This window comes from Triturus cristatus, chromosome 1_2, assembly GCF_964204655.1.
Source record: "Triturus cristatus chromosome 1_2, aTriCri1.1, whole genome shotgun sequence".
Taxonomy (NCBI): Eukaryota; Metazoa; Chordata; class Amphibia; order Caudata; family Salamandridae; genus Triturus; species Triturus cristatus.
The window spans coordinates 245,505,666-245,575,812 of record NC_140580.1 but is presented as its reverse complement, the minus strand read 5'-3'; positions in this window follow the sequence as shown (position 1 = coordinate 245,575,812).

Here is a 70,147-nt window from a genome sequence, read left to right as displayed (position 1 = left end):
TACGAGTCTAAGACCTTAGCTATTAGGCCAGAGTAAGAGTTAAGACATTAACCAGTAGGCCAGAGTAAGAGTTAAGACCTTAACCAGTAGGCCAAAGTACGAGTCTAAGAACTTAGCTGTTAGGCCAGAGTAAGAGTTAAGACCTTAACCAGTAGGCCAGAGTAAGAGTTAAGACATTAACCAGTAGGCCAGAGTAAGAGTTAAGACCTTAACCAGTAGGCCAAAGTACGAGTCTAAGAACTTAGCTGTTAGGCCAGAGTAAGAGTTAAGACCTTAACCAGTAGGCCAGAGTAAGAGTTAAGACGTTAACCATTAGGCCAGAGTAAGAGTCTAAGACCTTAGCTATTAGGCCAGAGTAAGAGTTAAGACCTTAGCTATTAGGCCAGAGTTACAGTTAAGACCATAACCAGTAGGCCAGAGTACGAGTCTAAGACCTTAGCTATTAGGCCAGAGTAAGAGTTAAGACCTTAACCTGTAGGCCATAGTACGAGTCTAAGACCTTAGCTATTAGGCCAGAGTAAGAGTTAAGACCTTAGCCATTAGGCCAGAGTAAGAGTTACGACCTGAACCTGTAGGCCAGGGTACGAGTCTAAGACCTTCGCTATTATGCCAGAGTAAAAGTTAAGAGCTTAACCATTAGGTCAGAGTACGAGTCTAAGACCTTAGCTATTAGGCCAGAGTAAGAGTTAAGACCTTAACCAGTAGGCCAGAGTAAGAGTTAAGACCTTAACCAGTAGGCCAGAGTACGAGTCTAAGACCTTAGCTATTAGGCCAGAGTACGAGTCTAAGACCTTAGCTATTAGGCCAGAGTAAGAGTTAAGACCTTAAGCAGTAGGCCAGAGTAAGAGTTAAGACCTTAACCATTAGGCCACAGTACAAGTCTAAGACCTTAGCTATTAGGCCAGAGTAAGAGTTAAGACCTTAGCTATTAGGCCAGAGTAAGAGTTAAGACCATAACCAGTAGGCCAGAGTACGAGTCTAAGACCTTAGCTATTAGGCCAGAGTAAGAGTTAAGACCTCAGCTATTAGGCCAGAGTAAGAGTTAAGACCTTAGCTATTAGGCCAGAGTAAGAGTTAAGACCTTAACCAGTAGGCCAGAGTAAGAGTTAAGACCTTAACCAGTAGGCCAGAGTAAGAGTTAAGACCTTAACCATTAGGCCAGAGTACAAGTCTAAGACCTTAGCTATTAGGCCAGAGTAAGAGTTAAGACCTTAGCTATTAGGCCAGAGTAAGAGTTAAGACCTTCGCTATTAGGCCAGAGAAAGAGTTAAGACCTTAACCATTAGGCCAGAGTACGAGTCTAAGGCCTTAACCATTAGGCCACAGTACGAGTCTAAGACCTTAGCTATTAGGCCAGAGTAAGAGTTAAGACCTTAGCTATTAGGCCAGAGTAAGACTTAAGACCTTAACCGTAAGGCCAGAGTACGAGTCTAAGACCTTAGCTATTAGGCCAGAGTAAGAGTTAAGACCTTAGCTATTAGGCCAGAGTAAGAGTTAAGACCTTAGCTATTAGGCCAGAGTAAGAGTTAAGACCTTAACCAGTAGGCCAGAGTAAGAGTTAAGACCCTAACCAGTAGGCCATAGTACGAGTCTAAGACCTTAGCTATTAGGCCAGAGTAAGAGTTCAGACCTTAACCAGTATCTCAGAGCAAGAGGTAAGACCTTAGCTATTAGGCCAGAGTAAGAGTTAAGACCTTAACCAGTAGGCCAGAGTAAGAGTTAAGACCTTAACCAGTAGGCCAGAGTACAAGTCTAAGACCTTAGCTATTAGGCCAGAGTAAGAGTTAAGACCTTAGCTATTTGGCCAGAGTAAGAGTTAAGACCTTCGCTATTAGGCCAGAGAAAGAGTTAAGACCTTAACCAGTAGGCCAGATTAAGAGTTAAGACCTTAACCATTAGGCCAGAGTAAGAGTTAAGACCTTAGCTATTAGGCCAGAGTAAGAGTTAAGACCTTAAGCAGTAGGCCAGAGTAAGAGTTAAGACCTTAACCATTAGGCCACAGTACAAGTCTAAGACCTTAGCTATTAGGCCAGAGTAAGAGTTAAGACCTTAGCTATTAGGCCAGAGTAAGACTTAAGACCTTAACCGTAAGGCCAGAGTACGAGTCTAAGACCTTAGCTATTAGGCCAGAGTAAGAGTTAAGACCTTAGCTATTAGGCCAGAGTAAGAGTTAAGACCTTAGCTATTAGGCCAGAGTAAGAGTTAAGACCTTAACCATTAGGCCAGAGTACGAGTCTAAGACCTTAGCTATTAGGCTAGAGTAAGAGTTAAGACCTTAGCTATTAGGCCAGAGTAAGAGTTAAGACCTTAACCAGTAGGCCAGAGTAAGAGTTAAGACTTTAACCATTAGGCCAGAGTACAAGTCTAAGACCTTAGCTATTAGGCCAGAGTAAGAGTTAAGACCTTAACCAGTAGGCCAGAGTAAGAGTTAAGACCTTAACCATTAGGCCAGAGTACAAGACTAAGACCTTAGCTATTAGGCCAGAGTAAGAGATAAGACCTTAGCTATTAGGGCAGAGTAAGAGTTAAGACCTTAGCTATTAGGCCAGAGAAAGAGTTAAGACCTTAACCAGTAGGCCAGAGTAAGAGTTAAGACCTTAACCATTAGGCCAGAGTACGAGTCTAAGACCTTAGCTATTAGGCCAGAGTAAGAGTTAAGATCTTAACCAGTAGGCCAGAGTAAGAGTTAAGACCTTAACCATTAGGCCAGCGTACGAGTCTAAGACCTTAGTTATTAGGCAAGAGTAAGAGTTAAGACCTTAGCTATTAGGCCAGAGTAAGAGTTAAGACCTTAACCAGTAGGCCAGAGTACGAGTCTAAGACCTTAGCTATTAGGCCAGAGTACAAGTCTAAGACCTTACCTACTAGGCCAGAGTACGAGTCTAAGACCTTAGCTTTTAGGCCAGAGTAAGAGTTAAGACCTTAACCAGTAGACCAGAGAAAGTGTTAAGACCTTAACCATTAGGCCAGAGTACGAGTTAAGACCTTAGCTATTAGGCCAGAGTAAGAGTTAAGACCTTAACCAGTAGGCCAGAGTAAGAGTTAAGACCTTAACCATTAGGCCAGAGTACGAGTCTAAGACCTTAGCTATTAGGCCAGAATAAGAGTTAAGACCTTAACCATTAGGCCAGAGTATGAGTTTAAGACCTTAGCTATTAGGCCAGAGTAAGAGTTAAGACCTTAGCTATTAGGCCAGAGTAAGAGTTAAGACCTTAACCATTAGGCCAGAGTACGAGTCTAAGACCTTAGCTATTAGGCTAGAGTAAGAGGTAAGACCTTAGCTATTAGGCCAGAGTAAGAGTTAAGACCTTAACCAGTAGGCCAGAGTAAGAGTTAAGACCTTAGCTATTAGGCCAGAGTAAGAGTTAAGACCTTAACCATTAGGCCAGAGTACGAGTCTAAGACCTTAGGTATTAGGCTAGAGTAAGAGTTAAGACCTTAGCTATTAGGCCAGAGTAAGAGTTAAGACCTTAACCAGTAGGCCAGAGTAAGTGTTAAGACCTTAACCATTAGGCCAGAGTACAAGTCTAAGACCTTAGCTATTAAGCCAGAGTAAGAGTTAAGACCTTAACCAGTAGGCCAGGGTAAGAGTTAAAACCTTAACCAGTAGGCCAGAGTAAGAGTTAAGACCTTAACCAATAGGCCAGAGTACAATTCTAAGACCTTAGCTATTAGGCCAGAGTAAGAGTTAAGACCTTAGCTATTAGGCCAGAGTAAGAGTTAAGACCTTAGCTATTAGGCCAGAGAAAGAGTTAAGACCTTAACCAGTAGGCCAGAGTAAGAGTTAAGACCTTAACCATTAGGCCATAGAACGAGTCTAAGACCTTAGCTATTAGGCCAGAGTAAGAGTTAAGACCTTAACCAGTAGGCCAGAGTAAGAGTTAAGACCTTAACCATTAGGCCAGAGTATGAGTCTAAGACCTTAGCTATTTGGCCAGAGTAAGAGTTAAGACCTTAGCTATTAGGCCAGAGTAAGAGTTAAGACCTTAAGCAGTAGGCCAGAGTAAGAGTTAAGACCTTAACCATTAGGCCAGAGTACGAGTCTAAGACCTTAGCTATTAGGCCAGAGTAAGAGTTTAGACCTTAACCGTAAGGCCAGAGTACGAGTCTAAGACCTTAGCTATTAGGCCAGAGTAAGAGTTAAGACCTTAAGCAGTAGGCCAGAGTAAGAGTTAAGACCTTAACCATTAGGCCAGTGTATGTGTCTAAGACCTTAGCTATTAGGCCAGAGTAAGAGTTAAGACCTTAGCTATCAGGCCAGAGTAAGAGTTAAGACCTTAACCGTAAGGCCAGAGTATGAGTCTAAGACCTTAGCTATTAGGCCAGAGTAAGAGTTAAGACCTTAGCTATTAGGCCAGAGTAAGAGTTAAGACCTTAACCAGTAGGCCAGAGTAAGAGTTAAGACCTTAACCAGTAGGCCATAGTACGAGTCTAAGACCTTAGCTATTAGGCCAGAGTAAGAGTTAAGACCTTAACCAGTAGGCCAGAGCAAGAGTTAAGACCTTAACCAGTAGGCCAGAGAACGAGTCTAAGACCTTAGCTATTAGACCATAGTAGAGTTAAGACCTTAACCTGTAGGCCATAGTAAGAATTAAGACCTTAACAAGTAGGCCAGAGTAAGAGTTAAGATCTTAACCTGTAGGCCATAGTACGAGTCTAAGACCTTATCTATTAGGCCAGAGTAAGAGTTAAGACCTCAACCATTAGGCCAGAGTACGAGTCGAAGACCTTAGCTATTAGGCCAGAGTAAGAGTTAAGACATTAACCAGTAGGCCAGAGTTCGAGTCTAAGACCTTAGGTATTAGGCCAGAGTACGAGTCTAAGACCTTAGCTATTAGGCCAGAGTAAGAGTTAAGACCTTAACCAGTAGGCCAGAGTAAGAGTTAAGACCTTAACCAGTAGGCCAGAGTACGAGTCTAAGACCTTAGCTATTAGGCCAGAGTACGAGTCTAAGACCTTAGCTATTAGGCCAGAGTAAGAGTTAAGACCTTAACCAGTAGGCCAGAGTATGAGTCTAAGACCTTAGCGATTAGGCCAGAGTACGAGTCTAAGACCTTACCTACTAGGCCAGAGTACGAGTCTAAGACCTTAGCTATTATGCCAGAGTAAGAGTTAAGACCTTAACCAGTAGGCCAGAGTAAGAGTTAAGACCTTAACCATTAGGCCAGTGTACGAGTTAAGACCTTAGCTATTAGGCCAGAGTAAGAGTTAAGACCTTAACCAGTAGGCCAGAGTAAGAGTTAAGACCTTAACCATTAGGCCAGAGTACGAGTCTAAGACCTTAGCTATTAGGCCAGAGTAAGAGTTAAGACCTTAACCATTAGGCCAGAGTATGAGTCTAAGACCTTAGCTATTTGGCCAGAGTAAGAGTTAAGATCTTAGCTATTAGGCCAGAGTAAGAGTTAAGACCTTAACCAGTAGGCCAGAGTAAGAGTTAAGACCTTAACCATTAGGCCAGAGTACAAGTCTAAGACCTTAGCTATTAGGCCAGAGTAAGAGTTAGACCTTAACCAGTAGGCCAGAGTACGAGTCTAAGACCTTAGCTATTAGGCTAGAGTAAGAGTTAAGACCTTAGCTATTAGGCCAGAGTAAGAGTTAAGACCTTAACCAGTAGGCCAGAGTAAGAGTTAAGACCTTAACCATTAGGCCAGAGTACAAGTCTAAGACCTTAGCTATTAGGCCAGAGTAAGAGTTAAGACCTTAACCAGTAGGCCAGAGTAAGATTTAAGACCTTAACCATTAGGCCAGAGTACAAGTCTAAGACCTTAGCTATTAGGCCAGAGTAAGAGTTAAGACCTTAGCTATTAGGGCAGAGTAAGAGTTAAGACCTTAGCTATTAGGCCAGAGAAAGAGTTAAGACCTTTACCAGTAGGCCAGAGTAAGAGTTAAGACCTTAACCATTAGGCCAGAGTACGAGTCTAAGACCTTAGCTATTAGGCCAAAGTAAGAGTTAAGATCTTAACCAGTAGGCCAGAGTAAGAGTTAAGACCTTAACCATTAGGCCAGAGTACGAGTCTAAGACCTTAGTTATTAGGCAAGAGTAAGAGTTAAGACCTTAGCTATTAGGCCAGAGTAAGAGTTAAGACCTTAACCAGTAGGCCAGAGTAAGAGTTAAGACCTTAACCATTAGGCCAGAGTAAGAGTTAAGACCTTAACCATTAGGCCAGAGTACGAGTTAAGACCTTAGCTATTAGGCCAGAGTAAGAGTTATGACCTTAACCAGTAGGCCAGAGTAAGAGTTAAGACCTTAACCATTAGGCCAGAGTACGAGTCTAAGACCTTAGCTATTAGGCCAGAGTAAGAGTTAAGACCTTAACCATTAGGCCAGAGTATGAGTCTAAGACCTTAGCTATTAGGCCAGAGTAAGAGTTAAGACCTTAGCTATTAGGCCAGAGTAAGAGTTAAGACCTTAACCATTAGGCCAGAGTACGAGTCTAAGACCTTAGCTATTAGGCTAGAGTAAGAGTTAAGACCTTAGCTATTAGGCCAGAGTAAGAGTTTAGACCTTAACCAGTAGGCCAGAGTAAGAGTTAAGACTTTAACCATTAGGCCAGAGTACAAGTCTAAGACCTTAGCTATTAGGCCAGAGTAAGAGTTAAGACCTTAACCAGTAGGCCAGAGTAAGAGTTAAGACCTTAACCATTAGGCCAGAGTACAAGACTAAGACCTTAGCTATTAGGCCAGAGTAAGAGTTAAGACCTTAGCTATTAGGGCAGAGTAAGAGTTAAGACCTTAGCTATTAGGCCAGAGAAAGAGTTAAGACCTTAACCAGTAGGCCAGAGTAAGAGTTAAGACCTTAACCATTAGGCCAGAGTACGAGTCTAAGACCTTAGCTATTAGGCCAGAGTAAGAGTTAAGATCTTAACCAGTAGGCCAGAGTAAGAGTTAAGACCTTAACCATTAGGCCAGCGTACGAGTCTAAGACCTTAGTTATTAGGCAAGAGTAAGAGTTAAGACCTTAGCTATTAGGCCAGAGTAAGAGTTAAGACCTTAACCAGTAGGCCAGAGTTAGAGTTAAGACCTTAACCATTAGGCCAGAGTACGAGTCTAAGACCTTAGCTATTAGGCCAGAGTAAGAGTTAAGACCTTAGCTATTAGGCCAGAGTAAGAGTTAAGACCATAACCAGTAGGCCAGAGTACGAGTCCAAGACCTTAGCTATTAGGCCAGAGTAAGAGTTAAGACCTCAGCTATTAGGCCAGAGTAAGAGTTAAGACCTTAGCTATTAGGCCAGAGTAAGAGTTAAGACCTTAACCAGTAGGCCAGAGTAAGAGTTAAGACCTTAACCAGTAGGCCAGAGGAAGAGTTAAGACCTTAACCATTAGGCCAGAGTACAAGTCTAAGACCTTAGCTATTAGGCCAGAGTAAGAGTTAAGACCTTAGCTATTAGGCCAGAGTAAGAGTTAAGACCTTCGCTATTAGGCCAGAGAAAGAGTTAAGACCTTAACCAGTAGGCCAGAGTAAGAGTTAAGACCTTAACCATTAGGCCAGAGTACGAGTCTAAGACCATAGCTATTAGGCCAGAGTAAGAGTTAAGACCTTATCTATGAGGCCAGAGTAAGAGTTAAGACCTTAACCAGTAGGCCAGAGTAAGAGTTAAGACCTTAACCATTAGGCCAGAGTACGAGTCTAAGGCCTTAACCATTAGGCCACAGTACGAGTCTAAGACCTTAGCTATTAGGCCAGAGTAAGAGTTAAGACCTTAGCTATTAGGCCAGAGTAAGACTTAAGACCTTAACCGTAAGGCCAGAGTACGAGTCTAAGACCTTAGCTATTAGGCCAGAGTAAGAGTTAAGACCTTAGCTATTAGGCCAGAGTAAGAGTTAAGACCTTAGCTATTAGGCCAGAGTAAGAGTTAAGACCTTAACCAGTAGGCCAGAGTAAGAGTTAAGACCCTAACCAGTAGGCCATAAAACGAGTCTAAGACCTTAGCTATTAGGCCAGAGTAAGAGTTAAGACCTTAACCAGTAGGCCAGAGCAAGAGTTAAGACCTTAGCTATTAGGCCAGAGTAAGAGTTAAGACCTTAGCTATTAGGCCAGAGTAAGAGTTAAGACCTTAACCAGTAGGCCAGAGTACAAGTCTAAGACCTTAGCTATTAGGCCAGAGTAAGAGTTAAGACCTTAGCTATTTGGCCAGAGTAAGAGTTAAGACCTTCGCTATTAGGCCAGAGAAAGAGTTAAGACCTTAACCAGTAGGCCAGATTAAGAGTTAAGACCTTAACCATTAGGCCAGAGTACGAGTCTAAGACCTTAGCTATTAGGCCAGAGTAAGAGTTAAGACCTTAAGCAGTAGGCCAGAGTAAGAGTTAAGACCTTAACCATTAGGCCACAGTACAAGTCTAAGACCTTAGCTATTAGGCCAGAGTAAGAGTTAAGACCTTAGCTATTAGGCCAGAGTAAGACTTAAGACCTTAACCGTAAGGCCAGAGTACGAGTCTAAGACCTTAGCTATTAGGCCAGAGTAAGAGTTAAGACCTTAGCTATTAGGCCAGAGTAAGAGTTAAGACCTTAGCTATTAGGCCAGAGTAAGAGTTAAGACCTTAACCAGTAGGCCAGAGTAAGAGTTAAGACCTTAACCAGTAGGCCATAGTACGAGTCTAAGACCTTAGCTATTAGGCCAGAGTAAGAGTTAAGACCTTAGCTATTAGGGCAGAGTAAGAGTTAAGACCTTAGCTATTAGGCCAGAGAAAGAGTTAAGACCTTAACCAGTAGGCCAGAGTAAGAGTTAAGACCTTAACCATTAGGCCAGAGTACGAGTCTAAGACCTTAGCTATTAGGCCAGAGTAAGAGTTAAGATCTTAACCAGTAGGCCAGAGTAAGAGTTAAGACCTTAACCATTAGGCCAGCGTACGAGTCTAAGACCTTAGTTATTAGGCAAGAGTAAGAGTTAAGACCTTAGCTATTAGGCCAGAGTAAGAGTTAAGACCTTAACCAGTAGGCCAGAGTTAGAGTTAAGACCTTAACCATTAGGCCAGAGTACGAGTCTAAGACCTTAGCTATTAGGCCAGAGTAAGAGTTAAGACCTTAGCTATTAGGCCAGAGTAAGAGTTAAGACCATAACCAGTAGGCCAGAGTACGAGTCTAAGACCTTAGCTATTAGGCCAGAGTAAGAGTTAAGACCTCAGCTATTAGGCCAGAGTAAGAGTTAAGACCTTAGCTATTAGGCCAGAGTAAGAGTTAAGACCTTAACCAGTAGGCCAGAGTAAGAGTTAAGACCTTAACCAGTAGGCCAGAGTAAGAGTTAAGACCTTAACCATTAGGCCAGAGTACAAGTCTAAGACCTTAGCTATTAGGCCAGAGTAAGAGTTAAGACCTTAGCTATTAGGCCAGAGTAAGAGTTAAGACCTTCGCTATTAGGCCAGAGAAAGAGTTAAGACCTTAACCATTAGGCCAGAGTACGAGTCTAAGGCCTTAACCATTAGGCCACAGTACGAGTCTAAGACCTTAGCTATTAGGCCAGAGTAAGAGTTAAGACCTTAGCTATTAGGCCAGAGTAAGACTTAAGACCTTAACCGTAAGGCCAGAGTACGAGTCTAAGACCTTAGCTATTAGGCCAGAGTAAGAGTTAAGACCTTAGCTATTAGGCCAGAGTAAGAGTTAAGACCTTAGCTATTAGGCCAGAGTAAGAGTTAAGACCTTAACCAGTAGGCCAGAGTAAGAGTTAAGACCCTAACCAGTAGGCCATAGTACGAGTCTAAGACCTTAGCTATTAGGCCAGAGTAAGAGTTCAGACCTTAACCAGTATCTCAGAGCAAGAGTTAAGACCTTAGCTATTAGGCCAGAGTAAGAGTTAAGACCTTAACCAGTAGGCCAGAGTAAGAGTTAAGACCTTAACCAGTAGGCCAGAGTACAAGTCTAAGACCTTAGCTATTAGGCCAGAGTAAGAGTTAAGACCTTAGCTATTTGGCCAGAGTAAGAGTTAAGACCTTCGCTATTAGGCCAGAGAAAGAGTTAAGACCTTAACCAGTAGGCCAGATTAAGAGTTAAGACCTTAACCATTAGGCCAGAGTAAGAGTTAAGACCTTAGCTATTAGGCCAGAGTAAGAGTTAAGACCTTAAGCAGTAGGCCAGAGTAAGAGTTAAGACCTTAACCATTAGGCCACAGTACAAGTCTAAGACCTTAGCTATTAGGCCAGAGTAAGAGTTAAGACCTTAGCTATTAGGCCAGAGTAAGACTTAAGACCTTAACCGTAAGGCCAGAGTACGAGTCTAAGACCTTAGCTATTAGGCCAGAGTAAGAGTTAAGACCTTAGCTATTAGGCCAGAGTAAGAGTTAAGACCTTAGCTATTAGGCCAGAGTAAGAGTTAAGACCTTAACCATTAGGCCAGAGTACGAGTCTAAGACCTTAGCTATTAGGCTAGAGTAAGAGTTAAGACCTTAGCTATTAGGCCAGAGTAAGAGTTAAGACCTTAACCAGTAGGCCAGAGTAAGAGTTAAGACTTTAACCATTAGGCCAGAGTACAAGTCTAAGACCTTAGCTATTAGGCCAGAGTAAGAGTTAAGACCTTAACCAGTAGGCCAGAGTAAGAGTTAAGACCTTAACCATTAGGCCAGAGTACAAGACTAAGACCTTAGCTATTAGGCCAGAGTAAGAGTTAAGACCTTAGCTATTAGGGCAGAGTAAGAGTTAAGACCTTAGCTATTAGGCCAGAGAAAGAGTTAAGACCTTAACCAGTAGGCCAGAGTAAGAGTTAAGACCTTAACCATTAGGCCAGAGTACGAGTCTAAGACCTTAGCTATTAGGCCAGAGTAAGAGTTAAGATCTTAACCAGTAGGCCAGAGTAAGAGTTAAGACCTTAACCATTAGGCCAGCGTACGAGTCTAAGACCTTAGTTATTAGGCAAGAGTAAGAGTTAAGACCTTAGCTATTAGGCCAGAGTAAGAGTTAAGACCTTAACCAGTAGGCCAGAGTTAGAGTTAAGACCTTAACCATTAGGCCAGAGTACGAGTCTAAGACCTTAGCTATTAGGCAAGAGTAAGAGTTAAGACCTTAACCAGTAGGCCAGAGCAAGAGTTAAGACCTTAACCAGTAGGCCAGAGAACGAGTTTAAGACCTTAGCTATTAGGCCAGAGTAAGAGTTAAGACCTTAGCTATTAGGCCAGAGTAAGAGTTAAGACCATAACCAGTAGGCCAGAGTACGAGTCCAAGACCTTAGCTATTAGGCCAGAGTAAGAGTTAAGACCTCAGCTATTAGGCCAGAGTAAGAGTTAAGACCTTAGCTATTAGGCCAGAGTAAGAGTTAAGACCTTAACCAGTAGGCCAGAGTAAGAGTTAAGACCTTAACCAGTAGGCCAGAGTAAGAGTTAAGACCTTAACCATTAGGCCAGAGTACAAGTCTAAGACCTTAGCTATTAGGCCAGAGTAAGAGTTAAGACCTTAGCTATTAGGCCAGAGTAAGAGTTAAGACCTTCGCTATTAGGCCAGAGAAAGAGTTAAGACCTTAACCAGTAGGCCAGAGTAAGAGTTAAGACCTTAACCATTAGGCCAGAGTACGAGTCTAAGACCATAGCTATTAGGCCAGAGTAAGAGTTAAGACCTTATCTATGAGGCCAGAGTAAGAGTTAAGACCTTAACCAGTAGGCCAGAGTAAGAGTTAAGACCTTAACCATTAGGCCAGAGTACGAGTCTAAGGCCTTAACCATTAGGCCACAGTACGAGTCTAAGACCTTAGCTATTAGGCCAGAGTAAGAGTTAAGACCTTAGCTATTAGGCCAGAGTAAGACTTAAGACCTTAACCGTAAGGCCAGAGTACGAGTCTAAGACCTTAGCTATTAGGCCAGAGTAAGAGTTAAGACCTTAGCTATTAGGCCAGAGTAAGAGTTAAGACCTTAGCTATTAGGCCAGAGTAAGAGTTAAGACCTTAACCAGTAGGCCAGAGTAAGAGTTAAGACCCTAACCAGTAGGCCATAAAACGAGTCTAAGACCTTAGCTATTAGGCCAGAGTAAGAGTTAAGACCTTAACCAGTAGGCCAGAGCAAGAGTTAAGACCTTAGCTATTAGGCCAGAGTAAGAGTTAAGACCTTAACCAGTAGGCCAGAGTAAGAGTTAAGACCTTAACCAGTAGGCCAGAGTACAAGTCTAAGACCTTAGCTATTAGGCCAGAGTAAGAGTTAAGACCTTAGCTATTTGGCCAGAGTAAGAGTTAAGACCTTCGCTATTAGGCCAGAGAAAGAGTTAAGACCTTAACCAGTAGGCCAGATTAAGAGTTAAGACCTTAACCATTAGGCCAGAGTACGAGTCTAAGACCTTAGCTATTAGGCCAGAGTAAGAGTTAAGACCTTAGCTATTAGGCCAGAGTAAGAGTTAAGACCTTAAGCAGTAGGCCAGAGTAAGAGTTAAGACCTTAACCATTAGGCCACAGTACAAGTCTAAGACCTTAGCTATTAGGCCAGAGTAAGAGTTAAGACCTTAGCTATTAGGCCAGAGTAAGACTTAAGACCTTAACCGTAAGGCCAGAGTACGAGTCTAAGACCTTAGCTATTAGGCCAGAGTAAGAGTTAAGACCTTAGCTATTAGGCCAGAGTAAGAGTTAAGACCTTAGCTATTAGGCCAGAGTAAGCGTTAAGACCTTAACCAGTAGGCCAGAGTAAGAGTTAAGACCTTAACCAGTAGGCCATAGTACGAGTCTAAGACCTTAGCTATTAGGCCAGAGTAAGAGTTAAGACCTTAGCTATTAGGGCAGAGTAAGAGTTAAGACCTTAGCTATTAGGCCAGAGAAAGAGTTAAGACCTTAACCAGTAGGCCAGAGTAAGAGTTAAGACCTTAACCATTAGGCCAGAGTACGAGTCTAAGACCTTTGCTATTAGACCAGAGTAAGAGTTAAGATCTTAACCAGTAGGCCAGAGTAAGAGTTAAGACCTTAACCATTAGGCCAGCGTACGAGTCTAAGACCTTAGTTATTAGGCAAGAGTAAGAGTTAAGACCTTAGCTATTAGGCCAGAGTAAGAGTTAAGACCTTAACCAGTAGGCCAGAGTACGAGTCTAAGACCTTAGCTATTAGGCCAGAGTAAGAGTTAAGACCTCAGCTATTAGGCCAGAGTAAGAGTTAAGACCTTAGCTATTAGACCAGAGTAAGAGTTAAGACCTTAGCTATTAGGCCAGAGTAAGAGTTAAGACCTTCGCTATTAGGCCAGAGAAAGAGTTAAGACCTTAACCATTAGGCCAGAGTACGAGTCTAAGGCCTTAACCATTAGGCCACAGTACGAGTCTAAGACCTTAGCTATTAGGCCAGAGTAAGAGTTAAGACCTTAGCTATTAGGCCAGAGTAAGACTTAAGACCTTAACCGTAAGGCCAGAGTACGAGTCTAAGACCTTAGCTATTAGGCCAGAGTAAGAGTTAAGACCTTAGCTATTAGGCCAGAGTAAGAGTTAAGACCTTAGCTATAAGGCCAGAGTAAGAGTTAAGACCTTAACCAGTAGGCCTGAGTAAGAGTTAAGACCATAACCAGTAGGCCATAGTACGAGTCTAAGACCTTAGCTATTAGGCCAGAGTAAGAGTTCAGACCTTAACCAGTAGGCCAGAGCAAGAGTTAAGACCTTAGCTATTAGGCCAGAGTAAGAGTTAAGACCTTAACCAGTAGGCCAGAGTAAGAGTTAAGACCTTAACCAGTAGGCCAGAGTACAAGTCTAAGACCTTAGCTATTAGGCCAGAGTAAGAGTTAAGACCTTAGCTATTTGGCCAGAGTAAGAGTTAAGACCTTCGCTATTAGGCCAGAGAAAGAGTTAAGACCTTAACCAGTAGGCCAGATTAAGAGTTAAGACCTTAACCATTAGGCCAGAGTACGAGTCTAAGACCTTAGCTATTAGGCCAGAGTAAGAGTTAAGACCTTAGCTATTAGGCCAGAGTAAGAGTTAAGACCTTAAGCAGTAGGCCAGAGTAAGAGTTAAGACCTTAACCATTAGGCCACAGTACAAGTCTAAGACCTTAGCTATTAGGCCAGAGTAAGAGTTAAGACCTTAGCTATTAGGCCAGAGTAAGACTTAAGACCTTAACCGTAACGCCAGAGTACGAGTCTAAGACCTTAGCTATTAGGCCAGAGTAAGAGTTAAGACCTTAGCTATTAGGCCAGAGTAAGAGTTAAGACCTTAACCAGTAGGCCAGAGTAAGAGTTAAGACCTTAACCAGTAGGCCATAGTACGAGTCTAAGACCTTAGCTATTAGGCAAGAGTAAGAGTTAAGACCTTAACCAGGAGGCCAGAGCAAGAGTTAAGACCTTAACCAGTAGGCCAGAGAATGAGTCTAAGACCTTAGCTATTAGGCCAGAGTAAGAATTAAGACCTTAACCATTAGGCCAGAGTACGAGTCTAAGACCTTAGCTATTAGGCCATAGTAGAGTTAAGACCTGAACCTGTAGGCCATAGTAAGAATTAAGACCTTAACCAGTAGGCCAGAGTAAGAGTTAAGACCTTAACCTGTAGGCCATAGTACTAGTCTAAGACCTTAGCTATTAGGCCAGAGTAAGAGTTAAGACCTCAACCATTAGGCCACAGTACGAGTCTAAGACTTTAGCTATTAGGCCAGAGTAAGAGTTAAGACCTTAACAATTAGGCCAGAGTACAAGTCTAAGACCTTAGCTATTAGGCCAGAGTAAGAGTTAAGACATTAACCAGTAGGCTAGAGTAAGAGTTAAGACCTTAACCAGTAGGCCAAAGTATGAGTCTAAGACCTTAGCTGTTAGGCCAGAGTAAGAGTTAAGACCTTAACCAGTGGCCAGAGTAAGAGTTAAGACCTTAACCATTAGGCCAGAGTAAGAGTCTAAGACCTTAGCTATTAGGCCAGAGTAAGAGTTAAGACCTTAGCTATTAGGCCAGAGTAAGAGTTAAGACCCTAACCAGTAGGCCAGAGTACGAGTCTAAGACCTTAGCTATTAGGCCAGAGTAAGAGTTAAGACCTTAACCTGTAGGCCAGAGTAAGAGTTTAGACCTTAACCAGTAGGCCATAGTACGAGTCTAAGACCTTAGCTATTAGGCCAGAGTAAGAGTTAAGACCTTAACCAGTAGGCCAGAGCAAGAGTTAAGACCTTAACCAGTAGGCCAGAGAATGAGTCTAAGACCTTAGGTATTAGGCCAGAGTAAGAGTTAAGACCTTAGCTATTAGGCCAGAGTAAGAGTTAAGACCTTAACCATTAGGCCAGAGTACGAGTCTAAGACCTTAGCTAGTAGGCCATAGTAGAGTTAAGACCTTAACCTGTAGGCCATAGTAAGAATTAAGACCTTAACCAGTAGGCCAGAGTAAGAGTTAAGACCTTAACCTGTAGGCCATAGTACGAGTCTAAGACCTTAGCTATTAGGCCAGAGTAAGAGTTAAGATCTCAACCATAAGGCCACAGTACGAGTCTAAGACCTTAGCTATTAGGCCAGAGTAAGAGTTAAGACCTTAACAATTAGGCGAGAGTACGAGTCTAAGACCTTAGCTATTAGGCCAGAGTAAGAGTTAAGACATTAACCAGTAGGCCAGAGTAAGAGTTAAGACCTTAACCAGTAGGCCAAAGTACGAGTCTAAGAACTTAGCTGTTAGGCCAGAGTAAGAGTTAAGACCTTAACCAGTAGGCCAGAGTAAGAGTTAAGACATTAACCAGTAGGCCAGAGTAAGAGTTAAGACCTTAACCAGTAGGCCAAAGTACGAGTCTAAGAACTTAGCTGTTAGGCCAGATTAAGAGTTAAGACCTTAACCAGTAGGCCAGAGTAAGAGTTAAGACGTTAACCTTTAGGCCAGAGTAAGAGTCTAAGACCTTAGCTATTAGGCCAGAGTAAGAGTTAAGACCTTAGCTATTAGGCCAGAGTTACAGTTAAGACCTTAACCTGTAGGCCATAGTACGAGTCTAAGACCTTAGCTATTAGGCCAGAGTAAGAGTTAAGACCTTAGCTATTAGGCCAGAGTAAGAGTTACGACCTGAACCTGTAGGCCAGGGTACGAGTCTAAGACCTTCGCTATTATGCCAGAGTAAAAGTTAAGAGCTTAACCATTAGGTCAGAGTACGAGTCTAAGACCTTAGCTATTAGGCCAGAGTAAGAGTTAAGACCTTAACCAGTAGGCCAGAGTAAGAGTTAAGACCTTAACCAGTAGACCAGAGTACGAGTCTAAGACCTTAGCTATTAGGCCAGAGTACGAGTCTAAGACCTTAGCTATTAGGCCAGAGTAAGAGTTAAGACCTTAAGCAGTAGGCCAGAGTAAGAGTTAAGACCTTAACCATTAGGCCACAGTACAAGTCTAAGACCTTAGCTATTAGGCCAGAGTAAGAGTTAAGACCTTAGCTATTAGGCCAGAGTAAGAGTTAAGACCATAACCAGTAGGCCAGAGTACGAGTCTAAGACCTTAGCTATTAGGCCAGAGTAAGAGTTAAGACCTCAGCTATTAGGCCAGAGTAAGAGTTAAGACCTTAGCTATTAGGCCAGAGTAAGAGTTAAGACCTTAACCAGTAGGCCAGAGTAAGAGTTAAGACCTTAACCAGTAGGCCAGAGTAAGAGTTAAGACCTTAACCATTAGGCCAGAGTACAAGTCTAAGACCTTAGCTATTAGGCCAGAGTAAGAGTTAAGACCTTAGCTATTAGGCCAGAGTAAGAGTTAAGACCTTCGCTATTAGGCCAGAGAAAGAGTTAAGACCTTAACCATTAGGCCAGAGTACGAGTCTAAGGCCTTAACCATTAGGCCACAGTACGAGTCTAAGACCTTAGCTATTAGGCCAGAGTAAGAGTTAAGACCTTAGCTATTAGGCCAGAGTAAGACTTAAGACCTTAACCGTAAGGCCAGAGTACGAGTCTAAGACCTTAGCTATTAGGCCAGAGTAAGAGTTAAGACCTTAGCTATTAGGCCAGAGTAAGAGTTAAGACCTTAGCTATTAGGCCAGAGTAAGAGTTAAGACCTTAACCAGTAGGCCAGAGTAAGAGTTAAGACCCTAACCAGTAGGCCATAGTACGAGTCTAAGACCTTAGCTATTAGGCCAGAGTAAGAGTTCAGACCTTAACCAGTATCTCAGAGCAAGAGTTAAGACCTTAGCTATTAGGCCAGAGTAAGAGTTAAGACCTTAACCAGTAGGCCAGAGTAAGAGTTAAGACCTTAACCAGTAGGCCAGAGTACAAGTCTAAGACCTTAGCTATTAGGCCAGAGTAAGAGTTAAGACCTTAGCTATTTGGCCAGAGTAAGAGTTAAGACCTTCGCTATTAGGCCAGAGAAAGAGTTAAGACCTTAACCAGTAGGCCAGATTAAGAGTTAAGACCTTAACCATTAGGCCAGAGTAAGAGTTAAGACCTTAGCTATTAGGCCAGAGTAAGAGTTAAGACCTTAAGCAGTAGGCCAGAGTAAGAGTTAAGACCTTAACCATTAGGCCACAGTACAAGTCTAAGACCTTAGCTATTAGGCCAGAGTAAGAGTTAAGACCTTAGCTATTAGGCCAGAGTAAGACTTAAGACCTTAACCGTAAGGCCAGAGTACGAGTCTAAGACCTTAGCTATTAGGCCAGAGTAAGAGTTAAGACCTTAGCTATTAGGCCAGAGTAAGAGTTAAGACCTTAACCATTAGGCCAGAGTACGAGTCTAAGACCTTAGCTATTAGGCTAGAGTAAGAGTTAAGACCTTAGCTATTAGGCCAGAGTAAGAGTTAAGACCTTAACCAGTAGGCCAGAGTAAGAGTTAAGACTTTAACCATTAGGCCAGAGTACAAGTCTAAGACCTTAGCTATTAGGCCAGAGTAAGAGTTAAGACCTTAACCAGTAGGCCAGAGTAAGAGTTAAGACCTTAACCATTAGGCCAGAGTACAAGACTAAGACCTTAGCTATTAGGCTAGAGTAAGAGTTAAGACCTTAGCTATTAGGGCAGAGTAAGAGTTAAGACCTTAGCTATTAGGCCAGAGAAAGAGTTAAGACCTTAACCAGTAGGCCAGAGTAAGAGTTAAGACCTTAACCATTAGGCCAGAGTACGAGTCTAAGACCTTAGCTATTAGGCCAGAGTAAGAGTTAAGATCTTAACCAGTAGGCCAGAGTAAGAGTTAAGACCTTAACCATTAGGCCAGCGTACGAGTCTAAGACCTTAGTTATTAGGCAAGAGTAAGAGTTAAGACCTTAGCTATTAGGCCAGAGTAAGAGTTAAGACCTTAACCAGTAGGCCAGAGTTAGAGTTAAGACCTTAACCATTAGGCCAGAGTACGAGTCTAAGACCTTAGCTATTAGGCAAGAGTAAGAGTTAAGACCTTAACCAGTAGGCCAGAGCAAGAGTTAAGACCTTAACCAGTAGGCCAGAGAACGAGTTTAAGACCTTAGCTATTAGGCCAGAGTAAGAGTTAAGACCTTAGCTATTAGGCCAGAGTAAGAGTTAAGACCATAACCAGTAGGCCAGAGTACGAGTCCAAGACCTTAGCTATTAGGCCAGAGTAAGAGTTAAGACCTCAGCTATTAGGCCAGAGTAAGAGTTAAGACCTTAGCTATTAGGCCAGAGTAAGAGTTAAGACCTTAACCAGTAGGCCAGAGTAAGAGTTAAGACCTTAACCAGTAGGCCAGAGTAAGAGTTAAGACCTTAACCATTAGGCCAGAGTACAAGTCTAAGACCTTAGCTATTAGGCCAGAGTAAGAGTTAAGACCTTAGCTATTAGGCCAGAGTAAGAGTTAAGACCTTCGCTATTAGGCCAGAGAAAGAGTTAAGACCTTAACCAGTAGGCCAGAGTAAGAGTTAAGACCTTAACCATTAGGCCAGAGTACGAGTCTAAGACCATAGCTATTAGGCCAGAGTAAGAGTTAAGACCTTATCTATGAGGCCAGAGTAAGAGTTAAGACCTTAACCAGTAGGCCAGAGTAAGAGTTAAGACCTTAACCATTAGGCCAGAGTACGAGTCTAAGGCCTTAACCATTAGGCCACAGTACGAGTCTAAGACCTTAGCTATTAGGCCAGAGTAAGAGTTAAGACCTTAGCTATTAGGCCAGAGTAAGACTTAAGACCTTAACCGTAAGGCCAGAGTACGAGTCTAAGACCTTAGCTATTAGGCCAGAGTAAGAGTTAAGACCTTAGCTATTAGGCCAGAGTAAGAGTTAAGACCTTAGCTATTAGGCCAGAGTAAGAGTTAAGACCTTAACCAGTAGGCCAGAGTAAGAGTTAAGACCCTAACCAGTAGGCCATAAAACGAGTCTAAGACCTTAGCTATTAGGCCAGAGTAAGAGTTAAGACCTTAACCAGTAGGCCAGAGCAAGAGTTAAGACCTTAGCTATTAGGCCAGAGTAAGAGTTAAGACCTTAACCAGTAGGCCAGAGTAAGAGTTAAGACCTTAACCAGTAGGCCAGAGTACAAGTCTAAGACCTTAGCTATTAGGCCAGAGTAAGAGTTAAGACCTTAGCTATTTGGCCAGAGTAAGAGTTAAGACCTTCGCTATTAGGCCAGAGAAAGAGTTAAGACCTTAACCAGTAGGCCAGATTAAGAGTTAAGACCTTAACCATTAGGCCAGAGTACGAGTCTAAGACCTTAGCTATTAGGCCAGAGTAAGAGTTAAGACCTTAGCTATTAGGCCAGAGTAAGAGTTAAGACCTTAAGCAGTAGGCCAGAGTAAGAGTTAAGACCTTAACCATTAGGCCACAGTACAAGTCTAAGACCTTAGCTATTAGGCCAGAGTAAGAGTTAAGACCTTAGCTATTAGGCCAGAGTAAGACTTAAGACCTTAACCGTAAGGCCAGAGTACGAGTCTAAGACCTTAGCTATTAGGCCAGAGTAAGAGTTAAGACCTTAGCTATTAGGCCAGAGTAAGAGTTAAGACCTTAGCTATTAGGCCAGAGTAAGCGTTAAGACCTTAACCAGTAGGCCAGAGTAAGAGTTAAGACCTTAACCAGTAGGCCATAGTACGAGTCTAAGACCTTAGCTATTAGGCCAGAGTAAGAGTTAAGACCTTAGCTATTAGGGCAGAGTAAGAGTTAAGACCTTAGCTATTAGGCCAGAGAAAGAGTTAAGACCTTAACCAGTAGGCCAGAGTAAGAGTTAAGACCTTAACCATTAGGCCAGAGTACGAGTCTAAGACCTTTGCTATTAGACCAGAGTAAGAGTTAAGATCTTAACCAGTAGGCCAGAGTAAGAGTTAAGACCTTAACCATTAGGCCAGCGTACGAGTCTAAGACCTTAGTTATTAGGCAAGAGTAAGAGTTAAGACCTTAGCTATTAGGCCAGAGTAAGAGTTAAGACCTTAACCAGTAGGCCAGAGTACGAGTCTAAGACCTTAGCTATTAGGCCAGAGTAAGAGTTAAGACCTCAGCTATTAGGCCAGAGTAAGAGTTAAGACCTTAGCTATTAGACCAGAGTAAGAGTTAAGACCTTAGCTATTAGGCCAGAGTAAGAGTTAAGACCTTCGCTATTAGGCCAGAGAAAGAGTTAAGACCTTAACCATTAGGCCAGAGTACGAGTCTAAGGCCTTAACCATTAGGCCACAGTACGAGTCTAAGACCTTAGCTATTAGGCCAGAGTAAGAGTTAAGACCTTAGCTATTAGGCCAGAGTAAGACTTAAGACCTTAACCGTAAGGCCAGAGTACGAGTCTAAGACCTTAGCTATTAGGCCAGAGTAAGAGTTAAGACCTTAGCTATTAGGCCAGAGTAAGAGTTAAGACCTTAGCTATAAGGCCAGAGTAAGAGTTAAGACCTTAACCAGTAGGCCTGAGTAAGAGTTAAGACCATAACCAGTAGGCCATAGTACGAGTCTAAGACCTTAGCTATTAGGCCAGAGTAAGAGTTCAGACCTTAACCAGTAGGCCAGAGCAAGAGTTAAGACCTTAGCTATTAGGCCAGAGTAAGAGTTAAGACCTTAACCAGTAGGCCAGAGTAAGAGTTAAGACCTTAACCAGTAGGCCAGAGTACAAGTCTAAGACCTTAGCTATTAGGCCAGAGTAAGAGTTAAGACCTTAGCTATTTGGCCAGAGTAAGAGTTAAGACCTTCGCTATTAGGCCAGAGAAAGAGTTAAGACCTTAACCAGTAGGCCAGATTAAGAGTTAAGACCTTAACCATTAGGCCAGAGTACGAGTCTAAGACCTTAGCTATTAGGCCAGAGTAAGAGTTAAGACCTTAGCTATTAGGCCAGAGTAAGAGTTAAGACCTTAAGCAGTAGGCCAGAGTAAGAGTTAAGACCTTAACCATTAGGCCACAGTACAAGTCTAAGACCTTAGCTATTAGGCCAGAGTAAGAGTTAAGACCTTAGCTATTAGGCCAGAGTAAGACTTAAGACCTTAACCGTAACGCCAGAGTACGAGTCTAAGACCTTAGCTATTAGGCCAGAGTAAGAGTTAAGACCTTAGCTATTAGGCCAGAGTAAGAGTTAAGACCTTAACCAGTAGGCCAGAGTAAGAGTTAAGACCTTAACCAGTAGGCCATAGTACGAGTCTAAGACCTTAGCTATTAGGCAAGAGTAAGAGTTAAGACCTTAACCAGGAGGCCAGAGCAAGAGTTAAGACCTTAACCAGTAGGCCAGAGAATGAGTCTAAGACCTTAGCTATTAGGCCAGAGTAAGAATTAAGACCTTAACCATTAGGCCAGAGTACGAGTCTAAGACCTTAGCTATTAGGCCATAGTAGAGTTAAGACCTGAACCTGTAGGCCATAGTAAGAATTAAGACCTTAACCAGTAGGCCAGAGTAAGAGTTAAGACCTTAACCTGTAGGCCATAGTACTAGTCTAAGACCTTAGCTATTAGGCCAGAGTAAGAGTTAAGACCTCAACCATTAGGCCACAGTACGAGTCTAAGACTTTAGCTATTAGGCCAGAGTAAGAGTTAAGACCTTAACAATTAGGCCAGAGTACAAGTCTAAGACCTTAGCTATTAGGCCAGAGTAAGAGTTAAGACATTAACCAGTAGGCTAGAGTAAGAGTTAAGACCTTAACCAGTAGGCCAAAGTATGAGTCTAAGACCTTAGCTGTTAGGCCAGAGTAAGAGTTAAGACCTTAACCAGTGGCCAGAGTAAGAGTTAAGACCTTAACCATTAGGCCAGAGTAAGAGTCTAAGACCTTAGCTATTAGGCCAGAGTAAGAGTTAAGACCTTAGCTATTAGGCCAGAGTAAGAGTTAAGACCCTAACCAGTAGGCCAGAGTACGAGTCTAAGACCTTAGCTATTAGGCCAGAGTAAGAGTTAAGACCTTAACCTGTAGGCCAGAGTAAGAGTTTAGACCTTAACCAGTAGGCCATAGTACGAGTCTAAGACCTTAGCTATTAGGCCAGAGTAAGAGTTAAGACCTTAACCAGTAGGCCAGAGCAAGAGTTAAGACCTTAACCAGTAGGCCAGAGAATGAGTCTAAGACCTTAGGTATTAGGCCAGAGTAAGAGTTAAGACCTTAGCTATTAGGCCAGAGTAAGAGTTAAGACCTTAACCATTAGGCCAGAGTACGAGTCTAAGACCTTAGCTAGTAGGCCATAGTAGAGTTAAGACCTTAACCTGTAGGCCATAGTAAGAATTAAGACCTTAACCAGTAGGCCAGAGTAAGAGTTAAGACCTTAACCTGTAGGCCATAGTACGAGTCTAAGACCTTAGCTATTAGGCCAGAGTAAGAGTTAAGATCTCAACCATAAGGCCACAGTACGAGTCTAAGACCTTAGCTATTAGGCCAGAGTAAGAGTTAAGACCTTAACAATTAGGCGAGAGTACGAGTCTAAGACCTTAGCTATTAGGCCAGAGTAAGAGTTAAGACATTAACCAGTAGGCCAGAGTAAGAGTTAAGACCTTAACCAGTAGGCCAAAGTACGAGTCTAAGAACTTAGCTGTTAGGCCAGAGTAAGAGTTAAGACCTTAACCAGTAGGCCAGAGTAAGAGTTAAGACATTAACCAGTAGGCCAGAGTAAGAGTTAAGACCTTAACCAGTAGGCCAAAGTACGAGTCTAAGAACTTAGCTGTTAGGCCAGATTAAGAGTTAAGACCTTAACCAGTAGGCCAGAGTAAGAGTTAAGACGTTAACCTTTAGGCCAGAGTAAGAGTCTAAGACCTTAGCTATTAGGCCAGAGTAAGAGTTAAGACCTTAGCTATTAGGCCAGAGTTACAGTTAAGACCTTAACCTGTAGGCCATAGTACGAGTCTAAGACCTTAGCTATTAGGCCAGAGTAAGAGTTAAGACCTTAGCTATTAGGCCAGAGTAAGAGTTACGACCTGAACCTGTAGGCCAGGGTACGAGTCTAAGACCTTCGCTATTATGCCAGAGTAAAAGTTAAGAGCTTAACCATTAGGTCAGAGTACGAGTCTAAGACCTTAGCTATTAGGCCAGAGTAAGAGTTAAGACCTTAACCAGTAGGCCAGAGTAAGAGTTAAGACCTTAACCAGTAGACCAGAGTACGAGTCTAAGACCTTAGCTATTAGGCCAGAGTACGAGTCTAAGACCTTAGCTATTAGGCCAGAGTAAGAGTTAAGACCTTAAGCAGTAGGCCAGAGTAAGAGTTAAGACCTTAACCATTAGGCCACAGTACAAGTCTAAGACCTTAGCTATTAGGCCAGAGTAAGAGTTAAGACCTTAGCTATTAGGCCAGAGTAAGAGTTAAGACCATAACCAGTAGGCCAGAGTACGAGTCTAAGACCTTAGCTATTAGGCCAGAGTAAGAGTTAAGACCTCAGCTATTAGGCCAGAGTAAGAGTTAAGACCTTAGCTATTAGGCCAGAGTAAGAGTTAAGACCTTAACCAGTAGGCCAGAGTAAGAGTTAAGACCTTAACCAGTAGGCCAGAGTAAGAGTTAAGACCTTAACCATTAGGCCAGAGTACAAGTCTAAGACCTTAGCTATTAGGCCAGAGTAAGAGTTAAGACCTTAGCTATTAGGCCAGAGTAAGAGTTAAGACCTTCGCTATTAGGCCAGAGAAAGAGTTAAGACCTTAACCATTAGGCCAGAGTACGAGTCTAAGGCCTTAACCATTAGGCCACAGTACGAGTCTAAGACCTTAGCTATTAGGCCAGAGTAAGAGTTAAGACCTTAGCTATTAGGCCAGAGTAAGACTTAAGACCTTAACCGTAAGGCCAGAGTACGAGTCTAAGACCTTAGCTATTAGGCCAGAGTAAGAGTTAAGACCTTAGCTATTAGGCCAGAGTAAGAGTTAAGACCTTAGCTATTAGGCCAGAGTAAGAGTTAAGACCTTAACCAGTAGGCCAGAGTAAGAGTTAAGACCCTAACCAGTAGGCCATAGTACGAGTCTAAGACCTTAGCTATTAGGCCAGAGTAAGAGTTCAGACCTTAACCAGTATCTCAGAGCAAGAGTTAAGACCTTAGCTATTAGGCCAGAGTAAGAGTTAAGACCTTAACCAGTAGGCCAGAGTAAGAGTTAAGACCTTAACCAGTAGGCCAGAGTACAAGTCTAAGACCTTAGCTATTAGGCCAGAGTAAGAGTTAAGACCTTAGCTATTTGGCCAGAGTAAGAGTTAAGACCTTCGCTATTAGGCCAGAGAAAGAGTTAAGACCTTAACCAGTAGGCCAGATTAAGAGTTAAGACCTTAACCATTAGGCCAGAGTAAGAGTTAAGACCTTAGCTATTAGGCCAGAGTAAGAGTTAAGACCTTAAGCAGTAGGCCAGAGTAAGAGTTAAGACCTTAACCATTAGGCCACAGTACAAGTCTAAGACCTTAGCTATTAGGCCAGAGTAAGAGTTAAGACCTTAGCTATTAGGCCAGAGTAAGACTTAAGACCTTAACCGTAAGGCCAGAGTACGAGTCTAAGACCTTAGCTATTAGGCCAGAGTAAGAGTTAAGACCTTAGCTATTAGGCCAGAGTAAGAGTTAAGACCTTAACCATTAGGCCAGAGTACGAGTCTAAGACCTTAGCTATTAGGCTAGAGTAAGAGTTAAGACCTTAGCTATTAGGCCAGAGTAAGAGTTAAGACCTTAACCAGTAGGCCAGAGTAAGAGTTAAGACTTTAACCATTAGGCCAGAGTACAAGTCTAAGACCTTAGCTATTAGGCCAGAGTAAGAGTTAAGACCTTAACCAGTAGGCCAGAGTAAGAGTTAAGACCTTAACCATTAGGCCAGAGTACAAGACTAAGACCTTAGCTATTAGGCTAGAGTAAGAGTTAAGACCTTAGCTATTAGGGCAGAGTAAGAGTTAAGACCTTAGCTATTAGGCCAGAGAAAGAGTTAAGACCTTAACCAGTAGGCCAGAGTAAGAGTTAAGACCTTAACCATTAGGCCAGAGTACGAGTCTAAGACCTTAGCTATTAGGCCAGAGTAAGAGTTAAGATCTTAACCAGTAGGCCAGAGTAAGAGTTAAGACCTTAACCATTAGGCCAGCGTACGAGTCTAAGACCTTAGTTATTAGGCAAGAGTAAGAGTTAAGACCTTAGCTATTAGGCCAGAGTAAGAGTTAAGACCTTAACCAGTAGGCCAGAGTTAGAGTTAAGACCTTAACCATTAGGCCAGAGTACGAGTCTAAGACCTTAGCTATTAGGCAAGAGTAAGAGTTAAGACCTTAACCAGTAGGCCAGAGCAAGAGTTAAGACCTTAACCAGTAGGCCAGAGAACGAGTTTAAGACCTTAGCTATTAGGCCAGAGTAAGAGTTAAGACCTTAGCTATTAGGCCAGAGTAAGAGTTAAGACCATAACCAGTAGGCCAGAGTACGAGTCCAAGACCTTAGCTATTAGGCCAGAGTAAGAGTTAAGACCTCAGCTATTAGGCCAGAGTAAGAGTTAAGACCTTAGCTATTAGGCCAGAGTAAGAGTTAAGACCTTAACCAGTAGGCCAGAGTAAGAGTTAAGACCTTAACCAGTAGGCCAGAGTAAGAGTTAAGACCTTAACCATTAGGCCAGAGTACAAGTCTAAGACCTTAGCTATTAGGCCAGAGTAAGAGTTAAGACCTTAGCTATTAGGCCAGAGTAAGAGTTAAGACCTTCGCTATTAGGCCAGAGAAACAGTTAAGACCTTAACCAGTAGGCCAGAGTAAGAGTTAAGACCTTAACCATTAGGCCAGAGTACGAGTCTAAGACCATAGCTATTAGGCCAGAGTAAGAGTTAAGACCTTATCTATGAGGCCAGAGTAAGAGTTAAGACCTTAACCAGTAGGCCAGAGTAAGAGTTAAGACCTTAACCATTAGGCCAGAGTACGAGTCTAAGGCCTTAACCATTAGGCCACAGTACGAGTCTAAGACCTTAGCTATTAGGCCAGAGTAAGAGTTAAGACCTTAGCTATTAGGCCAGAGTAAGACTTAAGACCTTAACCGTAAGGCCAGAGTACGAGTCTAAGACCTTAGCTATTAGGCCAGAGTAAGAGTTAAGACCTTAGCTATTAGGCCAGAGTAAGAGTTAAGACCTTAGCTATTAGGCCAGAGTAAGAGTTAAGACCTTAACCAGTAGGCCAGAGTAAGAGTTAAGACCCTAACCAGTAGGCCATAAAACGAGTCTAAGACCTTAGCTATTAGGCCAGAGTAAGAGTTAAGACCTTAACCAGTAGGCCAGAGCAAGAGTTAAGACCTTAGCTATTAGGCCAGAGTAAGAGTTAAGACCTTAACCAGTAGGCCAGAGTAAGAGTTAAGACCTTAACCAGTAGGCCAGAGTACAAGTCTAAGACCTTAGCTATTAGGCCAGAGTAAGAGTTAAGACCTTAGCTATTTGGCCAGAGTAAGAGTTAAGACCTTCGCTATTAGGCCAGAGAAAGAGTTAAGACCTTAACCAGTAGGCCAGATTAAGAGTTAAGACCTTAACCATTAGGCCAGAGTACGAGTCTAAGACCTTAGCTATTAGGCCAGAGTAAGAGTTAAGACCTTAGCTATTAGGCCAGAGTAAGAGTTAAGACCTTAAGCAGTAGGCCAGAGTAAGAGTTAAGACCTTAACCATTAGGCCACAGTACAAGTCTAAGACCTTAGCTATTAGGCCAGAGTAAGAGTTAAGACCTTAGCTATTAGGCCAGAGTAAGACTTAAGACCTTAACCGTAAGGCCAGAGTACGAGTCTAAGACCTTAGCTATTAGGCCAGAGTAAGAGTTAAGACCTTAGCTATTAGGCCAGAGTAAGAGTTAAGACCTTAGCTATTAGGCCAGAGTAAGCGTTAAGACCTTAACCAGTAGGCCAGAGTAAGAGTTAAGACCTTAACCAGTAGGCCATAGTACGAGTCTAAGACCTTAGCTATTAGGCCAGAGTAAGAGTTAAGACCTTAGCTATTAGGGCAGAGTAAGAGTTAAGACCTTAGCTATTAGGCCAGAGAAAGAGTTAAGACCTTAACCAGTAGGCCAGAGTAAGAGTTAAGACCTTAACCATTAGGCCAGAGTACGAGTCTAAGACCTTTGCTATTAGTCCAGAGTAAGAGTTAAGATCTTAACCAGTAGGCCAGAGTAAGAGTTAAGACCTTAACCATTAGGCCAGCGTACGAGTCTAAGACCTTAGTTATTAGGCAAGAGTAAGAGTTAAGACCTTAGCTATTAGGCCAGAGTAAGAGTTAAGACCTTAACCAGTAGGCCAGAGTACGAGTCTAAGACCTTAGCTATTAGGCCAGAGTAGGAGTTAAGACCTCAGCTATTAGGCCAGAGTAAGAGTTAAGACCTTAGCTATTAGGCCAGAGTAAGAGTTAAGACCTTAGCTATTAGGCCAGAGTAAGAGTTAAGACCTTCGCTATTAGGCCAGAGAAAGAGTTAAGACCTTAACCATTAGGCCAGAGTACGAGTCTAAGGCCTTAACCATTAGGCCACAGTACGAGTCTAAGACCTTAGCTATTAGGCCAGAGTAAGAGTTAAGACCTTAGCTATTAGGCCAGAGTAAGACTTAAGACCTTAACCGTAAGGCCAGAGTACGAGTCTAAGACCTTAGCTATTAGGCCAGAGTAAGAGTTAAGACCTTAGCTATTAGGCCAGAGTAAGAGTTAAGACCTTAGCTATTAGGCCAGAGTAAGAGTTAAGACCTTAACCAGTAGGCCTGAGTAAGAGTTAAGACCCTAACCAGTAGGCCATAGTACGAGTCTAAGACCTTAGCTATTAGGCCAGAGTAAGAGTTCAGACCTTAACCAGTAGGCCAGAGCAAGAGTTAAGACCTTAGCTATTAGGCCAGAGTAAGAGTTAAGACCTTAACCAGTAGGCCAGAGTAAGAGTTAAGACCTTAACCAGTAGGCCAGAGTACAAGTCTAAGACCTTAGCTATTAGGCCAGAGTAAGAGTTAAGACCTTAGCTATTTGGCCAGAGTAAGAGTTAAGACCTTCGCTATTAGGCCAGAGAAAGAGTTAAGACCTTAACCAGTAGGCCAGATTAGGAGTTAAGACCTTAACCATTAGGCCAGAGTACGAGTCTAAGACCTTAGCTATTAGGCCAGAGTAAGAGTTAAGACCTTAGCTATTAGGCCAGAGTAAGAGTTAAGACCTTAAGCAGTAGGCCAGAGTAAGAGTTAAGACCTTAACCATTAGGCCACAGTACAAGTCTAAGACCTTAGCTATTAGGCCAGAGTAAGAGTTAAGACCTTAGCTATTAGGCCAGAGTAAGACTTAAGACCTTAACCGTAACGCCAGAGTACGAGTCTAAGACCTTAGCTATTAGGCCAGAGTAAGAGTTAATACCTTAGCTATTAGGCCAGAGTAAGAGTTAAGACCTTAACCAGTAGGCCAGAGTAAGAGTTAAGACCTTAACCAGTAGGCCATAGTACGAGTCTAAGACCTTAGCTATTAGGCAAGAGTAAGAGTTAAGACCTTAACCAGGAGGCCAGAGCAAGAGTTAAGACCTTAACCAGTAGGCCAGAGAATGAGTCTAAGACCTTAGCTATTAGGCCAGAGTAAGAATTAAGACCTTAACCATTAGGCCAGAGTACGAGTCTAAGACCTTAGCTATTAGGCCATAGTAGAGTTAAGACCTGAACCTGTAGGCCATAGTAAGAATTAAGACCTTAACCAGTAGGCCAGAGTAAGAGTTAAGACCTTAACCTGTAGGCCATAGTACTAGTCTAAGACCTTAGCTATTAGGCCAGAGTAAGAGTTAAGACCTCAACCATTAGGCCACAGTACGAGTCTAAGACTTTAGCTATTAGGCCAGAGTAAGAGTTAAGACCTTAACAATTAGGCCAGAGTACAAGTCTAAGACCTTAGCTATTAGGCCAGAGTAAGAGTTAAGACATTAACCAGTAGGCTAGAGTAAGAGTTAAGACCTTAACCAGTAGGCCAAAGTATGAGTCTAAGACCTTAGCTGTTAGGCCAGAGTAAGAGTTAAGACCTTAACCAGTGGCCAGAGTAAGAGTTAAGACCTTAACCATTAGGCCAGAGTAAGAGTCTAAGACCTTAGCTATTAGGCCAGAGTAAGAGTTAAGACCTTAGCTATTAGGCCAGAGTAAGAGTTAAGACCCTAACCAGTAGGCCAGAGTACGAGTCTAAGACCTTAGCTATTAGGCCAGAGTAAGAGTTAAGACCTTAACCTGTAGGCCAGAGTAAGAGTTTAGACCTTAACCAGTAGGCCATAGTACGAGTCTAAGACCTTAGCTATTAGGCCAGAGTAAGAGTTAAGACCTTAACCAGTAGGCCAGAGCAAGAGTTAAGACCTTAACCAGTAGGCCAGAGAATGAGTCTAAGACCTTAGGTATTAGGCCAGAGTAAGAGTTAAGACCTTAGCTATTAGGCCAGAGTAAGAGTTAAGACCTTAACCATTAGGCCAGAGTACGAGTCTAAGACCTTAGCTAGTAGGCCATAGTAGAGTTAAGACCTTAACCTGTAGGCCATAGTAAGAATTAAGACCTTAACCAGTAGGCCAGAGTAAGAGTTAAGACCTTAACCTGTAGGCCATAGTACGAGTCTAAGACCTTAGCTATTAGGCCAGAGTAAGAGTTAAGATCTCAACCATAAGGCCACAGTACGAGTCTAAGACCTTAGCTATTAGGCCAGAGTAAGAGTTAAGACCTTAACAATTAGGCGAGAGTACGAGTCTAAGACCTTAGCTATTAGGCCAGAGTAAGAGTTAAGACATTAACCAGTAGGCCAGAGTAAGAGTTAAGACCTTAACCAGTAGGCCAAAGTACGAGTCTAAGAACTTAGCTGTTAGGCCAGAGTAAGAGTTAAGACCTTAACCAGTAGGCCAGAGTAAGAGTTAAGACATTAACCAGTAGGCCAGAGTAAGAGTTAAGACCTTAACCAGTAGGCCAAAGTACGAGTCTAAGAACTTAGCTGTTAGGCCAGAGTAAGAGTTAAGACCTTAACCAGTAGGCCAGAGTAAGAGTTAAGACGTTAACCATTAGGCCAGAGTAAGAGTCTAAGACCTTAGCTATTAGGCCAGAGTAAGAGTTAAGACCTTAGCTATTAGGCCAGAGTTACAGTTAAGACCATAACCAGTAGGCCAGAGTACGAGTCTAAGACCTTAGCTATTAGGCCAGAGTAAGAGTTAAGACCTTAACCTGTAGGCCATAGTACGAGTCTAAGACCTTAGCTATTAGGCCAGAGTAAGAGTTAAGACCTTAGCTATTAGGCCAGAGTAAGAGTTACGACCTGAACCTGTAGGCCAGGGTACGAGTCTAAGACCTTCGCTATTATGCCAGAGTAAAAGTTAAGAGCTTAACCATTAGGTCAGAGTACGAGTCTAAGACCTTAGCTATTAGGCCAGAGTAAGAGTTAAGACCTTAACCAGTAGGCCAGAGTAAGAGTTAAGACCTTAACCAGTAGGCCAGAGTACGAGTCTAAGACCTTAGCTATTAGGCCAGAGTACGAGTCTAAGACCTTAGCTATTAGGCCAGAGTAAGAGTTAAGACCTTAAGCAGTAGGCCAGAGTAAGAGTTAAGACCTTAACCATTAGGCCACAGTACAAGTCTAAGACCTTAGCTATTAGGCCAGAGTAAGAGTTAAGACCTTAGCTATTAGGCCAGAGTAAGACTTAAGACCTTAACCATAAGGCCAGAGTACGAGTCTAAGACCTTAGCTATTAGGCCAGAGTAAGAGTTAAGACCTTAGCTATTAGGCCAGAGTAAGAGTTAAGACCTTAGCTATTAGGCCAGAGTAAGAGTTAAGACCTTAACCAGTAGGCCAGAGTAAGAGTTAAGACCTTAACCAGTAGGCCATAGTACGAGTCTAAGACCTTAGCTATTAGGCAAGAGTAAGAGTTAAGACCTTAACCAGTAGGCCAGAGCAAGAGTTAAGACCTTAACCAGTAGGCCAGAGAATGAGTCTAAGACCTTAGCTATTAGGCCAGAGTAAGATTTAAGACCTTAACCATTAGGCCAGAGTACGAGTCTAAGACCTTAGCTATTAGGCCATAGTAGAGTTAAGACCTGAACCTGTAGGCCATAGTAAGAATTAAGACCTTAACCAGTATGCCAGAGTAAGAGTTAAGACCTTAACCTGTAGGCCATAGTACTAGTCTAAGACCTTAGCTATTAGGCCAGAGTAAGAGTTAAGACCTCAACCATTAGGCCACAGTACGAGTCTAAGACTTTAGCTATTAGGCCAGAGTAAGAGTTAAGACCTTAACAATTAGGCCAGAGTACAAGTCTAAGACCTTAGCTATTAGGCCAGAGTAAGAGTTAAGACATTAACCAGTAGGCTAGAGTAAGAGTTAAGACCTTAACCAGTAGGCCAAAGTATGAGTCTGAGACCTTAGCTGTTAGGCCAGAGTAAGAGTTAAGACCTTAACCAGTGGCCAGAGTAAGAGTTAAGACCTTAACCATTAGGCCAGAGTAAGAGTCTAAGACCTTAGCTATTAGGCCAGAGTAAGAGTTAAGACCTTAGCTATTAGGCCAGAGTAAGAGTTAAGACCCTAACCAGTAGGCCAGAGTACGAGTCTAAGACCTTAGCTATTAGGCCAGAGTAAGAGTTAAGACCTTAACCTGTAGGCCAGAGTAAGAGTTTAGACCTTAACCAGTAGGCCATAGTACGAGTCTAAGACCTTAGCTATTAGGCCAGAGTAAGAGTTAAGACCTTAACCAGTAGGCCAGAGCAAGAGTTAAGACCTTAACCAGTAGGCCAGAGAATGAGTCTAAGACCTTAGGTATTAGGCCAGAGTAAGAGTTAAGACCTTACCTATTAGGCCAGAGTAAGAGTTAAGTCCTTAACCATTAGGCCAGAGTACGAGTCTAAGACCTTAGCTAGTAGGCCATAGTAGAGTTAAGACCTTAACCTGTAGGCCATAGTAAGAATTAAGACCTTAACCAGTAGGCCAGAGTAAGAGTTAAGACCTTAACCTGTAGGCCATAGTACGAGTCTAAGACCTTAGCTATTAGGCCAGAGTAAGAGTTAAGATCTCAACCATAAGGCCACAGTACGAGTCTAAGACCTTAGCTATTAGGCCAGAGTAAGAGTTAAGACCTTAACAATTAGGCGAGAGTACGAGTCTAAGACCTTAGCTATTAGGCCAGAGTAAGAGTTAAGACATTAACCAGTAGGCCAGAGTAAGAGTTAAGACCTTAACCAGTAGGCCAGAGTAAGAGTTAAGACATTAACCAGTAGGCCAGAGTAAGAGTTAAGACCTTAACCAGTAGGCCAAAGTACGAGTCTAAGAACTTAGCTGTTAGGCCAGAGTAAGAGTTAAGACCTTAACCAGTAGGCCAGAGTAAGAGTTAAGACCTTAACCATTAGGCCAGAGTAAGAGTCTAAGACCTTAGCTATTAGGCCAGAGTAAGAGTTAAGACCTTAGCTATTAGGCCAGAGTTACAGTTAAGACCATAACCAGTAGGCCAGAGTACGAGTCTAAGACCTTAGCTATTAGGCCAGAGTAAGAGTTAAGACCTTAACCTGTAGGCCATAGTACGAGTCTAAGACCTTAGCTATTAGGCCAGAGTAAGAGTTAAGACCTTAGCTATTAGGCCAGAGTAAGAGTTACGACCTGAACCTGTAGGCCAGGGTACGAGTCTAAGACCTTCGCTATTATGCCAGAGTAAAAGTTAAGAGCTTAACCATTAGGTCAGAGTACGAGTCTAAGACCTTAGCTATTAGGCCAGAGTAAGAGTTAAGACCTTAACCAGTAGGCCAGAGTAAGAGTTAAGACCTTAACCAGTAGGCCAGAGTACGAGTCTAAGACCTTAGCTATTAGGCCAGAGTACGAGTCTAAGACCTTAGCTATTAGGCCAGAGTAAGAGTTAAGACCTTAACCAGTAGGCCAGAGTACGAGTCTAAGACCTTAGCTATTAGGCCAGAGTACAAGTCTAAGACCTTACCTACTAGGCCAGAGTACGAGTTAAGACCTTAGCTATTAGGCCAGAGTAAGAGTTAAGACCTTAACCAGTAGACCAGAGAAAGAGTTAAGACCTTAACCATTAGGCCAGAGTACGAGTTAAGACCTTAGCTATTAGGCCAGAGTAAGAGTTAAGACCTTAACCAGTAGGCCAGAGTAAGAGTTAAGACCTTAACCATTAGGCCAGAGTACGAGTCTAAGACCTTAGCTATTAGGCCAGAATAAGAGTTAAGACCTTAACCATTAGGCCAGAGTATGAGTTTAAGACCTTAGCTATTAGGCCAGAGTAAGAGTTAAGACCTTAGCTATTAGGCCAGAGTAAGAGTTAAGACCTTAACCATTAGGCCAGAGTACGAGTCTAAGACCTTAGCTATTAGGCTAGAGTAAGAGTTAAGACCTTAGCTATTAGGCCAGAGTAAGAGTTAAGACCTTAACCAGTAGGCCAGAGTAAGAGTTAAGACCTTAACCATTAGGCCAGAGTACAAGACTAAGACCTTAGCTATTAGGCCAGAGTAAGTGTTAAGACCTTAACCAGTAGGCCAGAGTAAGAGTTAAGACCTTAACCATTAGGCCAGAGTACGAGTCTAAGACCTTAGCTATTAGGCCAGAGTAAGAGTTAGGACCTTAACCAGTTGGCCAGAGTAAGAGTTAAGACCTTAACCAGTAGGCCAGAGTAAGAGTTAAGACCTTAACCAGTAGGCCAAAGTACGAGTTTAAGAACTTAGCTGTTAGGCCAGAGTAAGAGTTAAGACCTTAACCAGTAGGCCAGAGTAAGAGTTAAGACCTTAACCATTAGGCCAGAGTAAGAGTCTAAGACCTTAGCTATTAGGCCAGAGTAAGAGTTAAGACCTTAGCTATTAGGCCAGAGTTACAGTTAAGACCATAACCAGTAGGCCAGAGTACGAGTCTAAGACCTTAGCTATTAGGCCAGAGTAAGAGTTAAGACCTTAACCTGTAGGCCATAGTACGAGTCTAAGACCTTAGCTATTAGGCCAGAGTAAGAGTTAAGACCTTAGCTATTAGGCCAGAGTAAGAGTTACGACCTGAGCCTGTAGGCCAGGGTACGAGTCTAAGACCTTCGCTATTATGCCAGAGTAAAAGTTAAGAGCTTAACCATTAGGTCAGAGTACGAGTCTAAGACCTTAGCTATTAGGCCAGAGTAAGAGTTAAGACCTTAACCAGTAGGCCAGAGTAAGAGTTAAGACCTTAACCAGTAGGCCAGAGTACGAGTCTAAGACCTTAGCTATTAGGCCAGAGTACGAGTCTAAGACCTTAGCTATTAGGCCAGAGTAAGAGTTAAGACCTTAACCAGTAGGCCAGAGTACGAGTCTAAGACCTTAGCTATTAGGCCAGAGTACAAGTCTAAGACCTTACCTACTAGGCCAGAGTACGAGTCTAAGACCTTAGCTTTTAGGCCAGAGTAAGAGTTAAGACCTTAACCAGTAGACCAGAGAAAGTGTTAAGACCTTAACCATTAGGCCAGAGTACGAGTTAAGACCTTAGCTATTAGGCCAGAGTAAGAGTTAAGACCTTAACCAGTAGGCCAGAGTAAGAGTTAAGACCTTAACCATTAGGCCAGAGTACGAGTCTAAGACCTTAGCTATTAGGCCAGAATAAGAGTTAAGACCTTAACCATTAGGCCAGAGTATGAGTTTAAGACCTTAGCTATTAGGCCAGAGTAAGAGTTAAGACCTTAGCTATTAGGCCAGAGTAAGAGTTAAGACCTTAACCATTAGGCCAGAGTACGAGTCTAAGACCTTAGCTATTAGGCTAGAGTAAGAGGTAAGACCTTAGCTATTAGGCCAGAGTAAGAGTTAAGACCTTAACCAGTAGGCCAGAGTAAGAGTTAAGACCTTAACCAGTAGGCCAGAGTAAGAGTTAAGACCTTAACCATTAGGCCAGAGTACGAGTCTAAGACCTTAGCTATTAGGCCAGAGTAAGAGTTAGGACCTTAACCAGTTGGCCAGAGTAAGAGTTAAGACCTTAACCAGTAGGCCAGAGTACGAGTCTAAGACCTTAGCTATTAGGCCAGAGTACGAGTCTATGACCTTAGCTATTAGGCCAGAGTAAGAGTTAAGACCTTAACCAGTAGGCCAGAGTACGAGTCTAAGACCTTAGCTATTAGGCCAGAGTAAGAGTTAAGACCTTAACCTGTAGGCCATAGTACGAGTCTAAGACCTTAGCTATTAGGCCAGAGTAAGAGTTAAGACCTTAGCTATTAGGCCAGAGTAAGAGTTAAGACCTTAACCATTAGGCCAGAGTACGAGTCTAAGACCTTAGCTATTAGGCCAGAGTAAGAGTTAAGACCTTAGCTATTAGGCCAGAGTAAGAGTTAAGACCTTAGCAATTAGGCCAGAGTACCAGTAGGCCAGAGTAAGAGTTTAGACCTTAACCAGTAGGCCAGAGTAAGAGTTAGGACCTTAGCTATTAGGCCAGAGTAAGAGTTAAGACCTTAACCATTAGGCCAGAGTACGAGTCTAAGACCTTAGCTATTAGGCCAGAGTAAGAGTTAAGACCTTAACCAGTACGGCAGAGTAAGAGTTAAGACCTTAACCAGTAGGCCAGAGTAAGAGTTAAGACCTTAACCATAAGGCCAGAGTACAAGTCTAAGACCTTAGCTATTAGGCCAGAATAAGAGTTAAGACCTTAGCTATTAGGCCAGAGTAAGAGTTAAGACCTTAGCTATTAGGCCAGAGAAAGAGTTAAGAATTTAACCAGTAGGCCAGAGTAAGAGTTAAGACCTTAACCATTAGGCCAGAGTACGAGTCTAAGACCTTAGCTATTAGGCCAGAGTAAGAGTTAAGACCTTAACCAGTAGGCCAGAGTATGAGCCTAAGACCTTAGCTATTAGGCCAGAGTAAGAGTTAAGACCTTAGCTATTAGGCCAGAGTAAGAGTTAAGACCTTAACCAGTAGGCAAGAGTAAGAGTTAAGACCTTAACCATTAGGCCAGAGTACGCGTCTAAGACCTTAGCTATTAGGCCAGAGTAAGGGTTAAGACCTTAGCTATTAGGTCAGAGTAAGAGTTAAGAACTTAACCATAAGGCCAGAGTACGAGTCTAAGACCTTAGCTAATAGGCCAGAGTAAGAGTTAAGACCTTAGCTATTAGGCCAGAGTAAGAGTTAAGACCTTAGCTATTAGGCCAGAGTAAGAGTTAAGACCTTAACCAGTAGGCCAGAGCAAGATTTAGGACCTTAACCAGTAGGCCAGAGAACGAGTCTAAGACCTTAGCTATTAGGCCAGAGTAAGAGTTAAGACCTTAACAATTAGGCCAGAGTACGAGTCTAAGACCTTAGCTATTAGGCCAGAGTAAGAGTTAAGACATTAACCAGTAGGCCAGATCAAGAGTTAAGACCTTAACCAGTAGGCCAAAGTCCGAGTCTAAGACCTTAGCTGTTAGGCCAGAGTAAGAGTTAAGACCTTAGCTATTAGGCCAGAGTAAGAGTTAAGACCTTAGCAATTAGGCCAGAGTACCAGTAGGCCAGAGTAAGAGTTTAGACCTTAACCAGTAGGCCAGAGTAAGAGTTAGGACCTTAGCTATTAGGCCAGAGTAAGAGTTAAGACCTTAACCATTAGGCCAGAGTACGAGTCTAAGACCTTAGCTATTAGGCCAGAGTAAGAGTTAAGACCTTAACCAGTACGGCAGAGTAAGAGTTAAGACCTTAACCAGTAGGCCAGAGTAAGAGTTAAGACCTTAACCATAAGGCCAGAGTACAAGTCTAAGACCTTAGCTATTAGGCCAGAATAAGAGTTAAGACCTTAGCTATTAGGCCAGAGTAAGAGTTAAGACCTTAGCTATTAGGCCAGAGAAAGAGTTAAGAATTTAACCAGTAGGCCAGAGTAAGAGTTAAGACCTTAACCATTAGGCCAGAGTACGAGTCTAAGACCTTAGCTATTAGGCCAGAGTAAGAGTTAAGACCTTAACCAGTAGGCCAGAGCAAGAGTTAAGACCTTATCCATTAGGCCAGAGTATGAGCCTAAGACCTTAGCTATTAGGCCAGAGTAAGAGTTAAGACCTTAGCTATTAGGCCAGAGTAAGAGTTAAGACCTTAACCAGTAGGCAAGAGTAAGAGTTAAGACCTTAACCATTAGGCCAGAGTACGCGTCTAAGACCTTAGCTATTAGGCCAGAGTAAGGGTTAAGACCTTAGCTATTAGGTCAGAGTAAGAGTTAAGAACTTAACCATAAGGCCAGAGTACGAGTCTAAGACCTTAGCTAATAGGCCAGAGTAAGAGTTAAGACCTTAGCTATTAGGCCAGAGTAAGAGTTAAGACCTTAGCTATTAGGCCAGAGTAAGAGTTAAGACCTTAACCAGTAGGCCAGAGCAAGATTTAAGACCTTAACCAGTAGGCCAGAGAACGAGTCTAAGACCTTAGCTATTAGGCCAGAGTAAGAGTTAAGACCTTAACAATTAGGCCAGAGTACGAGTCTAAGACCTTAGCTATTAGGCCAGAGTAAGAGTTAAGACATTAACCAGTAGGCCAGATCAAGAGTTAAGACCTTAACCAGTAGGCCAAAGTCCGAGTCTAAGACCTTAGCTGTTAGGCCAGAGTAAGAGTTAAGACCTTAACTAGTAGGCCAGAGTAAGAGTTAAGAACTTAACCATTAGGCCAGAGTAAGAGTCTAAGACCTTAGCTATTAGGCCAGACTAAGAGTTAAGACCTTAATTATTAGGCCAGAGTAAGAGTTAAGACCTTAGCTATTAGGCCAGAGTAAGAGTTAAGACTTTAACCAGTAGGCCAATGTACGAGTCTAAGACCTTAGCTATTAGGCCAGAGTAAGAGTTAAGATCTCAACCATAAGGCCACAGTACGAGTCTAAGACCTTAGCTATTAGGCCAGAGTAAGAGTTAAGACCTTAACAATTAGGCGAGAGTACGAGTCTAAGACCTTCGCTATTAGGCCAGAGTAAGAGTTAAGACATTAACCAGTAGGCCAGAGTAAGAGTTAAGACCTTAACCAGTAGGCCAAAGTACGAGTCTAAGAACTTAGCTGTTAGGCCAGAGTAAGAGTTAAGACCTTAGCTATTAGGCCAGAGTTACAGTTAAGACCTTAACCAGTAGGCCAGAGTACGAGTCTAAGACCTTAGCTATTAGGCCAGAGTAAGAGTTAAGACCTTAACCTGTAGGCCATAGTACGAGTCTGAGACCTTAGCTATTAGGCCAGAGTACGAGTCTAAGACCTTAGCTATTAGGCCAGAGTAAGAGTTAAGACCTTAACCTGTAGGCCATAGTACGAGTCTAAGACCTTAGCTATTAGGCCAGAGTAAGAGTTAAGACCTTAGCTATTAGGCCAGAGTAAGAGTTACGACCTGAACCTGTAGGCCAGGGTACGAGTCTAAGACCTTAGCTATTAGGCCAGAGTAAGAGTTAAGACCTTAACCAGTAGGCCAGAGTACGAGTCTAAGACTTTAGCTATTAGGCCAGAGTAAGAGTTAAGACCTTAACCAGTAGGCCAGAGCAAGAGTTAAGACCTTAACCTGTAGGCCATAGTACGAGTCTAAGACCTTAGCTATTAGGCCAGAGTAAGAGTTAAGACCTTAGCTATTAGGCCAGAGTAAGAGTTAAGACCTTAACCATTAGGCCAGAGTACGAGTCTAAGACCTTAGCTATTAGGCCAGAGTAAGAGTTAAGACCTTAGCTATTAGGCCAGAGTAAGAGTTAAGACCTTAGCAATTAGGCCAGAGTACCAGTAGGCCAGAGTAAGAGTTTAGACCTTAACCAGTAGGCCAGAGTAAGAGTTAGGACCTTAGCTATTAGGCCAGAGTAAGAGTTAAGACCTTAACCATTAGGCCAGAGTACGAGTCTAAGACCTTAGCTATTAGGCCAGAGTAAGAGTTAAGACCTTAACCAGTACGGCAGAGTAAGAGTTAAGACCTTAACCAGTAGGCCAGAGTAAGAGTTAAGACCTTAACCATAAGGCCAGAGTACAAGTCTAAGACCTTAGCTATTAGGCCAGAATAAGAGTTAAGACCTTAGCTATTAGGCCAGAGTAAGAGTTAAGACCTTAGCTATTAGGCCAGAGAAAGAGTTAAGAATTTAACCAGTAGGCCAGAGTAAGAGTTAAGACCTTAACCATTAGGCCAGAGTACGAGTCTAAGACCTTAGCTATTAGGCCAGAGTAAGAGTTAAGACCTTAACCAGTAGGCCAGAGCAAGAGTTAAGACCTTATCCATTAGGCCAGAGTATGAGCCTAAGACCTTAGCTATTAGGCCAGAGTAAGAGTTAAGACCTTAGCTATTAGGCCAGAGTAAGAGTTAAGACCTTAACCAGTAGGCAAGAGTAAGAGTTAAGACCTTAACCATTAGGCCAGAGTACGCGTCTAAGACCTTAGCTATTAGGCCAGAGTAAGGGTTAAGACCTTAGCTATTAGGTCAGAGTAAGAGTTAAGAACTTAACCATAAGGCCAGAGTACGAGTCTAAGACCTTAGCTAATAGGCCAGAGTAAGAGTTAAGACCTTAGCTATTAGGCCAGAGTAAGAGTTAAGACCTTAGCTATTAGGCCAGAGTAAGAGTTAAGACCTTAACCAGTAGGCCAGAGCAAGATTTAAGACCTTAACCAGTAGGCCAGAGAACGAGTCTAAGACCTTAGCTATTAGGCCAGAGTAAGAGTTAAGACCTTAACAATTAGGCCAGAGTACGAGTCTAAGACCTTAGCTATTAGGCCAGAGTAAGAGTTAAGACATTAACCAGTAGGCCAGATCAAGAGTTAAGACCTTAACCAGTAGGCCAAAGTCCGAGTCTAAGACCTTCGCTATTAGGCCAGAGAAAGAGTTAAGACCTTAACCAGTAGGCCAAAGTAAGAGTTAAGACCTTAACCATTAGGCCAGAGTATGAGTCTAAGACCTTAGCTATTAGGCCAGACTAAGAGTTAAGACCTTAGCTATTAGGCCAGAGTAAGAGTTAAGACCTTAGCTATTAGGCCAGAGTAAGAGTTAAGACTTTAACCAGTAGGCCAATGTATGAGTCTAAGACCTTAGCTATTAGGCCAGAGTAAGAGTTAAGATCTCAACCATAAGGCCACAGTACGAGTCTAAGACCTTAGCTATTAGGCCAGAGTAAGAGTTAAGACCTTAACAATTAGGGGAGAGTACGAGTCTAAGACCTTCGCTATTAGGCCAGAGTAAGAGTTAAGACATTAACCAGTAGGCCAGAGTAAGAGTTAAGACCTTAACCAGTAGGCCAAAGTACGAGTCTAAGAACTTAGCTGTTAGGCCAGAGTAAGAGTTAAGACCTTAGCTATTAGGCCAGAGTTACAGTTAAGACCTTAACCAGTAGGCCAGAGTACGAGTCTAAGACCTTAGCTATTAGGCCAGAGTAAGAGTTAAGACCTTAACCTGTAGGCCATAGTACGAGTCTGAGACCTTAGCTATTAGGCCAGAGTACGAGTCTAAGACCTTAGCTATTAGGCCAGAGTAAGAGTTAAGACCTTAACCTGTAGGCCATAGTACGAGTCTAAGACCTTAGCTATTAGGCCAGAGTAAGAGTTAAGACCTTAGCTATTAGGCCAGAGTAAGAGTTACGACCTGAACCTGTAGGCCAGGGTACGAGTCTAAGACCTTAGCTATTAGGCCAGAGTAAGAGTTAAGACCTTAACCAGTAGGCCAGAGTACGAGTCTAAGACTTTAGCTATTAGGCCAGAGTAAGAGTTAAGACCTTAACCAGTAGGCCAGAGCAAGAGTTAAGACCTTATCCATTAGGCCAGAGTATGAGCCTAAGACCTTAGCTATTAGGCCAGAGTAAGAGTTAAGACCTTAGCTATTAGGCCAGAGTAAGAGTTAAGACCTTAACCAGTAGGCAAGAGTAAGAGTTAAGACCTTAACCATTAGGCCAGAGTACGCGTCTAAGACCTTAGCTATTAGGCCAGAGTAAGGGTTAAGACCTTAGCTATTAGGTCAGAGTAAGAGTTAAGAACTTAACCATAAGGCCAGAGTACGAGTTAAGACCTTAACCAGTAGGCCAGAGCAAGATTTAAGACCTTAACCAGTAGGCCAGAGAACGAGTCTAAGACCTTAGCTATTAGGCCAGAGTAAGAGTTAAGACCTTAACAATTAGGCCAGAGTACGAGTCTAAGACCTTAGCTATTAGGCCAGAGTAAGAGTTAAGACATTAACCAGTAGGCCAGATCAAGAGTTAAGACCTTAACCAGTAGGCCAAAGTCCGAGTCTAAGACCTTAGCTGTTAGGCCAGAGTAAGAGTTAAGACCTTAACTAGTAGGCCAGAGTAAGAGTTAAGAACTTAACCATTAGGCCAGAGTAAGAGTCTAAGACCTTAGCTATTAGGCCAGACTAAGAGTTAAGACCTTAGCTATTAGGCCAGAGTATGAGTTAAGACCTTAGCTATTAGGCCAGAGTAAGAGTTAAGACTTTAACCAGTAGGCCAGAGTACGAGTCTAAGACCTTAGCTATTAGGCCAGAGTAAGAGTTAAGATCTCAACCATAAGGCCACAGTACGAGTCTAAGACCTTAGCTATTAGGCCAGAGTAAGAGTTAAGACCTTAACAATTAGGCGAGAGTACGAGTCTAAGACCTTCGCTATTAGGCCAGAGTAAGAGTTAAGACATTAACCAGTAGGCCAGAGTAAGAGTTAAGACCTTAACCAGTAGGCCAAAGTACGAGTCTAAGAACTTAGCTGTTAGGCCAGAGTAAGAGTTAAGACCTTAGCTATTAGGCCAGAGTTACAGTTAAGACCTTAACCAGTAGGCCAGAGTACGAGTCTAAGACCTTAGCTATTAGGCCAGAGTAAGAGTTAAGACCTTAACCTGTAGGCCATAGTACGAGTCTGAGACCTTAGCTATTAGGCCAGAGTACGAGTCTAAGACCTTAGCTATTAGGCCAGAGTAAGAGTTAAGACCTTAACCTGTAGGCCATAGTACGAGTCTAAGACCTTAGCTATTAGGCCAGAGTAAGAGTTAAGACCTTAGCTATTAGGCCAGAGTAAGAGTTACGACCTGAACCTGTAGGCCAGGGTACGAGTCTAAGACCTTAGCTATTAGGCCAGAGTAAGAGTTAAGACCTTAACCAGTAGGCCAGAGTACGAGTCTAAGACTTTAGCTATTAGGCCAGAGTAAGAGTTAAGACCTTAACCAGTAGGCCAGACCAAGAGTTAAGACCTTAACCAGTAGGCCAGAGAACGAGTCTAAGACCTTAGCTATTAGGTCAGAGTACAAGTCTAAGACCTTAGCTATTAAGCCAGAGTAAGAGTTAAGACCTTAACCAGTAGGCCAGGGTAAGAGTTAAAACCTTAACCAGCAGGCCAGAGTAAGAGTTAAGACCTTAACCAATAGGCCAGAGTACAATTCTAAGACCTTAGCTATTAGGCCAGTGTAAGAGTTAAGACCTTAGCTATTAGGCCAGAGTAAGAGTTAAGACCTTAGCTATTAGGCCAGAGAAAGAGTTAAGACCTTAACCAGTAGGCCAGAGTAAGAGTTAAGACCTTAACCATTAGGCCATAGAACGAGTCTAAGACCTTAGCTATTAGGCCAGAGTAAGAGTTAAGACCTTAACCAGTAGGCCAGAGTAAGAGTTAAGACCTTAACCATTAGGCCAGAGTACGAGTCTAAGACCTTAGCTATTAGGCCAGAGTAAGAGTTTAGACCTTAACCGTAAGGCCAGAGTACGAGTCTAAGACCTTAGCTATTAGGCCAGAGTAAGAGTTAAGACCTTAAGCAGTAGGCCAGAGTAAGAGTTAAGACCTTAACCATTAGGCCAGTGTATGTGTCTAAGACCTTAGCTATTAGGCCAGAGTAAGAGTTAAGACCTTAGCTATCAGGCCAGAGTAAGAGTTAAGACCTTAAATGTAAGGCCAGAGTACGAGTCTAAGACCTTAGCTATTAGGCCAGAGTAAGAGTTAAGACCTTAGCTATTAGGCCAGAGTAAGAGTTAAGACCTTAACCAGTAGGCCAGAGTAAGAGTTAAGACCTTAACCAGTAGGCCATAGTACGAGTCTAAGACCTTAGCTATTAGGCCAGAGTAAGAGTTAAGACCTTAACCTGTAGGCCAGAGTACGAGTCTAAGACCTTAGCTATTAGGCCAGAGTAAGAGTTAAGACCATAGCTATTAGGCCAGAGTACGAGTTAAGACCTTAACCTGTAGGCCACAGTACAAGTCTAAGACCTTAGCTATTAGGCCAGAGTAGGAGTTAAGACCTTAACCATTAGGCCAGAGTACGAGTCTAAGACCTTAGCTATTAGGCCAGAGTAAGAGTTAGGACCTTAACCAGTTGGCCAGAGTAAGAGTTAAGACCTTAACCAGTAGGCCAGAGTAAGAGTTAAGACCTTAACCAGTAGGCCAACGTACGAGTTTAAGAACTTAGCTGTTAGGCCAGAGTAAGAGTTAAGACCTTAACCAGTAGGCCAGAGTAAGAGTTAAGACCTTAACCATTAGGCCAGAGTAAGAGTCTAAGACCTTAGCTATTAGGCCAGAGTAAGAGTTAAGACCTTAGCTATTAGGCCAGAGTTACAGTTAAGACCATAACCAGTAGGCCAGAGTACGAGTCTAAGACCTTAGCTATTAGGCCAGAGTAAGAGTTAAGACCTTAACCTGTAGGCCATAGTACGAGTCTAAGACCTTAGCTATTAGGCCAGAGTAAGAGTTAAGACCTTAGCTATTAGGCCAGAGTAAGAGTTACGACCTGAACCTGTAGGCCAGGGTACGAGTCTAAGACCTTCGCTATTATGCCAGAGTAAAAGTTAAGAGCTTAACCATTAGGTCAGAGTACGAGTCTAAGACCTTAGCTATTAGGCCAGACTAAGAGTTAAGACCTTAACCAGTAGGCCAGAGTAAGAGTTAAGACCTTAACCAGTAGGCCAGAGTACGAGTCTAAGACCTTAGCTATTAGGCCAGAGTAAGAGTTAAGACCTTAACCAGTAGGCCAGAGTACGAGTCTAAGACCTTAGCTATTAGGCCAGAGTACAAGTCTAAGACCTTACCTACTAGGCCAGAGTACGAGTCTAAGACCTTAGCTATTAGGCCAGAGTAAGAGTTAAGACCTTAACCAGTAGACCAGAGAAAGTGTTAAGACCTTAACCATTAGGCCAGAGTACGAGTTAAGACCTTAGCTATTAGGCCAGAGTAAGAGTTAAGACCTTAACCAGTAGGTCAGAGTAAGAGTTAAGACCTTAACCATTAGGCCAGAGTACGAGTCTAAGACCTTAGCTATTAGGCCAGAATAAGAGTTAAGACCTTAACCATTAGGCCAGAGTATGAGTTTAAGACCTTAGCTATTAGGCCAGAGTAAGAGTTAAGACCTTAGCTATTAGGCCAGAGTAAGAGTTAAGACCTTAGCTATTAGGCCAGAGTAAGAGTTAAACCTACCAGTAGGCCAGAGTAAGAGTTAAGACCTTAGCTATTAGGCCAGAGTAAGAGTTAAGACCTTAACCAGTAGGCCAGAGTACGAGTCTAAGACCTTAGCTATTAGGCCAGAGTATGAGTCTTAGACCTTAGCTATTAGGCCAGAGTAAGAGTTAAGACCTTAACCATTAGGCCAGAGTACGAGTCTAAGACCTTAGCTATTAGGCTAGAGTAGAAGGTAAGACCTTAGCTATTAGGCCAGAGTAAGAGTTAAGACCTTAACCAGTAGGCCAGAGTAAGAGTTAAGACCTTAACCATTAGGCCAGAGTACAAGACTAAGACCTTAGCTATTAGGCCAGAGTAAGTGTTAAGACCTTAACCAGTAGGCCAGAGTAAGAGTTAAGACCTTAACCATTAGGCCAGAGTACGAGTCTAAGACCTTAGCTATTAGGCCAGAGTAAGAGTTAGGACCTTAACCAGTTGGCCAGAGTAAGAGTTAAGACCTTAACCAGTAGGCCAGAGTACGAGTCTAAGACCTTAGCTATTAGGCCAGAGTAAGAGTTAAGATCTCAACCATAAGGCCACAGTACGAGTCTAAGACCTTAGCTATTAGGCCAGAGTAAGAGTTAAGACCTTAACAATTAGGTGAGAGTACGAGTCTAAGACCTTCGCTATTAGGCCAGAGTAAGAGTTAAGACATTAACCAGTAGGCCAGAGTAAGAGTTAAGACCTTAACCAGTAGGCCAAAGTACGAGTCTAAGAACTTAGCTGTTAGGCCAGAGTAAGAGTTAAGACCTTAGCTATTAGGCCAGAGTTACAGTTAAGACCTTAACCAGTAGGCCAGAGTACGAGTCTAAGACCTTAGCTATTAGGCCAGAGTAAGAGTTAAGACCTTAACCTGTAGGCCATAGTACGAGTCTGAGACCTTAGCTATTAGGCCAGAGTACGAGTCTAAGACCTTAGCTATTAGGCCAGAGTAAGAGTTAAGACCTTAACCTGTAGGCCATAGTACGAGTCTAAGACCTTAGCTATTAGGCCAGAGTAAGAGTTAAGACCTTAGCTATTAGGCCAGAGTAAGAGTTACGACCTGAACCTGTAGGCCAGGGTACGAGTCTAAGACCTTAGCTATTAGGCCAGAGTAAGAGTTAAGACCTTAACCAGTAGGCCAGAGTACGAGTCTAAGACTTTAGCTATTAGGCCAGAGTAAGAGTTAAGACCTTAACCAGTAGGCCAGAGCAAGAGTTAAGACCTTATCCATTAGGCCAGAGTATGAGCCTAAGACCTTAGCTATTAGGCCAGAGTAAGAGTTAAGACCTTAGCTATTAGGCCAGAGTAAGAGTTAAGACCTTAACCAGTAGGCAAGAGTAAGAGTTAAGACCTTAACCATTAGGCCAGAGTACGCGTCTAAGACCTTAGCTATTAGGCCAGAGTAAGGGTTAAGACCTTAGCTATTAGGTCAGAGTAAGAGTTAAGAACTTAACCATAAGGCCAGAGTACAAGTCTAAGACCTTAGCTAATAGGCCAGAGTAAGAGTTAAGACCTTAGCTATTAGGCCAGAGTAAGAGTTAAGACCTTAGCTATTAGGCCAGAGTAAGAGTTAAGACCTTAACCAGTAGGCCAGAGCAAGATTTAAGACCTTAACCAGTAGGCCAGAGAACGAGTCTAAGACCTTAGCTATTAGGCCAGAGTAAGAGTTAAGACCTTAACAATTAGGCCAGAGTACGAGTCTAAGACCTTAGCTATTAGGCCAGAGTAAGAGTTAAGACATTAACCAGTAGGCCAGATCAAGAGTTAAGACCTTAACCAGTAGGCCAAAGTCCGAGTCTAAGACCTTAGCTGTTAGGCCAGAGTAAGAGTTAAGACCTTAACTAGTAGGCCAGAGTAAGAGTTAAGAACTTAACCATTAGGCCAGAGTAAGAGTCTAAGACCTTAGCTATTAGGCCAGACTAAGAGTTAAGACCTTAGCTATTAGGCCAGAGTAAGAGTTAAGACCTTAGCTATTAGGCCAGAGTAAGAGTTAAGACTTTAACCAGTAGGCCAGAGTACGAGTCTAAGACCTTAGCTATTAGGCCAGAGTAAGAGTTAAGATCTCAACCATAAGGCCACAGTACGAGTCTAAGACCTTAGCTATTAGGCCAGAGTAAGAGTTAAGACCTTAACAATTAGGCGAGAGTACGAGTCTAAGACCTTCGCTATTAGGCCAGAGTAAGAGTTAAGACATTAACCAGTAGGCCAGAGTAAGAGTTAAGACCTTAACCAGTAGGCCAAAGTACGAGTCTAAGAACTTAGCTGTTAGGCCAGAGTAAGAGTTAAGACCTTAGCTATTAGGCCAGAGTTACAGTTAAGACCTTAACCAGTAGGCCAGAGTACGAGTCTAAGACCTTAGCTATTAGGCCAGAGTAAGAGTTAAGACCTTAACCTGTAGGCCATAGTACGAGTCTGAGACCTTAGCTATTAGGCCAGAGTACGAGTCTAAGACCTTAGCTATTAGGCCAGAGTAAGAGTTAAGACCTTAACCTGTAGGCCATAGTACGAGTCTAAGACCTTAGCTATTAGGCCAGAGTAAGAGTTAAGACCTTAGCTATTAGGCCAGAGTAAGAGTTACGACCTGAACCTGTAGGCCAGGGTACGAGTCTAAGACCTTAGCTATTAGGCCAGAGTAAGAGTTAAGACCTTAACCAGTAGGCCAGAGTGCGAGTCTAAGACTTTAGCTATTTAGTTAAGACCTTAACCAGTAGGCCAGACCAAGAGTTAAGACCTTAACCAGTAGGCCAGAGAACGAGTCTAAGACCTTAGCTATTAGGCCAGAGTACAAGTCTAAGACCTTAGCTATTAAGCCAGAGTAAGAGTTAAGACCTTAACCAGTAGGCCAGGGTAAGAGTTAAAACCTTAACCAGCAGGCCAGAGTAAGAGTTAAGACCTTAACCAATAGGCCAGAGTACAATTCTAAGACCTTAGCTATTAGGCCAGTGTAAGAGTTAAGACCTTAGCTATTAGGCCAGAGTAAGAGTTAAGACCTTAGCTATTAGGCCAGAGAAAGAGTTAAGACCTTAACCAGTAGGCCAGAGTAAGAGTTAAGACCTTAACCATTAGGCCATAGAACGAGTCTAAGACCTTAGCTATTAGGCCAGAGTAAGAGTTAAGACCTTAACCAGTAGGCCAGAGTAAGAGTTAAGACCTTAACCATTAGGCCAGAGTACGAGTCTAAGACCTTAGCTATTAGGCCAGAGTAAGAGTTTAGACCTTAACCGTAAGGCCAGAGTAAGAGTTAAGACCTTAACCAGTAGGCCAGAGTAAGAGTTAAGACCTTAACCAGTAGGCCAGAGTACGAGTCTAAGACCTTAGCTATTAGGCCAGAGTAAGAGTTAAGACCTTAACCAGTAGGCCAGAGTACGAGTCTAAGACCTTAGCTATTAGGCCAGAGTACAAGTCTAAGACCTTACCTACTAGGCCAGAGTACGAGTCTAAGACCTTAGCTATTAGGCCAGAGTAAGAGTTAAGACCTTAACCAGTAGACCAGAGAAAGTGTTAAGACCTTAACCATTAGGCCAGAGTACGAGTTAAGACCTTAGCTATTAGGCCAGAGTAAGAGTTAAGACCTTAACCAGTAGGCCAGAGTAAGAGTTAAGACCTTAACCATTAGGCCAGAGTACGAGTCTAAGACCTTAGCTATTAGGCCAGAATAAGAGTTAAGACCTTAACCATTAGGCCAGAGTATGAGTTTAAGACCTTAGCTATTAGGCCAGAGTAAGAGTTAAGACCTTAGCTATTAGGCCAGAGTAAGAGTTAAGACCTTAGCTATTAGGCCAGAGTAAGAGTTAAACCTACCAGTAGGCCAGAGTAAGAGTTAAGACCTTAGCTATTAGGCCAGAGTAAGAGTTAAGACCTTAACCAGTAGGCCAGAGTACGAGTCTAAGACCTTAGCTATTAGGCCAGAGTATGAGTCTTAGACCTTAGCTATTAGGCCAGAGTAAGAGTTAAGACCTTAACCATTAGGCCAGAGTACGAGTCTAAGACCTTAGCTATTAGGCTAGAGTAGAAGGTAAGACCTTAGCTATTAGGCCAGAGTAAGAGTTAAGACCTTAACCAGTAGGCCAGAGTAAGAGTTAAGACCTTAACCATTAGGCCAGAGTACAAGACTAAGACCTTAGCTATTAGGCCAGAGTAAGTGTTAAGACCTTAACCAGTAGGCCAGAGTAAGAGTTAAGACCTTAACCATTAGGCCAGAGTACGAGTCTAAGACCTTAGCTATTAGGCCAGAGTAAGAGTTAGGACCTTAACCAGTTGGCCAGAGTAAGAGTTAAGACCTTAACCAGTAGGCCAGAGTACGAGTCTAAGACCTTAGCTATTAGGCCAGAGTAAGAGTTAAGATCTCAACCATAAGGCCACAGTACGAGTCTAAGACCTTAGCTATTAGGCCAGAGTAAGAGTTAAGACCTTAACAATTAGGTGAGAGTACGAGTCTAAGACCTTCGCTATTAGGCCAGAGTAAGAGTTAAGACATTAACCAGTAGGCCAGAGTAAGAGTTAAGACCTTAACCAGTAGGCCAAAGTACGAGTCTAAGAACTTAGCTGTTAGGCCAGAGTAAGAGTTAAGACCTTAGCTATTAGGCCAGAGTTACAGTTAAGACCTTAACCAGTAGGCCAGAGTACGAGTCTAAGACCTTAGCTATTAGGCCAGAGTAAGAGTTAAGACCTTAACCTGTAGGCCATAGTACGAGTCTGAGACCTTAGCTATTAGGCCAGAGTACGAGTCTAAGACCTTAGCTATTAGGCCAGAGTAAGAGTTAAGACCTTAACCTGTAGGCCATAGTACGAGTCTAAGACCTTAGCTATTAGGCCAGAGTAAGAGTTAAGACCTTAGCTATTAGGCCAGAGTAAGAGTTACGACCTGAACCTGTAGGCCAGGGTACGAGTCTAAGACCTTAGCTATTAGGCCAGAGGAAGAGTTAAGACCTTAACCAGTAGGCCAGAGTACGAGTCTAAGACTTTAGCTATTAGGCCAGAGTAAGAGTTAAGACCTTAACCAGTAGGCCAGAGCAAGAGTTAAGACCTTATCCATTAGGCCAGAGTATGAGCCTAAGACCTTAGCTATTAGGCCAGAGTAAGAGTTAAGACCTTAGCTATTAGGCCAGAGTAAGAGTTAAGACCTTAACCAGTAGGCAAGAGTAAGAGTTAAGACCTTAACCATTAGGCCAGAGTACGCGTCTAAGACCTTAGCTATTAGGCCAGAGTAAGGGTTAAGACCTTAGCTATTAGGTCAGAGTAAGAGTTAAGAACTTAACCATAAGGCCAGAGTACGAGTCTAAGACCTTAGCTAATAGGCCAGAGCAAGAGTTAAGACCTTAGCTATTAGGCCAGAGTAAGAGTTAAGACCTTAGCTATTAGGCCAGAGTAAGAGTTAAGACCTTAACCAGTAGGCCAGAGCAAGATTTAAGACCTTAACCAGTAGGCCCGAGAACGAGTCTAAGACCTTAGCTATTAGGCCAGAGTAAGAGTTAAGACCTTAACAATTAGGCCAGAGTACGAGTCTAAGACCTTAGCTATTAGGCCAGAGTAAGAGTTAAGACATTAACCAGTAGGCCAGATCAAGAGTTAAGACCTTAACCAGTAGGCCAAAGTCCGAGTCTAAGACCTTAGCTGTTAGGCCAGAGTAAGAGTTAAGACCTTAACTAGTAGGCCAGAGTAAGAGTTAAGAACTTAACCATTAGGCCAGAGTAAGAGTCTAAGACCTTAGCTATTAGGCCAGACTAAGAGTTAAGACCTTAGCTATTAGGCCAGAGTAAGAGTTAAGACCTTAGCTATTAGGCCAGAGTAAGAGTTAAGACTTTAACCAGTAGGCCAGAGTACGAGTCTAAGACCTTAGCTATTAGGCCAGAGTAAGAGTTAAGATCTCAACCATAAGGCCACAGTACGAGTCTAAGACCTTAGCTATTAGGCCAGAGTAAGAGTTAAGACCTTAACAATTAGGCGAGAGTACGAGTCTAAGACCTTCGCTATTAGGCCAGAGTAAGAGTTAAGACATTAACCAGTAGGCCAGAGTAAGAGTTAAGACCTTAACCAGTAGGCCAAAGTACGAGTCTAAGAACTTAGCTGTTAGGCCAGAGTAAGAGTTAAGACCTTAGCTATTAGGCCAGAGTTACAGTTAAGACCTTAACCAGTAGGCCAGAGTACGAGTCTAAGACCTTAGCTATTAGGCCAGAGTAAGAGTTAAGACCTTAACCTGTAGGCCATAGTACGAGTCTGAGACCTTAGCTATTAGGCCAGAGTACGAGTCTAAGACCTTAGCTATTAGGCCAGAGTAAGAGTTAAGACCTTAACCTGTAGGCCATAGTACGAGTCTAAGACCTTAGCTATTAGGCCAGAGTAAGAGTTAAGACCTTAGCTATTAGGCCAGAGTAAGAGTTACGACCTGAACCTGTAGGCCAGGGTACGAGTCTAAGACCTTAGCTATTAGGCCAGAGTAAGAGTTAAGACCTTAACCAGTAGGCCAGAGTGCGAGTCTAAGACTTTAGCTATTTAGTTAAGACCTTAACCAGTAGGCCAGACCAAGAGTTAAGACCTTAACCAGTAGGCCAGAGAACGAGTCTAAGACCTTAGCTATTAGGCCAGAGTACAAGTCTAAGACCTTAGCTATTAAGCCAGAGTAAGAGTTAAGACCTTAACCAGTAGGCCAGGGTAAGAGTTAAAACCTTAACCAGCAGGCCAGAGTAAGAGTTAAGACCTTAACCAATAGGCCAGAGTACAATTCTAAGACCTTAGCTATTAGGCCAGTGTAAGAGTTAAGACCTTAGCTATTAGGCCAGAGTAAGAGTTAAGACCTTAGCTATTAGGCCAGAGAAAGAGTTAAGACCTTAACCAGTAGGCCAGAGTAAGAGTTAAGACCTTAACCATTAGGCCATAGAACGAGTCTAAGACCTTAGCTATTAGGCCAGAGTAAGAGTTAAGACCTTAACCAGTAGGCCAGAGTAAGAGTTAAGACCTTAACCATTAGGCCAGAGTACGAGTCTAAGACCTTAGCTATTAGGCCAGAGTAAGAGTTTAGACCTTAACCGTAAGGCCAGAGTACGAGTCTAAGACCTTAGCTATTAGGCCAGAGTAAGAGTTAAGACCTTAAGCAGTAGGCCAGAGTAAGAGTTAAGACCTTAACCATTAGGCCAGTGTATGTGTCTAAGACCTTAGCTATTAGGCCAGAGTAAGAGTTAAGAACTTAGCTATCAGGCCAGAGTAAGAGTTAAGACCTTAAACGTTAGGCCAGAGTACGAGTCTAAGACCTTAGCTATTAGGCCAAATTAAGAGTTAAGACCTTAGCTATTAGGCCAGAGTAAGAGTTAAGACCTTAACCAGTAGGCCAGAGTAAGAGTTAAGACCTTAACCAGTAGGCCATAGTACGAGTCTAAGACCTTAGCTATTAGGCCAGAGTAAGAGTTAAGACCTTAACCTGTAGGCCAGAGTACGAGTCTAAGACCTTAGCTATTAGGCCAGAGTAAGAGTTAAGACCTTAGCTATTAGGCCAGAGTACGAGTTAAGACCTTAACCTGTAGGCCACAGTACAAGTCTAAGACCTTAGCTATTAGGCCAGAGTAGGAGTTAAGACCTTAACCATTAGGCCAGAGTACGAGTCTAAGACCTTAGCTATTAGGCCAGAGTAAGAGTTAGGACCTTAACCAGTTGGCCAGAGTAAGAGTTAAGACCTTAACCAGTAGGCCAGAGTAAGAGTTAAGACCTTAACCAGTAGGCCAACGTACGAGTTTAAGAACTTAGCTGTTAGGCCAGAGTAAGAGTTAAGACCTTAACCAGTAGGCCAGAGTAAGAGTTAAGACCTTAACCATTAGGCCAGAGTAAGAGTCTAAGACCTTAGCTATTAGGCCAGAGTAAGAGTTAAGACCTTAGCTATTAGGCCAGAGTTACAGTTAAGACCATAACCAGTAGGCCAGAGTACGAGTCTAAGACCTTAGCTATTAGGCCAGAGTAAGAGTTAAGACCTTAACCTGTAGGCCATAGTACGAGTCTAAGACCTTAGCTATTAGGCCAGAGTAAGAGTTAAGACCTTAGCTATTAGGCCAGAGTAAGAGTTACGACCTGAACCTGTAGGCCAGGGTACGAGTCTAAGACCTTCGCTATTATGCCAGAGTAAAAGTTAAGAGCTTAACCATTAGGTCAGAGTACGAGTCTAAGACCTTAGCTATTAGGCCAGAGTAAGAGTTAAGACCTTAACCAGTAGGCCAGAGTAAGAGTTAAGACCTTAACCAGTAGGCCAGAGTACGAGTCTAAGACCTTAGCTATTAGGCCAGAGTAAGAGTTAAGACCTTAACCAGTAGGCCAGAGTACGAGTCTAAGACCTTAGCTATTAGGCCAGAGTACAAGTCTAAGACCTTACCTACTAGGCCAGAGTACGAGTCTAAGACCTTAGCTATTAGGCCAGAGTAAGAGTTAAGACCTTAACCAGTAGACCAGAGAAAGTGTTAAGACCTTAACCATTAGGCCAGAGTACGAGTTAAGACCTTAGCTATTAGGCCAGAGTAAGAGTTAAGACCTTAACCAGTAGGCCAGAGTAAGAGTTAAGACCTTAACCATTAGGCCAGAGTACGAGTCTAAGACCTTAGCTATTAGGCCAGAATAAGAGTTAAGACCTTAACCATTAGGCCAGAGTATGAGTTTAACACCTTAGCTATTAGGCCAGAGTAAGAGTTAAGACCTTAGCTATTAGGCCAGAGTAAGAGTTAAACCTACCAGTAGGCCAGAGTAAGAGTTAAGACCTTAGCTATTAGGCCAGAGTAAGAGTTAAGACCTTAACCAGTAGGCCAGAGTACGAGTCTAAGACCTTAGCTATTAGGCCAGAGTATGAGTCTTAGACCTTAGCTATTAGGCCAGAGTAAGAGTTAAGACCTTAACCATTAGGCCAGAGTACGAGTCTAAGACCTTAGCTATTAGGCTAGAGTAAGAGGTAAGACCTTAGCTATTAGGCCAGAGTAAGAGTTAAGACCTTAACCAGTAGGCCAGAGTAAGAGTTAAGACCTTAACCATTAGGCCAGAGTACAAGACTAAGACCTTAGCTATTAGGCCAGAGTAAGTGTTAAGACCTTAACCAGTAGGCCAGAGTAAGAGTTAAGACCTTAACCATTAGGCCAGAGTACGAGTCTAAGACCTTAGCTATTAGGCCAGAGTAAGAGTTAGGACCTTAACCAGTTGGCCAGAGTAAGAGTTAAGACCTTAACCAGTAGGCCAGAGTACGAGTCTAAGACCTTAGCTATTAGGCCAGAGTACGAGTCTAAGACCTTAGCTATTAGGCCAGAGTAAGAGTTAAGACCTTAACCAGTAGGCCAGAGTACGAGTCTAAGACCTTAGCTATTAGGCCAGAGTAAGAGTTAAGACCTTAACCTGTAGGCCATAGTACGAGTCTAAGACCTTAGCTATTAGGCCAGAGTAAGAGTTAAGACCTTAGCTATTAGGCCAGAGTAAGAGTTAAGACCTTAACCATTAGGCCAGAGTACGAGTCTAAGACCTTAGCTATTAGGCCAGAGTAAGAGTTAAGACCTTAGCTATTAGGCCAGAGTAAGAGTTAAGACCTTAGCAATTAGGCCAGAGTACCAGTAGGCCAGAGTAAGAGTTTAGACCTTAACCAGTAGGCCAGAGTAAGAGTTAGGACCTTAGCTATTAGGCCAGAGTAAGAGTTAAGACCTTAACCATTAGGCCAGAGTACGAGTCTAAGACCTTAGCTATTAGGCCAGAGTAAGAGTTAAGACCTTAGCTATTAGGCCAGAGTAAGAGTTAAGACCTTAACCAGTACGGCAGAGTAAGAGTTAAGACCTTAACCAGTAGGCCAGAGTAAGAGTTAAGACCTTAACCATAAGGCCAGAGTACAAGTCTAAGACCTTAGCTATTAGGCCAGAATAAGAGTTAAGACCTTAGCTATTAGGCCAGAGTAAGAGTTAAGACCTTAGCTATTAGGCCAGAGAAAGAGTTACGAATTTAACCAGTAGGCCAGAGTAAGAGTTAAGACCTTAACCATTAGGCCAGAGTACGAGTCTAAGACCTTAGCTATTAGGCCAGAGTAAGAGTTAAGACCTTAACCAGTAGGCCAGAGCAAGAGTTAAGACCTTATCCATTAGGCCAGAGTATGAGCCTAAGACCTTAGCTATTAGGCCAGAGTAAGAGTTAAGACCTTAGCTATTAGGCCAGAGTAAGAGTTAAGACCTTAACCAGTAGGCAAGAGTAAGAGTTAAGACCTTAACCATTAGGCCAGAGTACGCGTCTAAGACCTTAGCTATTAGGCCAGAGTAAGGGTTAAGACCTTAGCTATTAGGTCAGAGTAAGAGTTAAGAACTTAACCATAAGGCCAGAGTACGAGTCTAAGACCTTAGCTAATAGGCCAGAGTAAGAGTTAAGACCTTAGCTATTAGGCCAGAGTAAGAGTTAAGACCTTAGCTATTAGGCCAGAGTAAGAGTTAAGACCTTAACCAGTAGGCCAGAGCAAGATTTAAGACCTTAACCAGTAGGCCAGAGAACGAGTCTAAGACCTTAGCTATTAGGCCAGAGTAAGAGTTAAGACCTTAACAATTAGGCCAGAGTACGAGTCTAAGACCTTAGCTATTAGGCCAGAGTAAGAGTTAAGACATTAACCAGTAGGCCAGATCAAGAGTTAAGACCTTAACCAGTAGGCCAAAGTCCGAGTCTAAGACCTTAGCTGTTAGGCCAGAGTAAGAGTTAAGACCTTAACTAGTAGGCCAGAGTAAGAGTTAAGAACTTAACCATTAGGCCAGAGTAAGAGTCTAAGACCTTAGCTATTAGGCCAGACTAAGAGTTAAGACCTTAGCTATTAGGCCAGAGTAAGAGTTAAGACCTTAGCTATTAGGCCAGAGTAAGAGTTAAGACTTTAACCAGTAGGCCAGAGTACGAGTCTAAGACCTTAGCTATTAGGCCAGAGTAAGAGTTAAGATCTCAACCATAAGGCCACAGTACGAGTCTAAGACCTTAGCTATTAGGCCAGAGTAAGAGTTAAGACCTTAACAATTAGGCGAGAGTACGAGTCTAAGACCTTCGCTATTAGGCCAGAGTAAGAGTTAAGACATTAACCAGTAGGCCAGAGTAAGAGTTAAGACCTTAACCAGTAGGCCAAAGTACGAGTCTAAGAACTTAGCTGTTAGGCCAGAGTAAGAGTTAAGACCTTAGCTATTAGGCCAGAGTTACAGTTAAGACCTTAACCAGTAGGCCAGAGTACGAGTCTAAGACCTTAGCTATTAGGCCAGAGTAAGAGTTAAGACCTTAACCTGTAGGCCATAGTACGAGTCTGAGACCTTAGCTATTAGGCCAGAGTACGAGTCTAAGACCTTAGCTATTAGGCCAGAGTAAGAGTTAAGACCTTAACCAGTAGGCCAGAGTACGAGTCTAAGACTTTAGCTATTAGGCCAGAGTAAGAGTTAAGACCTTAACCAGTAGGCCAGAGCAAGAGTTAAGACCTTAACCAGTAGGCCAGAGAACGAGTCTAAGACCTTAGCTATTAGGCCAGAGTACAAGTCTAAGACCTTAGCTATTAAGCCAGAGTAAGAGTTAAGACCTTAACCAGTAGGCCAGGGTAAGAGTTAAAACCTTAACCAGCAGGCCAGAGTAAGAGTTAAGACCTTAACCAATAGGCCAGAGTACAATTCTAAGACCTTAGCTATTAGGCCAGTGTAAGAGTTAAGACCTTAGCTATTAGGCCAGAGTAAGAGTTAAGACCTTAGCTATTAGGCCAGAGAAAGAGTTAAGACCTTAACCAGTAGGCCAGAGTAAGAGTTAAGACCTTAACCATTAGGCCATAGAACGAGTCTAAGACCTTAGCTATTAGGCCAGAGTAAGAGTTAAGACCTTAACCAGTAGGCCAGAGTAAGAGTTAAGACCTTAACCATTAGGCCAGAGTACGAGTCTAAGACCTTAGCTATTAGGCCAGAGTAAGAGTTTAGACCTTAACCGTAAGGCCAGAGTACGAGTCTAAGACCTTAGCTATTAGGCCAGAGTAAGAGTTAAGACCTTAAGCAGTAGGCCAGAGTAAGAGTTAAGACCTTAACCATTAGGCCAGTGTATGTGTCTAAGACCTTAGCTATTAGGCCAGAGTAAGAGTTAAGACCTTAGCTATCAGGCCAGAGTAAGAGTTAAGACCTTAAACGTAAGGCCAGAGTACGAGTCTAAGACCTTAGCTATTAGGCCAGAGTAAGAGTTAAGACCTTAGCTATTAGGCCAGAGTAAGAGTTAAGACCTTAACCAGTAGGCCATAGTACGAGTCTAAGACCTTAGCTATTAGGCCAGAGTAAGAGTTAAGACCTTAACCAGTAGGCCAGAGCAAGAGTTAAGACCTTAACCAGTAGGCCAGAGAACGAGTCTAAGACCTTAGCTATTAGACCATAGTAGAGTTAAGACCTTAACCTGTAGACCATAGTAAGAATTAAGACCTTAACCAGTAGGCCATAGTACGAGTCTAAGACCTTATCTATTAGGCCAGAGTAAGAGTTAAGACCTCAACCATTAGGCCAGAGTACGAGTCGAAGACCTTAGCTATTAGGCCAGAGTAAGAGTTAAGACATTAACCAGTAGGCCAGAGTACGAGTCTAAGACCTTAGGTATTAGGCCAGAGTACGAGTCTAAGACCTTAGCTATTAGGCCAGAGTAAGAGTTAAGACCTTAACCAGTAGGCCAGAGTAAGAGTTAAGACCTTAACCAGTAGGCCAGAGTACGAGTCTAAGACCTTAGCTATTAGGCCAGAGTACGAGTCTAAGACCTTAGCTATTAGGCCAAAGTAAGAGTTAAGACCTTAACCAGTAGGCCAGAGTACGAGTCTAAGACCTTAGCGATTAGGCCAGAGTACGAGTCTAAGACCTTACCTACTAGGCCAGAGTACGAGTCTAAGACCTTAGCTATTAGGCCAGAGTAAGAGTTAAGACCTTAACCAGTAGGCCAGAGTAAGAGTTAAGACCTTAACCATTAGGCCAGTGTACGAGTTAAGACCTTAGCTATTAGGCCAGAGTAAGAGTTAAGACCTTAACCAGTAGGCCAGAGTAAGAGTTAAGACCTTAACCATTAGGCCAGAGTACGAGTCTAAGACCTTAGCTATTAGGCCAGAGTAAGAGTTAAGACCTTAACCATTAGGCCAGAGTATGAGTCTAAGACCTTAGCTATTAGGCCAGAGTAAGAGTTAAGACCTTAGCTATTAGGCCAGAGTAAGAGTTAAGACCTTAACCAGTAGGCCAGAGTAAGAGTTAAGACCTTAACCATTAGGCCAGAGTACAAGTCTAAGACCTTAGCTATTAGGCCAGAGTAAGAGTTAAGACCTTAACCAGTAGGCCAGAGTACGAGTCTAAGACCTTAGCTATTAGGCTAGAGTAAGAGTTAAGACCTTAGCTATTAGGCCAGAGTAAGAGTTAAGACCTTAACCAGTAGGCCAGAGTAAGAGTTAAGACCTTAACCATTAGGCCAGAGTACAAGTCTAAGACCTTAGCTATTAGGCCAGAGTAAGAGTTAAGACCTTAACCAGTAGGCCAGAGTAAGAGTTAAGACCTTAACCATTAGGCCAGAGTACAAGTCTAAGACCTTAGCTATTAGGCCAGAGTAAGAGTTAAGACCTTAGCTATTAGGGCAGAGTAAGAGTTAAGACCTTAGCTATTAGGCCAGAGAAAGAGTTAAGACCTTTACCAGTAGGCCAGAGTAAGAGTTAAGACCTTAACCATTAGGCCAGAGTACGAGTCTAAGACCTTAGCTATTAGGCCAAAGTAAGAGTTAAGATCTTAACCAGTAGGCCAGAGTAAGAGTTAAGACCTTAACCATTAGGCCAGAGTACGAGTCTAAGACCTTAGTTATTAGGCCAGAGTAAGAGTTAAGACCTTAGCTATTAGGCCAGAGTAAGAGTTAAGACCTTAACCAGTAGGCCAGAGTAAGAGTTAAGACCTTCACCATTAGGCCAGAGTAAGAGTTAAGACCTTAACCATTAGGCCAGAGTACGAGTTAAGACCTTAGCTATTAGGCCAGAGTAAGAGTTATGACCTTAACCAGTAGGCCAGAGTAAGAGTTAAGACCTTAACCATTAGGCCAGAGTACGAGTCTAAGACCTTAGCTATTAGGCCAGAGTAAGAGTTAAGACATTAACCATTAGGCCAGAGTATGAGTCTAAGACCTTAGCTATTAGGCCAGAGTAAGAGTTAAGACCTTAGCTATTAGGCCAGAGTAAGAGTTAAGACCTTAACCATTAGGCCAGAGTACGAGTCTAAGACCTTAGCTATTAGGCTAGAGTAAGAGTTAAGACCTTAGCTATTAGGCCAGAGTAAGAGTTAAGACCTTAACCAGTAGGCCAGAGTAAGAGTTAAGACCTTAACCATTAGGCCAGAGTACAAGTCTAAGACCTTAGCTATTAGGCCAGAGTAAGAGTTAAGACCTTAACCAGTAGGCCAGAGTACAAGACTAAGACCTTAGCTATTAGGCCAGAGTAAGAGTTAAGACCTTAGCTATTAGGGCAGAGTAAGAGTTAAGACCTTAGCTATTAGGCCAGAGAAAGAGTTAAGACCTTAACCAGTAGGCCAGAGTAAGAGTTAAGACCTTAACCATTAGGCCAGAGTACGAGTCTAAGACCTTAGCTATTAGGCCAGAGTAAGAGTTAAGATCTTAACCAGTAGGCCAGAGTAAGAGTTAAGACCTTAACCATTAGGCCAGAGTACGAGTCTAAGACCTTAGTTATTAGGCAAGAGTAAGAGTTAAGACCTTAGCTATTAGGCCAGAGTAAGAGTTAAGACCTTAACCAGTAGGCCAGAGTAAGAGTTAAGACCTTAACCATTAGGCCAGAGTACGAGTCTAAGACCTTATCTATTAGGCCAGAGTAAGAGTTAAGACCTTAGCTATTAGGCCAGAGTAAGAGTTAAGACCATAACCAGTAGGCCAGAGTACGAGTCTAAGACCTTAGCTATTAGGCCAGAGTAAGAGTTAAGACCTCAGCTATTAGGCCAGAGTAAGAGTTAAGACCTTAGCTATTAGGCCAGAGTAAGAGTTAAGACCTTAACCAGTAGGCCAGAGTAAGAGTTAAGACCTTAACCAGTAGGCCAGAGTAAGAGTTAAGACCTTAACCATTAGGCCAGAGTACAAGTCTAAGACCTTAGCTATTAGGCCAGAGTAAGAGTTAAGACCTTAGCTATTAGGCCAGAGTAAGAGTTAAGACCTTCGCTATTAGGCCAGAGAAAGAGTTAAGACCTTAACCAGTAGGCCAGAGTAAGAGTTAAGACCTTAACCATTAGGCCAGAGTACGAGTCTAAGACCATAGCTATTAGGCCAGAGTAAGAGTTAAGACCTTATCTATGAGGCCAGAGTAAGAGTTAAGACCTTAACCAGTAGGCCAGAGTAAGAGTTAAGACCTTAACCATTAGGCCAGAGTACGAGTCTAAGGCCTTAACCATTAGGCCACAGTACGAGTCTAAGACCTTAGCTATTAGGCCAGAGTAAGAGTTAAGACCTTAGCTATTAGGCCAGAGTAAGACTTAAGACCTTAACCGTAAGGCCAGAGTACGAGTCTAAGACCTTAGCTGTTAGGCCAGAGTAAGAGTTAAGACCTTAGCTATTAGGCCAGAGTAAGAGTTAAGACCTTAGCTATTAGGCCAGAGTAAGAGTTAAGACCTTAACCAGTAGGCCAGAGTAAGAGTTAAGACCCTAACCAGTAGGCCATAGTACGAGTCTACGACCTTAGCTATTAGGCCAGAGTAAGAGTTAAGACCTTAACCAGTAGGCCAGAGCAAGAGTTAAGACCTTAGCTATTAGGCCAGAGTAAGAGTTAAGACCTTAACCAGTAGGCCAGAGTAAGAGTTAAGACCTTAACCAGTAGGCCAGAGTACAAGTCTAAGACCTTAGCTATTAGGCCAGAGTAAGAGTTAAGACCTTAGCTATTTGGCCAGAGTAAGAGTTAAGACCTTCGCTATTAGGCCAGAGAAAGAGTTAAGACCTTAAACAGTAGGCAAGAGTAAGAGTTAAGACCTTAACCATTAGGCCAGAGTACAAGTCTAAGACCTTAGCTATTAGGCCAGAGTAAGAGTTAAGACCTTAACCAGTAGGCCAGAGTACAAGACTAAGACCTTAGCTATTAGGCCAGAGTAAGAGTTAAGACCTTAGCTATTAGGGCAGAGTAAGAGTTAAGACCTTAGCTATTAGGCCAGAGAAAGAGTTAAGACCTTAACCAGTAGGCCAGAGTACAAGTCTAAGACCTTAGCTATTAGGCCAGAGTAAGAGTTAAGACCTTAGCTATTAGGCCAGAGTAAGAGTTAAGACCTTAACCAGTAGGCCAGAGTAAGAGTTAAGACCTTAACCAGTAGGTCAGAGTAAGAGTTAAGACCTTAACCATTAGGCCAGAGTACAAGTCTAAGACCTTAGCTATTAGGCCAGAGTAAGAGTTAAGACCTTAACCAGTAGGCCAGAGTACAAGACTAAGACCTTAGCTATTAGGCCAGAGTAAGAGTTAAGACCTTAGCTATTAGGGCAGAGTAAGAGTTAAGACCTTAGCTATTAGGCCAGAGAAAGAGTTAAGACCTTAACCAGTAGGCCAGAGTAAGAGTTAAGACCTTAACCATTAGGCCAGAGTACGAGTCTAAGACCTTAGCTATTAGGCCAGAGTAAGAGTTAAGATCTTAACCAGTAGGCCAGAGTAAGAGTTAAGACCTTAACCATTAGGCCAGAGTACGAGTCTAAGACCTTAGTTGTTAGGCAAGAGTAAGAGTTAAGACCTTAGCTATTAGGCCAGAGTAAGAGTTAAGACCTTAACCAGTAGGCCAGAGTAAGAGTTAAGACCTTAACCATTAGGCCAGAGTACAAGTCTAAGACCTTATCTATTAGGCCAGAGTAAGAGTTAAGAACTTAACCATAAGGCCAGAGTACGAGTCTAAGACCTTAGCTAATAGGCCAGAGTAAGAGTTAAGACCTTAGCTATTAGGCCAGAGTAAGAGTTAAGACCTTAGCTATTAGGCCAGAGTAAGAGTTAAGACCTTAACCAGTAGGCCAGAGCAAGATTTAAGACCTTAACCAGTAGGCCAGAGAACGAGTCTAAGACCTTAGCTATTAGGCCAGAGTAAGAGTTAAGACCTTAACAATTAGGCCAGAGTACGAGTCTAAGACCTTAGCTATTAGGCCAGAGTAAGAGTTAAGACATTAACCAGTAGGCCAGATCAAGAGTTAAGACCTTAACCAGTAGGCCAAAGTCCGAGTCTAAGACCTTAGCTGTTAGGCCAGAGGAAGAGTTAAGACCTTAACTAGTAGGCCAGAGTAAGAGTTAAGAACTTAACCATTAGGCCAGAGTAAGAGTCTAAGACCTTAGCTATTAGGCCAGACTAAGAGTTAAGACCTTAGCTATTAGGCCAGAGTAAGAGTTAAGACCTTAGCTATTAGGCCAGAGTAAGAGTTAAGACTTTAACCAGTAGGCCAGAGTACGAGTCTAAGACCTTAGCTATTAGGCCAGAGTAAGAGTTAAGATCTCAACCATAAGGCCACAGTACGAGTCTAAGACCTTAGCTATTAGGCCAGAGTAAGAGTTAAGACCTTAACAATTAGGCGAGAGTACGAGTCTAAGACCTTCGCTATTAGGCCAGAGTAAGAGTTAAGACATTAACCAGTAGGCCAGAGTAAGAGTTAAGACCTTAACCAGTAGGCCAAAGTACGAGTCTAAGAACTTAGCTGTTAGGCCAGAGTAAGAGTTAAGACCTTAGCTATTAGGCCAGAGTTACAGTTAAGACCTTAACCAGTAGGCCAGAGTACGAGTCTAAGACCTTAGCTATTAGGCCAGAGTAAGAGTTAAGACCTTAACCTGTAGGCCATAGTACGAGTCTGAGACCTTAGCTATTAGGCCAGAGTACGAGTCTAAGACCTTAGCTATTAGGCCAGAGTAAGAGTTAAGACCTTAACCTGTAGGCCATAGTACGAGTCTAAGACCTTAGCTATTAGGCCAGAGTAAGAGTCAAGACCTTAGCTATTAGGCCAGAGTAAGAGTTACGACCTGAACCTGTAGGCCAGGGTACGAGTCTAAGACCTTAGCTATTAGGCCAGAGTAAGAGTTAAGACCTTAACCAGTAGGCCAGAGTACGAGTCTAAGACTTTAGCTATTAGGCCAGAGTAAGAGTTAAGACCTTAACCAGTAGGCCAGAGCAAGATTTAAGACCTTAACCAGTAGGCCAGAGAACGAGTCTAAGACCTTAGCTATTAGGCCAGAGTACAAGTCTAAGACCTTAGCTATTAAGCCAGAGTAAGAGTTAAGACCTTAACCAGTAGGCCAGGGTAAGAGTTAAAACCTTAACCAGCAGGCCAGAGTAAGAGTTAAGACCTTAACCAATAGGCCAGAGTACAATTCTAAGACCTTAGCTATTAGGCCAGTGTAAGAGTTAAGACCTTAGCTATTAGGCCAGAGTAAGAGTTAAGACCTTAGCTATTAGGCCAGAGAAAGAGTTAAGACCTTAACCAGTAGGCCAGAGTAAGAGTTAAGACCTTAACCATTAGGCCATAGAACGAGTCTAAGACCTTAGCTATTAGGCCAGAGTAAGAGTTAAGACCTTAACCAGTAGGCCAGAGTAAGAGTTAAGACCTTAACCATTAGGCCAGAGTACGAGTCTAAGACCTTAGCTATTAGGCCAGAGTAAGAGTTTAGACCTTAACCGTAAGGCCAGAGTACGAGTCTAAGACCTTAGCTATTAGGCCAGAGTAAGAGTTAAGACCTTAAGCAGTAGGCCAGAGTAAGAGTTAAGACCTTAACCATTAGGCCAGTGTATGTGTCTAAGACCTTAGCTATTAGGCCAGAGTAAGAGTTAAGACCTTAGCTATCAGGCCAGAGTAAGAGTTAAGACCTTAAACGTAAGGCCAGAGTACGAGTCTAAGACCTTAGCTATTAGGCCAGAGTAAGAGTTAAGACCTTAGCTATTAGGCCAGAGTAAGAGTTAAGACCTTAACCAGTAGGCCAGAGTAAGAGTTAAGACCTTAACCAGTAGGCCATAGTACGAGTCTAAGACCTTAGCTATTAGGCCAGAGTAAGAGTTAAGACCTTATCCAGTAGGCCAGAGCAAGAGTTAAGACCTTAACCAGTAGGCCAGAGAACGAGTCTAAGACCTTAGCTATTAGACCATAGTAGAGTTAAGACCTTAACCTGTAGACCATAGTAAGAATTAAGACCTTAACCAGTAGGCCATAGTACGAGTCTAAGACCTTATCTATTAGGCCAGAGTAAGAGTTAAGACCTCAACCATTAGGCCAGAGTACGAGTCGAAGACCTTAGCTATTAGGCCAGAGTAAGAGTTAAGACATTAACCAGTAGGCCAGAGTACGAGTCTAAGACCTTAGGTATTAGGCCAGAGTACGAGTCTAAGACCTTAGCTATTAGGCCAGAGTAAGAGTTAAGACCTTAACCAGTAGGCCAGAGTAAGAGTTAAGACCTTAACCAGTAGGCCAGAGTACGAGTCTAAGACCTTAGCTATTAGGCCAGAGTACGAGTCTAAGACCTTAGCTATTAGGCCAAAGTAAGAGTTAAGACCTTAACCAGTAGGCCAGAGTACGAGTCTAAGACCTTAGCGATTAGGCCAGAGTACGAGTCTAAGACCTTACCTACTAGGCCAGAGTACGAGTCTAAGACCTTAGCTATTAGGCCAGAGTAAGAGTTAAGACCTTAACCAGTAGGCCAGAGTAAGAGTTAAGACCTTAACCATTAGGCCAGTGTACGAGTTAAGACCTTAGCTATTAGGCCAGAGTAAGAGTTAAGACCTTAACCAGAAGGCCAGAGTAAGAGTTAAGACCTTAACCATTAGGCCAGAGTACGAGTCTAAGACCTTAGCTATTAGGCCAGAGTAAGAGTTAAGACCTTAACCATTAGGCCAGAGTATGAGTCTAAGACCTTAGCTATTAGGCCAGAGTAAGAGTTAAGACCTTAGCTATTAGGCCAGAGTAAGAGTTAAGACCTTAACCAGTAGGCCAGAGTAAGAGTTAAGACCTTAACCATTAGGCCAGAGTACAAGTCTAAGACCTTAGCTATTAGGCCAGAGTAAGAGTTAAGACCTTAACCAGTAGGCCAGAGTACGAGTCTAAGACCTTAGCTATTAGGCTAGAGTAAGAGTTAAGACCTTAGCTATTAGGCCAGAGTAAGAGTTAAGACCTTAACCAGTAGGCCAGAGTAAGAGTTAAGACCTTAACCATTAGGCCAGAGTACAAGTCTAAGACCTTAGCTATTAGGCCAGAGTAAGAGTTAAGACCTTAACCAGTAGGCCAGAGTAAGAGTTAAGACCTTAACCATTAGGCCAGAGTACAAGTCTAAGACCTTAGCTATTAGGCCAGAGTAAGAGTTAAGACCTTAGCTATTAGGGCAGAGTAAGAGTTAAGACCTTAGCTATTAGGCCAGAGAAAGAGTTAAGACCTTTACCAGTAGGCCAGAGTAAGAGTTAAGACCTTAACCATTAGGCCAGAGTACGAGTCTAAGACCTTAGCTATTAGGCCAAAGTAAGAGTTAAGATCTTAACCAGTAGGCCAGAGTAAGAGTTAAGACCTTAACCATTAGGCCAGAGTACGAGTCTAAGACCTTAGTTATTAGGCCAGAGTAAGAGTTAAGACCTTAGCTATTAGGCCAGAGTAAGAGTTAAGACCTTAACCAGTAGGCCAGAGTAAGAGTTAAGACCTTCACCATTAGGCCAGAGTAAGAGTTAAGACCTTAACCATTAGGCCAGAGTACGAGTTAAGACCTTAGCTATTAGGCCAGAGTAAGAGTTATGACCTTAACCAGTAGGCCAGAGTAAGAGTTAAGACCTTAACCATTAGGCCAGAGTACGAGTCTAAGACCTTAGCTATTAGGCCAGAGTAAGAGTTAAGACATTAACCATTAGGCCAGAGTATGAGTCTAAGACCTTAGCTATTAGGCCAGAGTAAGAGTTAAGACCTTAGCTATTAGGCCAGAGTAAGAGTTAAGACCTTAACCATTAGGCCAGAGTACGAGTCTAAGACCTTAGCTATTAGGCTAGAGTAAGAGTTAAGACCTTAGCTATTAGGCCAGAGTAAGAGTTAAGACCTTAACCAGTAGGCCAGAGTAAGAGTTAAGACCTTAACCATTAGGCCAGAGTACAAGTCTAAGACCTTAGCTATTAGGCCAGAGTAAGAGTTAAGACCTTAACCAGTAGGCCAGAGTACAAGACTAAGACCTTAGCTATTAGGCCAGAGTAAGAGTTAAGACCTTAGCTATTAGGGCAGAGTAAGAGTTAAGACCTTAGCTATTAGGCCAGAGAAAGAGTTAAGACCTTAACCAGTAGGCCAGAGTAAGAGTTAAGACCTTAACCATTAGGCCAGAGTACGAGTCTAAGACCTTAGCTATTAGGCCAGAGTAAGAGTTAAGATCTTAACCAGTAGGCCAGAGTAAGAGTTAAGACCTTAACCATTAGGCCAGAGTACGAGTCTAAGACCTTAGTTATTAGGCAAGAGTAAGAGTTAAGACCTTAGCTATTAGGCCAGAGTAAGAGTTAAGACCTTAACCAGTAGGCCAGAGTAAGAGTTAAGACCTTAACCATTAGGCCAGAGTACGAGTCTAAGACCTTATCTATTAGGCCAGAGTAAGAGTTAAGACCTTAGCTATTAGGCCAGAGTAAGAGTTAAGACCATAACCAGTAGGCCAGAGTACGAGTCTAAGACCTTAGCTATTAGGCCAGAGTAAGAGTTAAGACCTCAGCTATTAGGCCAGAGTAAGAGTTAAGACCTTAGCTATTAGGCCAGAGTAAGAGTTAAGACCTTAACCAGTAGGCCAGAGTAAGAGTTAAGACCTTAACCAGTAGGCCAGAGTAAGAGTTAAGACCTTAACCATTAGGCCAGAGTACAAGTCCAAGACCTTAGCTATTAGGCCAGAGTAAGAGTTAAGACCTTAGCTATTAGGCCAGAGTAAGAGTTAAGACCTTCGCTATTAGGCCAGAGAAAGAGTTAAGACCTTAACCAGTAGGCCAGAGTAAGAGTTAAGACCTTAACCATTAGGCCAGAGTACGAGTCTAAGACCATAGCTATTAGGCCAGAGTAAGAGTTAAGACCTTATCTATGAGGCCAGAGTAAGAGTTAAGACCTTAACCAGTAGGCCAGAGTAAGAGTTAAGACCTTAACCATTAGGCCAGAGTACGAGTCTAAGGCCTTAACCATTAGGCCACAGTACGAGTCTAAGACCTTAGCTATTAGGCCAGAGTAAGAGTTAAGACCTTAGCTATTAGGCCAGAGTAAGACTTAAGACCTTAACCGTAAGGCCAGAGTACGAGTCTAAGACCTTAGCTGTTAGGCCAGAGTAAGAGTTAAGACCTTAGCTATTAGGCCAGAGTAAGAGTTAAGACCTTAGCTATTAGGCCAGAGTAAGAGTTAAGACCTTAACCAGTAGGCCAGAGTAAGAGTTAAGACCCTAACCAGTAGGCCATAGTACGAGTCTACGACCTTAGCTATTAGGCCAGAGTAAGAGTTAAGACCTTAACCAGTAGGCCAGAGCAAGAGTTAAGACCTTAGCTATTAGGCCAGAGTAAGAGTTAAGACCTTAACCAGTAGGCCAGAGTAAGAGTTAAGACCTTAACCAGTAGGCCAGAGTACAAGTCTAAGACCTTAGCTATTAGGCCAGAGTAAGAGTTAAGACCTTAGCTATTTGGCCAGAGTAAGAGTTAAGACCTTCGCTATTAGGCCAGAGAAAGAGTTAAGACCTTAAACAGTAGGCAAGAGTAAGAGTTAAGACCTTAACCATTAGGCCAGAGTACAAGTCTAAGACCTTAGCTATTAGGCCAGAGTAAGAGTTAAGACCTTAACCAGTAGGCCAGAGTACAAGACTAAGACCTTAGCTATTAGGCCAGAGTAAGAGTTAAGACCTTAGCTATTAGGGCAGAGTAAGAGTTAAGACCTTAGCTATTAGGCCAGAGAAAGAGTTAAGACCTTAACCAGTAGGCCAGAGTACAAGTCTAAGACCTTAGCTATTAGGCCAGAGTAAGAGTTAAGACCTTAGCTATTAGGCCAGAGTAAGAGTTAAGACCTTAACCAGTAGGCCAGAGTAAGAGTTAAGACCTTAACCAGTAGGCCAGAGTAAGAGTTAAGACCTTAACCATTAGGCCAGAGTACAAGTCTAAGACCTTAGCTATTAGGCCAGAGTAAGAGTTAAGACCTTAACCAGTAGGCCAGAGTACAAGACTAAGACCTTAGCTATTAGGCCAGAGTAAGAGTTAAGACCTTAGCTATTAGGGCAGAGTAAGAGTTAAGACCTTAGCTATTAGGCCAGAGAAAGAGTTAAGACCTTAACCAGTAGGCCAGAGTAAGAGTTAAGACCTTAACCATTAGGCCAGAGTACGAGTCTAAGACCTTAGCTATTAGGCCAGAGTAAGAGTTAAGATCTTAACCAGTAGGCCAGAGTAAGAGTTAAGACCTTAACCATTAGGCCAGAGTACGAGTCTAAGACCTTAGTTGTTAGGCAAGAGTAAGAGTTAAGACCTTAGCTATTAGGCCAGAGTAAGAGTTAAGACCTTAACCAGTAGGCCAGAGTAAGAGTTAAGACCTTAACCATTAGGCCAGAGTACGAGTCTAAGACCTTATCTATTAGGCCAGAGTAAGAGTTAAGACCTTAGCTATTAGGCCAGAGTAAGAGTTAAGACCATAACCAGTAGGCCAGAGTACGAGTCTAAGACCTTAGCTATTAGGCCAGAGTAAGAGTTAAGACCTCAGCTATTAGGCCAGAGTAAGAGTTAAGACCTTAGCTATTAGGCCAGAGTAAGAGTTAAGACCTTAACCAGTAGGCCAGAGTAAGAGTTAAGACCTTAACCAGTAGGCCAGAGTAAGAGTTAAGACCTTAACCATTAGGCCAGAGTACAAGTCTAAGACCTTAGCTATTAGGCCAGAGTAAGAGTTAAGACCTTAGCTATTAGGCCAGAGTAAGAGTTAAGACCTTCGCTATTAGGCCAGAGAAAGAGTTAAGACCTTAACCAGTAGGCCAGAGTAAGAGTTAAGACCTTAACCATTAGGCCAGAGTACGAGTCTAAGACCATAGCTATTAGGCCAGAGTAAGAGTTAAGACCTTATCTATGAGGCCAGAGTACGAGTTAAGACCTTAACCAGTAGGCCAGAGTAAGAGTTAAGACCTTAACCATTAGGCCAGAGTACGAGTCTAAGGCCTTAACCATTAGGCCACAGTACGAGTCTAAGACCTTAGCTATTAGGCCAGAGTAAGAGTTAAGACCTTAGCTATTAGGCCAGAGTAAGACTTAAGACCTTAACCGTAAGGCCAGAGTACGAGTCTAAGACCTTAGCTATTAGGCCAGAGTAAGAGTTAAGACCTTAGCTATTAGGCCAGAGTAAGAGTTAAGACCTTAGCTATTAGGCCAGAGTAAGAGTTAAGACCTTAACCAGTAGGCCAGAGCAAGAGTTAAGACCTTAGCTATTAGGCCAGAGTAAGAGTTAAGACCTTAACCAGTAGGCCAGAGTAAGAGTTAAGACCTTAACCAGTAGGCCAGAGTACAAGTCTAAGACCTTAGCTATTAGGCCAGAGTAAGAGTTAAGACCTTAGCTATTTGGCCAGAGTAAGAGTTAAGACCTTCGCTATTAGGCCAGAGAAAGAGTTAAGACCTTAAACAGTAGGCAAGAGTAAGAGTTAAGACCTTAACCATTAGGCCAGAGTACGCGTCTAAGACATTAGCTATTAGGCCAGAGTAAGGGTTCAGACCTTAGCTATTAGGTCAGAGTAAGAGTTAAGAACTTAACCATAAGGCCAGAGTACGAGTCTAAGACCTTAGCTAATAGGCCAGAGTAAGAGTTAAGATCTTAGCTATTAGGCCAGAGTAAGAGTTAAGACCTTAGCTATTAGGCCAGAGTAAGAGTTAAGACCTTAACCAGTAGGCCAGAGTAAGAGTTAAGACCTTAACCAGTAGGCCAGAGTAAGAGTTAAGACCTTAACCATTAGGCCAGAGTACAAGTCTAAGACCTTAGCTATTAGGCCAGAGTAAGAGTTAAGACCTTAGCTATTAGGCCAGAGTAAGAGTTAAGACCTTCGCTATTAGGCCAGAGAAAGAGTTAAGACCTTAACCAGTAGGCCAGAGTAAGAGTTAAGACCTTAACCATTAGGCCAGAGTACGAGTCTAAGACCATAGCTATTAGGCCAGAGTAAGAGTTAAGACCTTATCTATGAGGCCAGAGTAAGAGTTAAGACCTTAACCAGTAGGCCAGAGTAAGAGTTAAGACCTTAACCATTAGGCCAGAGTACGAGTCTAAGGCCTTAACCATTAGGCCACAGTACGAGTCTAAGACCTTAGCTATTAGGCCAGAGTAAGAGTTAAGACCTTAGCTATTAGGCCAGAGTAAGACTTAAGACCTTAACCGTAAGGCCAGAGTACGAGTCTAAGACCTTAGCTATTAGGCCAGAGTAAGAGTTAAGACCTTAGCTATTAGGCCAGAGTAAGAGTTAAGACCTTAGCTATTAGGCCAGAGTAAGAGTTAAGACCTTAACCAGTAGGCCAGAGTAAGAGTTAAGACCCTAACCAGTAGGCCATAGTACGAGTCTAAGACCTTAGCTATTAGGCCAGAGTAAGAGTTAAGACCTTAACCAGTAGGCCAGAGCAAGAGTTAAGACCTTAGCTATTAGGCCAGAGTAAGAGTTAAGACCTTAACCAGTAGGCCAGAGTAAGAGTTAAGACCTTAACCAGTAGGCCAGAGTACAAGTCTAAGACCTTAGCTATTAGGCCAGAGTAAGAGTTAAGACCTTAGCTATTTGGCCAGAGTAAGAGTTAAGACCTTCGCTATTAGGCCAGAGAAAGAGTTAAGACCTTAACCAGTAGGCAAGAGTAAGAGTTAAGACCTTAACCATTAGGCCAGAGTACGCGTCTAAGACCTTA